Raw genomic sequence first — 72,089 nt, 5'->3', positions numbered from 1 at the left:
ACACGGTTCTAAAACCGCCAATGGGTAAACCGTTAACCTCAGACAGGCCATTCCAAAAATTATATATTGACCTCTTAGGCCCATACCCTCGCACAAAAAAAGGTCACATAGGTTTGTTGATTGTCGTTGACCATAACACCCGTTTCCACTTTTTGTTACCTCTTAAGAAGTTCACCGCTCCTAAAATCTGTGACTACTTAAAGGGGGCTATATTCTATACGTTTGGCGTCCCAGAAGTAATACTTTCTGATAATGGAAGTCAGTTTAAGTCAAGCTATTTCCAAGCTTTCCTTACTAGTTTTGGCGTACAGCAAAAACTTACAGCCATATATTCTCCACAGGCGAACGCGAGTGAAAGACTTAACGGATCGGTTTTAGCCGCTGTAAGAGCTTATATAGGGAAAGATCACACAAATTGGGATGACAACTTAGACGCTATTAGCGGATCTTTAAGAGCGTCGCTACATAGAAGCACAGGTTCGTCATCTTACTTTCTGACATTTGGACAAAATATGATCCTTAACGGCAAGGACTATAGTCTCCTGCGCACTCTAAATATGTTAGCGGACGACACTCTTCTAAACCGGACACTTATCTAAACCGGAGGCTTTAGAACTGCAGAGACGGCAAGCTAAACTGAACCTAAACCGATCCCATGAAGAAAACGCGAATAGATACAACCTACGCACACGGCAGATAGAATTTAAAAACGGCGATTTCGTTTATGTTAGAAACTTTACACAAAGTAATGCCGTAAAGAAATTCAGTAGTAAATTGGCACCCGTATTTATACCAGCTAATGTTTATAAGAAACGTAGCTCGTACTACTATGAATTAGAGGATGAGAGAGGAAAGAAATTAGGAGTATTCCATTTGAAGGATATACAAGCTAGAAAACAAGGAGTTTCTTCAGATAAGGCTTCCTTGAAATAGTCTCGTTACCCTTATCTGTGGTGTAGTGACCAACGTAACTTTACACTGCAATAACTCTTCAAGACACCCTCGCCCTAAATTATAGCAGCTTTTGTATAAAGCGAGAGAATTGTCTTAGACCAATCAGGACAGAATATGATCGTACGATTATACAGTTAGGAAAAGAAAAGCTATAACAGCGACCACCAGCATGCAGCTTCCCAGAGCTTGATTCATTATCGGATAAAACTTCGTGGCGAACGCTCACAATTTTTGACGCTGCCCATTTAAACTTCACATACACGTGGAAATATAATTTAGTTATATATATCCAATCTCATAAAAACAAGAGTTGGGATATTTCAATAAATTTCCGTGTTCGATTCGTGTGAAAGTGGCAACGAGATTCGACCCCAAGGCGTAAGGAAGGCCAGGCCTATATAAGAGCATTTGGTTGCTCTACAGCCGACTACCCCCCCCCCCCCCCCCCGTCTCGTCGACCCCCGCATCAGCTCATGGTTTAAACCCCGTCGCTCCAAGAAGAGGCCACGAGGCGACATAACCTTCAGCAACAACTTACGCAACCGGCCACCTGCCGAATGATAACTGGCCAAATATATTGGAAGGCTAGAGTTCATCCAGATTATTCAGCTATGCAGAAGTTTAGACGACCGGAGCAGATTTAATTATATTTGGACATCATCATCGTCACGCAGTGAAGATCATCTCCTATGACCAACGGAGGTCTAACTTTGTGATTTCGTCTTATCGCAACGCAGCGTAGCAGCCAGCGGTTTCCTAAGGTCTTATCGCTGCAGTACTGCAGTTCTATTTCGTGTTTTGTTTTGATTCTTGATTTTCTTTTGTATTACGATTTATAATGAATTAAATACTCGCAGATTGACGGAACTTTTGGCATTTGAATAGGAATTTAACTTAGAACCTTTAAAGTTTGACCTACAGCTCGACAATGTCAACGTGAACTTGGGCCCAACTTTACGCACATCATGGAGTGGATATTTAAGGTCGTGAGTACTACAACAACAATGATATAAACATTATTATGAATTACCTATATTAAAATTCTAACAAAATGCCACTCGAACGTCTAAATAAAATAAGATCTGCATTTGACTAAAGATTATATAATTATATTTGCTAATTTTATATTCAATTACTTATAACTATTGGCTTTATACTTTACTTTTATATACTTTATTTTACCTACTAAATATAAACGAAAATGAAGAGTTAGAGAATGACTAGGATAATTATGCGTAGATAAAAAATATTGTTAGTTTGTAAAAGAGATTTAATGGAAACGTTTATTAAACTGAATTTATATAAATGGAATTATGATTGAAGATATATTGAAAAAGAATGAATTGTGAATAAATAGATTTAATGGCTTGTCGATTACTTATGTTGAACACTTTCTTAAATATGTGGTAGAGTTATTTTGAACTTGGCCAAGGGACAATGTAAATATTTTAAGTAGCATTGTCATGGTAGGGAGGGTAAAGACTTAGGGAATCATTAACATCCAAAATTCCCAATACTTATCAGAATCTATAGCTTATCTTCACACGTGTCGGCGTGTATCATTAGTATCAATATAAAGTCATTTCTCTTATTAATCGATAGTCCAGTTTTGAATATTGTTTTTGAATAAGACGCACTTATTAAAATGTAGTAGCGTTTCGTACTATCCTAAGCTAAAAGAACCCCGACCTACGGCGAGCTAGACCCGAGCATAGCAAGAGTGCGCATCCCTAGCGAAGGAAGTACAAGGTCCTCTTTATTAGTAATTACCACCCACTATTAAAAGACCAACTAGTTAAAAATCTATCGAACTACGTACACTACAGCAATTCGATAATATCGAGAAAACTATACTAAAACCCGGAACACCAATAATCCAAATGTTACCTATCGAAGTGGAGCGTCTAAAAGTATTGTCATTAGAAGCGTTGGTGGCCCTCAACATCAAAAATACAAAACACATAAATCATATAATAACACACTCCACCACCAACCGCAATCGCAATCGCAATCTTTTGCTTATTCGGCACTATAGTACTATAGTAGCAATAATCTTCAGAATATTTTTCAAACCGACAGAAAAAATAACTCTTCAAATTCAACAAGAAACCCCCACCTTAAACAATAAAGTAAAAACAAGTAATCTAAAACCAAAACCAATACTACCCGAATTTAACAATATTGCCTATTTCTAATGCCCACTTGAGGACAAGTAGGGTCTCGAGGAGGGAGAGTTAACACCACAAACTTTCATTACTCCCCTCGAGTACTGAGGCCATGAACCCTTGGACATTGTCGACATATAAATTGTGCAACAAAGTATTCTAGGGAATTATGGACAACAGAAACAATAACATCCGCCGCGACGGGCTCCGCCGAAATTGCATAGTCTGCAGATCAATCCAGTTCAAACCAAATCATCGACTCTGTACGCAGCTGCCATCGACCCGCCAACGGTTTTGCTGACGTCGCTGCCAACCACCCACAGCTAGCTTAGGGCCTTGTTGTAGCGTAAAGTTCAGTTTAGTTTTGAACCACAAATAAATCGAAATCAAACCCCGTTATAAAGTTTTATTTTAACTTGCATAAATCACTCATCAGTAACAGCGAAGTTTAAGCTTTAAACAGCTTTGTATGATTGCACTATATATTGTTTATACACAAATCACTCAGCAGTAACATCGAATTAAAAAGCTTTGTATTATTTGCACTACCATTGTTTATATATATATAAATAACGTCGGGGTCACCAAAATGTTGATAATGCTAATAAGCATTTTTATAAGCTTTTTTTGCGAATGAAAGACGATTTTTATGGTAGCGAATTCAAGCGATGTTATTTATTGTTCCCTCGAGAAATTTGGCAGCGATGCGCATGCATGGGGTACGAAAACGAGAGTATGTATTACAGCGCAAACAGCATTAATCAACGACAAAGATGCAGGCGAGAGTAAAAGAGATCTGCAGCTGATCCGCATAGATAAAGTTGAAGTGCCGTTTAAATTGAAGTTTAAATTTGTCACATCTGCCTCGATAAATGATGAAGGCGGGCCACCATTCAAAAAATGTTCTAGAGTTAAAACATAAAGATCGGTAGGGTTTTTTAAAATTTATACCAAATGTCGAGAATTAACTAGAAGGTCAAAATGGCAGAGCCCACAGCACGATAAAATTGATGCTTAGCCGTCTTCACTGCAGCTTCCCAAAGTCCACCAAAGTGAGTCGATAGAGGCGGAATAAAAACAGCACTCGCTGAGGAATAAACGCCTCAGTTCCAGCAACTCGGTCTGTGCGCCAAAAAAGTTAGTTGCATTGTCGGACCAAATTTGTCCTGGCCTTCTTCTTGTGCATATACACCGATTTAGGCCGTGCAAGAAAGCAACTGTAGAAAGATCCTTAATGAGGTCTTAACGTATCACCTTAACGTCTGCTGCCTTATGTTGATGGCTTCTTCTTCGGAGCTGGCGCCAGATATCAAATCATCAACATAAAAGTCACGGCGAAGAATCTCAGCACCTACTCGAAATGTAGCCTCCTCATCCATAGACAAAATATGCCTCGACCTCACAGCTAGGTAAGCAGCAGGTTTCGTGTTTACTCGGGTTTCGGGTTTCGGGTTTCGGGTTTACTCCTCAAAGAAAACCTTGTAATGGGCCTTGACGGCTGGACGATGCTTTAGTTTTCTCTCCAGAGATAAGAATCTTGGAAGAGCTTGCTGGTAGGGATCTAAACTAAACTTGGCTGGCAATGGAACAGAATAATCCCCAGTCGGCAAGCGAGCAAAGTGTTTAACGAAATTCGCTACACAGTCAAGCTCTTCCCTCGTAGCCCGGATAATGGGCTCGGCGCTACTCTCCACCTTCCAAAACCGCGAAAGAAGCACCTTAAGACGATCCAGTTGGGTTTCCTCATTGGGCGGAACAACCGCTCACGACCTTGCCATTGGAGCGACTGCAGCCTCCGGAAACAACCCAGCCTAAACGAGTCTTTTGAATTAGAGGCAATCCCGGCAGAAGTTTGACTTAACTAACGCAGCAATAACAAATCAACGCGCTGGGGGCGATTGAACTCTGGATCTGTGAGCTTCAGGTTTTGGGGTTTGTTAGAGTTACAAACGTCGATGTTAAAGTTTGGCTGATGTTAAGTTATATTAGAAGCAATGACAGTAGTGATAAAAGTCAAGTACTCGGAGGTTCGAGACCGCATTGTTAAGTTAACTGACAAACCATCTGTCTTGAAACTAGAGTCACCTATTCCGGTGACACAAGCGTACGACTTTGTTTTTCTAAGCTGAAGCAAGTTTAGAAATCGGGACTTTATTAAGTGCAGCTGGGTGCCAGAGTCGAGTACAGCACGCCAAGAAACAAGGGTTCCCGAACGGTTTCTTACTAACACAGTGGAAGTGGCTAGGAGTACCACATCTTTGCCTAAATCATGCGCAATAAGAGCTGAAGATGGGCGAGATAATGCAGAGGGTTCTGTCGCATGATTAAATGAATCTGAGGACAACGTTTCAGTAAGCTGAGATCTTTCGTGCGACGAAAACGAGGCTGAGGTTCCCTAGTGAAGCAGAGTGTAGTGTTTAGATCCGCAGGAGCGGCAATGTCCGAAGTTGCACTGCCTCAATTGATCCTCAGGCAATTTATACAAAGAGTCAGCCTTTTTGGTTCTCGAAATCGACTTGCTGGATTTAGGTTCTTAAAGCTCTGACAATACCGAATTGAGTGCCCCGAAGCATTACAGAAAGTACTTGTTAGAGGGTTAAGATTTGTGGTAAGAAAGGCGACATACGCTTATTAGATGTACGATTAGCTCCCACCTGGCTTCCAGGCGCATAGTTTGCCATGACGAAATCCATAGTCTCCAGAGTCCTTCATCGCTGCTCCATAAACGATGCCATGGATTCCCACGTTGGATTTAAATTCCGCAGAGCGGGTTCCTCCAAATGCTCCTCCCATTTGGCCTGACTCGCCGGATCTAGTACTTGGACTATAATGCATCCAGCAATTTATTCCGTTGTTTCCAATCCGCTTAGAGCGCGAATATGGGCATTGAATTTATCCGACAGATCACGAAGCATTGAAACTGAACCACTCTACACTGCCCTTAACCCCAAAATCTCAGTAACATGAGTCTGAAAAACTAAACGACGATTAGCAAATCTGTTTTGTAACAACCGAAATTTCCAGTGAGGGAATGGTTTCCAAAGCAGTGTCCTTCCGACATGATAGAAAAGTCTTTTTTCTGTTTCTCGGACAGCTTTTCTATGTTTGTGAGGTCAGGATGGCTATCTATGATCGAAGTAAACATAGAATAAAAATCTTGCCAATTAGCGCAGCCCAGCGAATTTTGTGAGCATAAGAGGGGGAAGCGACTTTGCCCTATACATGAATGGACGCAGCTGATGGCCAGAATCGCACGGAGAAATGCCGCCAGCGAAGATTGAGTGGGTGTACATTTGCGAAGATCACACCGTGTGCATAAGCGGTAACGTTTCCAGAATTTTCAGCAGCCATGGCAACAGCAACAACAACAAATTAATATCAAGCGGGAAGCGTGATGAGCTCAAAGAAGAAATAGCGGAAGCTTCTGTTAGTTGGCTATGTACGCGCACAATATAACTTATGTATAAGTTAACTAAAGCTAACGTCGCTCCCACGGGCGCATGAAATACGACGACATCGGCATACTGCAACGTAAGCATTATGCCGGATGTCGATACGTAGCCGGCAGACACTGCAGATTTGCGTGGCCGCTACGAATATGGGATCGCTACAATGTGTTTCGTTTTCATGCTAGCTCATAAGTTTGAATTCTTGTATTTTTATATTCAGTTCTGATTTTGCCTCCGACGCTACAGCTCCGCTTGGCTCGGGATAATAAAGCTTTAAAAGTAAACTCCTAATCTTTTTATTGTCACGGCTCCGCCCGACGTCCGATTAGTAAAAGCCGCGCGCGTTAACCGCCGGCAAACCTTTCCCTAATTGGCGCCCAACCAGTGGTATTTGACAGTGCGTCAGTCATTACCCACAAACTTAAAAATCTCTAAAAATCTAAAATTTTACTAAAAGTAAATAAAACTCAGCCACATCAACAGGGCTTAGTGACAAGCAAGCTTAAAAATTTCTAAAAATCTAAAATCTAACTAAAAGTGAATAAAACTCAGCCACGTCAACAGGGCTGTAGTGACAAACGTCAAGTGCCAACAACAAAAACAAGTGCTTGTGACCACTGTTGCTTACAACAGAACAATCTGACAAGTGGCTACTGCTGACCTACGTCAACACAGGCAGCACAGCGGAAACGTCATTGAACTCGCCTCTTGAGTGCAGTTGGCCGAGGTGCGCTATAGCGCAAATTTAATTTCACGTAACACCGAAGCCGCTGGAGCTCTTCGGGCAGCGACTTATCAGATTAGCGCACAAGCTATCTGGACAACGGGGAGGCAGAGACAAGCGGTGTACAACAACAGACACCGACTTCAGTTTGGGACGCAACACAACACCAAAAAATGTAAGTGGGAACCTTTCTTTAAACTGCCCTAAAACCTGCGAAATAAAAATAAGCACATAAGCACAGTTTTTGCAAGTGTCTTGTCTTAAATGTAATTAAATAATAAAAAGTTTTAAAATACGTGAAACTAGTAGTGGATTAAGTTGACAGAAAATAGTAAACTATTAGCAGCAAAAATACATAAATATTTGTTGAATAATTACAAAAAGCGGCGCACCAAACGCATGCGCGCACAAATATTTTTTTTCCGTCTGCCTTTGTTTCGTTTGTTTTGTTTGGTCGTTCAACGTAATACGATCCGTGGAATTTGGCAACTTTGTTGCCTCCATCCTCAAGCGTTGTGTTCAAGTTTTCGTTGTTTATATTAGAGGCATATGACTTCACCCTTCCTCCTCTATAGAACCACTCGCCGACAGTGTAGTGATTCTGACTCTGATTGCGACGACCATCGCATTCGCCGTTCAGTGCCAAGACGCACACACTCACCCCCACCCTCACCTCGTCCTACAGACAGCGTCATGGACCCAGACCAGTTGAGACTCATAATACAGGCAGCCGTCACCGCTGCCTTAGCTGAGCAAGCCGCTACAAATAAGGTCTTGATTGACAAAGTCGAGTCAATGGCCCAGCAGCTGGCCGCAGCGCATATTACGCCACCAGAGGTGCAAGCTTATGCACCCATAGAGATAAGAAATGATATCCGCTGCGACGAGCCATTAGATGCCGTCAAATGCTTGCCCGAGTTTGCAGGCGCACATGAATCGTATGTTTCATGGAGACAGGCGGCTCTCGCAGCCTATCATATTTTTAGGCCGTACGACGGCAGTTCACGCCATTATCAGGCGGTCATAATTATAAGAAACAAAATCAGGGGGGCCGCGGACGTTGTTCTAGCCTCTTTCGGCACAGCTCTTAACTTCGACGCGATTATAAGTCGCCTCGACTTCACGTACAGCGACAAACGTCCAGTTCACGTAATCGAGCAAGAGCTGGCCACGCTGAGACAAGGCAGCATGTCTCTGCTGCAATACTATGATGAAGTCGGCAAAAAGCTTACATTGTTGACTAATAAAGTCAACATGTCATACGAGCCGGTCCTAGCAAAGGGCCTCTGCGAAAAGTTCCGCGAAGATGCACTACGTGTGTTTGTTTCGGGACTCAAGCGTAGTCTCACAGATGTGCTGTTCTCAGCAAAGCCAAGAGACTTGCCGTCAGCTCTGGCGCTCGCGCAAGAGGTGGAATCGAACCATGAAAGATATGCGTTCGCTGCCAACTTCGCGAGAAGCATTGAGGAAAAAGAACACAAGGCAAGTACCCAACAGCGGGTCAAGCCACCCCAACAAGAAGCACAGGCAAGCGGGTCAAAGAACCCACATTTTAGTAGACAGAACAAGCAGCAAGGCCAATTCGGCCTGCGAAATGCCGAGCAGCAAACTCGCGCCAGTGCTCCAGAACCAATGGAGGTAGACCCTTCGCTGTCAAGATATAGACAGCCCACCCAGGCCTCCGCTGGCGTCAGCAAGCGGTCGGCCATGTCCGATCGCTCTAACGGAAAGGGCAAGCAACAAAGGGTGAATCATGTAACCCAAGATGCCGGGCAGGGGCAGACCTCGTACGCCGAAGCCGCCAACGGCGCTGTGGCGCAGATCGAGGACGATGCCGAAAGTGATTCTGACGCCCTCAATTTTTTAGGGGAAAATCCCTGCTACCCGTCATCAGACGAAGAGTAGCAGGGCAGGATATGAGCTTCCTTATTGATACCGGCACGTCCAAAAATTACATCAAACCACACAAGGGGTTGCGTGGCGTCCGTCCGGTTAACTCACAATTCACCTTGCATTCTATCCATGGCTCAACCACCGTCACACAAAAAAGCCTTGTTGCGTTGTTCAACGTGAAAGCAACATTTTTTATTTTACCAGACTTGTCAACCTTCGATGGGATAATCGGTCTCGATTTGTTAGCTCGGGCTGGGGCGTCACTCTGTTTGGCCTCCGGTCAGCTCAAATGGGGTACGGAAGTTGAGAAAATCTCCTTCCACAAATGCACTGATGTCAATTTCACCGATGTGGATTGCTCAGATGCACCCGCTTCAGTGCGGGAGACTTTTCGGAAATTATTAAAGGCCAGAAAAAAGGCCTTTGCAGACCCAAACGAGGCTCTGCCATACAATACTTCGGTGGTTGCCACCATCAGAACGGTGAGCGAAGAGCCCATCTATGCCAAGCTGTACCCATATCCCATGGGCGTAGCTGACTTCGTTAATAAGGAGATCCAAGATCTTCTAAGAAACGATATAATTCAGAAATCGGCATCCCCCTACAACAACCCCATATGGGTAGTAGATAAAAAGGGCACCGATGATGCGGGAAACCGCAAGAAGCGCTTGGTGATAGACTTTCGCAAGCTTAACGAGCACACCATTCCCGATAAATACCCCATGCCAAATATATCAATGATATTAGGCAATTTGGGCAAAGCACACTATTTTTCGACACTGGATCTTAAATCAGGATACCATCAAGTCGTACTAGCGGAGCGCGATCGCGAAAAAACTTCCTTCTCGGTAAACGGAGGAAAGTATGAGTTTAAGAGATTGCCATTTGGCCTCAGGAATGCCGCCGGCATCTTCCAAAGAACGATCGATGACATCCTACGGGAACAAATAGGCAAATTTTGCTATGCTTATGTTGACGATGTGATCATCTTCTCGCAAGACGAGGAGGCTCACATCAAACATGTAGAGTGGGTGCTAAAGAGCTTACAAGAAGCTAACATGAGAGTATCGATCGAGAAATCGCGTTTTTTTAAGAAAAGCGTGAGCTTTCTCGGGTTCATTGTCACCAGTAACGGTGCAACAACGGACCCAGAAAAGGTAAAGGCCATAAAAGAATTCCCAGAGCCTAAGACGGTATTTGAAGTCAGGTCGTTCCTGGGCCTCGCGAGCTACTATAGGTGTTTCATCAGAGACTTCGCTGCTATAGCAAGGCCCATTTCAAACATATTAAAGGGCGAAAATGGAACAGTTAGTAGGCATAGATCGAGGAACATTCAGGTGCATTTCTCTGGGTCCCAGCGAGAAGCGTTCCAAAAGCTGCGCAATATATTGGCATCAGAAGATGTCATGCTCAGCTACCCGGACTATAAGAAGCCATTTGATCTAACGACAGATGCTTCAGCCCATGGTATAGGTGCGGTGTTGTCTCAAGAAGGCCGCCCTATAACAATGATTTCAAGAACTCTTAAAGACAGTGAAGCCAACTACGCGACTAACGAGCGTGAGTTATTGGCTATCGTTTGGGCCCTGGCTAAACTGCGGCATTACTTGTATGGAGTGAAAGATATAAATATCTTCACTGACCATCAGCCGTTAACATTTTCTGTGTCAGAATCAAACCCGAACGCAAAAACTAAGAGGTGGAAGGCCCGCATAGACGAGTTCAATGCTCGTCTATTTTACAAGCCCGGTAAAGAGAACCTGGTAGCGGACGCCTTGTCCAGACAACAGCTTAATGTGCTGGAGCAAGAAGAGCCCGAATCTTGCGCAGCAACGATTCACAGTGAGGTGTCTCTCACCCACACAATCGAGTCAACGGACAAGCCATTGAACTGCTTCCAGAACCAGATAATACTGGAAGAAGCACGTTTCCCGTCTAAAAATACCTTTATTTTATTTGGGAATAAAAGGCGCCACACGGTTAACTTCGTCTGCAGGGGGTCCTTATTAGACGAACTGGCAGACACAATCGTCCCAAGGGCCGTAAACGCCTTCCATTGCGATTTGCACACGCTCGCAATGATACAAGATGAGATTGTCCGGAGGTTCCCAGCCACAAAGTTCTGGCATTGCAGGAACCGTGTCGTGGACGTTCTCAGAATCGAAGAAAGAAGGGAAATCTTAACTGCTGAACATAATAGGGCGCATAGAGCAGCGCAAGAAAATGTAAAGCAGGTATTGTCGGAATACTACTTCCCCAAAATGGCCAAGCTGGCCAACGAGATCGTGCAGAATTGCAGGACTTGTGCGAGGGCAAAGTATGACAGGCACCCGAGAAAACAAGAACTCGGTGAAACACCAATACCGTCACACACAGGGGAAATGTTGCACATCGACATTTTCTCTACCGACAAAAAGTTTTTCCTCACTTGCGTCGACAAGTTCTCTAAATTTGCCGTCGTACAACCAATCACCTCGAGAACTATTGAAGACCTGAAGCCAGCGCCGCTTCAGCTCATGAACTTTTTCCCGAGGGCAAAGACCATTTATTGCGACAACGAACCGTCGTTGAAGTCGCACACGATCGTGTCCATGCTGTATAACAACTTTGGTGTAAGCATTACAAACGCACCACCACTGCACAGCACCTCCAACGGGCAGGTGGAGCGTTTCCATAGCACGTTGCTGGAGCTAGCCAGATGCATAAAGATAGACAAGGGCTTGAGTGATACGGTCGAAATAGTAATGTTGGCCACTACCCAGTATAATAAGTCGATTCACTCGGTCATCGACAGGAGACCGGCTGACATCGTCCTAACACACCCCGATGAGCCACAGCCAGAGATCCGCAAAAGGATCCAGAAGGCTCAGACCGCGCTGAGGGCCAGAGAAAACGCCTCGCGGCAGAATAGGACATTCGATGTTGGCGAAAAAGTGTTGGTAAAATCCAACCGAAGACTCGGCAACAAGCTCACGCCGTTGTGCGAGGAAAGAGCTGTAGAAGCGGACATGGGGACCACGGTCCTCATTGAGGGGAGGGTGGTCCACAAGGACAATTTAAAATGACGCGCTCAGCAGCGAGGTCAGTGTTTCGCTTAATTTTAAATTTTTTCTAGCCACTTGGCGTAATTTTTAATAGATCTAAGCGTAGCGCCATCCGCGCACATTATATTCTTAAGCATTTTTATTATTATTGGTGTTGGGTTCCCCTTGTCTACAAAATAGAAAAATCAACCATTTAAACTTTCACCCACAGGACCAATCTTATCCTTCTCGTGTCTCTATCATTGGCATCGGCTCACATCACCGATTATTCGCGCGCCAAATACATTCCCATAGTCGATGGCCAGATCTTGGTGTGGGAGAATTTCGCCTACGTGAGACACTCCGCGAATCTTTCGGAGTACGCACGTGTAGTAGAGGAGACGGTCGGTCTGCTTAGCCACTTCCCGCAGTCACACATGAGAAATTTGCTGAAGGTAGATTCAGCACACCTCCGGGACTTGCTGGATGCGCTGGGCGCGCACCATCGAGTGGCCAGAAGCTTGGACTTCCTGGGCTCTATACTAAAGGTTGTAGCCGGTACACCTGATGCCAGCGATTTGCAAAACAGTAGGGTCGTAGAGGCGCGATTGATAGACGCGAACAATAGGCAGATAGAAATCAACACAAAAATCCAGAGTCAAATTAATAAATTAACTGCCACTGTCAACTTAATCCTCAAAACAGCAAAAGCGTCGCAAAGTGACTCCGGTCATTTGTATGAAACGTTGCTCGCGAGAAATAGAATGCTCATGATGGTGCTTCAAAATTTAATGTTGGCCGTGACACTTGCAAAAATGAACATTGTTAGCCCAAATATTCTTGATCACGCAGATTTGAGTTCAGTTTGGCTAGAGGAGCCCACCAACACCCCCATAGGGGACCTCATGTTCGTATCGTCCGTAAAGGTTCTGCAGTCCAATAACGCATTACACTTTATCATTAAATTTCCGGTAATTAAGTTCGCCTGTAAGAAAATTACTATCTTCCCCGTCAGTCACGAAGGAGCCATGCTACGTTTAGATGATGGCGTTATCGCAGAATGCGACAACGAGGTCTACACCGTCAAAGCTTGCACCGCATCAACCAGCGCCACCTTCTGCCAGCTATCATCAGGCAGCTCTTGTGCGAAAGAACTCCATGCAGGCGGCGAGGCGCACTGCGAAATACAACCCAGCAGCCTGGACCCCATCACCTATGTAGATGAGGGGATCGTCATCATCAACGACAGGGCCGCCAAGGTACGAGTGGACAACGGCTCTGAAACCTGGGTGCATGGTACGGATCTTGTTACCTTCGCCCGACGTGCCGTCATTAACGGAACCCTGTACGTCAACCAGAACGGGATCCAGAACAGAGTACCGGGGGTAGCGAAATTCCCTCTGCTGAACATCACCTCCCACCAAAGCGTGCTCAGTCTCCCGTACCTTCATCGCCTAAATGAAGGTAACCTAGAGACAATCCAGAGGTTCAGAGAAGAATTCAACGCCGAACTACCCCAGCGAGTGGCACTGACCGTAGCAGCATCATGTTGCCTCCTGTTATGTGTTGCCATTGTGGGCTGGCGCGCCTGGAAGGCCAAGAGGTCCCCAAGACGACTGAACGTGGCAATTGCTGAGTTAAGGTCGGCCGAGGGCGGCCTCCGTCTTGAGGGGGGGGTAGTTAACTAAAGCTAACGTCGCTCCCACGGGCGCATGAAATACGACGACATCGGCATACTGCAACGTAAGCATTATGCCGGATGTCGATACGTAGCCGGCAGACACTGCAGATTTGCGTGGCCGCTACGAATATGGGATCGCAACAATGTGTTTCGTTTTCATGCTAGCTCATAAGTTTGAATTCTTGTATTTTTATATTCAGTTCTGATTTTGCCTCCGACGCTACAGCTCCGCTTGGCTCGGGATAATAAAGCATTAAAAGTAAACTCCTAATCTTTTTATTGTCACGGCTCCGCCTGACGTCCGATTAGTAAAAGCCGCGCGCGTTAACCGCCGGCAAACCTTTCCCTAATTTATATGCACTGTTACGTAACCAACGGAATTTCTTTTAATATTCACTGCCTGTAATCTTGTCTGAATATGGCAGACACAAATTGTTGTTTAGCTGATCTGCATGGACAACGAAAGCTGAGGTGCCGTAGGGACTAATTGAGTCCCTAATGTTGGCCATAAACGAAGACATAAATTTAGCAACTGCTGGCGGCTGCTAGACCCAACAATGACATCATTCTCATTATTTCCCCTTACTCTCGAACCATCCATCGCAAGCACTCTTTCTAACTTTAAATCTGACCAAGAAAAAGAAACAAGCCGCGAACCTATCTCGAATTTACCTCTGCAAATAATTAAATATATTGAATTGGATCTTTATTATTAACACAAAAAGAAAAATTAATTTTATATTAATTAAATTTAATTATTATTTTCTTATAATTTATTATAACGAGCTACAACCGGATTCTAACTTGTGCACCCGCAAGTACAGATGTTTTGATATCTTCCACCAACTTACTTCGTTACAAAAGTTCGCTTGCATAGTGTGCACCCTTCATTGACCAAGTTGGATTTTTTTGTTGGCTGAATGACTATTTGTCGTTTTAATGACCGTCACCCGATACGATGAATATCGTACCAAAGGATCATTCAGCTACGATGACTATTATAACTGGCACTTATGAGTACAACATGTATACCGTTCGCGCTCAAGCGGAAAGAGAGCTCAAATTTTCCTGGCACAATTTTTTTTTTTGCACTAGCTTCCTAGTGCAAATCCAATGTTTGGCAGATACGCATCTTGTTATTCTAATGTCTTTGGTAAAAGGGCATACTAGATTCACTGAAATGTGTGTAAAAGGCAGAAGAAAACGTTTCCGACCATATAAAGTACCCACCCAAACCGGCCAATTTCACTAAACAATAAACAATAAATCACTTAATTGGTTCCCGTACTGTATACCATCTGCTCAGTATGCGTTTTGATAAACATATTCTTTGACAACGATAAAGAAATTCTTTGGCAATGGCACTTAGCCATTCATGTAAACAAATCCCAAAGCCTAACCTAAGAAGTTTTGCTTACTCTCTCTGAGGCTTCTCCTCAACTTAAGAATCCAAGAGCAATGTTCTCCCAATACAGCTTCTCTTTAACTTAAGCATCCAAGAGCATCTCCCAAAATACTCTAACATATTTCTTAAGCACAGAGGCTTGGTCACTGACACCATGCTCAGACAACCAGAAAAAAATTCACCCATATTACTAATCAAACCAAGCATACCATCAATACAAAGCATAATCTACCCATTTATTCTAAATTATACAGTTACCCACAGGCTTATGAACAAGAGGTCGAAAGCCAAATACTAGATATGCTTATACAAGGTATTATACATACGTACCAGTAACTCACCTTACAATAGTCCCATCTGGGTGGTTCCAAAAAAACAAGATGCATCAGGCAAACAGAAACTTAGAATTGTAATAGACTACCGAAAATTAATCGAAATAACAGTAGGAGACAGACACCCAATCCCAAACATGGGCGAAATTTTAGGAAAGCTGGGCAGATTTAATTATTTCACAACTATAGACCTGGCAAAGGAATTTCACCAGATCGATCGGTCATTATGAATATTTGCCATTCGGATTAAAAAACGCACCAGCCACCTTTTAACGGTGCATGAATGACATTTTACGACCACTCTTGAATAAACACTGCCTTGTGTACCTGGACGACATTCTCGACATTCCTTGATGAGCACCTACAATCGCTCAGACTAGTTTTCGAATAACTAGCAAAGGCCAACCTTAATTTACCGCTTGACAAGTGTGAGTTTCTCCAGCATGAAACCACATTTTAGGACATATTCTAACACCAGACGGAATAAAACCAAACCCTAAAAAGATTAAAGCCATTCAGAAATATCCAATTCCCACTAAACCAAACTAAACTAAACTAATTACATAAGCCGAACGCTTAATGAACACGAGGTCAATTACAGCGCAATTGAGAAAGAACTCTCGGCAATTGTATGGACGACAAAGACTTTCCGACGAAATCAAAATAGAAACAATACTTAACATATACAATCACAAGACCAAACACGATACCACTGGACAGATCCCTGCACACATATTTCTCTACACTGGCAACCAATATTAGACACCCAACAAAAAAAGAAAACAAAATAAACAGTGACAGAATGGTATACGAAGTCGACACGAGATACAGAAAAGGACCACTACAGAAAGGCAAATAAGAAAATTCATTTAAGCCAATCAAAAATGTGGAGCAAACGGACTCCGACCATTACAAAATCAATAACAGAAATAGAGTTACTCACTACTACAAAACACAATTCAAAAAACGAAAGAAAAATAAACAAATTTCAATTCCACAGGTGCCTGGAACTTGATGACATTTTTGCTTATGATGATTACAACAGTTCATGGACAGCAAATTCAAATTAATAATATTGACACCAACCACGGTTATCTCCGTTTTTCTGATAAACCAGTCCAGATACCATCCTCCTTTGAACATCATTGATTGAGGATCAACTTAACCGAAATGGACACCGTATCTGACTGTTTTGAACAAAGGCTGCGTACCGACTATCATGCACCCCAACTCAAATTTTTGTACAATAAGATGAAAAGAGAACTTACTGGAATAACCCTGCAACATAGAAATAAACATGGACTTATTAACATTGTGGGCTCAGTTTATAAGTACCTATTTGGCACACTTGATGAAAATGATCGAGCAGAAATACAGAATAACTTGAGACACACTCCCATGACACAGTGAAGTTACATGAACTTAATGACGATATACGATTGATAAACGACGGAATGCCGAATATACAAAAATACGAATATGATCACAACATCGTTAACACCCTTTCATACGAAGAAGACCTGGAAATGGGAATGCAGCTTTCCAGACTCGGACTGTGTAACCCCAAATTACTAAACTACGGCAAGCTAGAGAATGTAAACAGCCAAAATATTTTGAACATTAAAACATCCACTTGGATCAATTACAATGATAACCAATTATTAATCATATCCCACATACCCATTAACTTTTCATTAATAAACACAATCAAAATAATCCCTTACCCAGACTCTAACGGCTATCAGCTAGAATACACAGACCCACAATCATATTTTGAAAAAGAAAATAAAGTTTACAATAACGAAAATAAACAATGATTGTGTCACCATATCATTAAGCATTTAAAACCAATTTGTAATTTTGAGTCAGTTCACACAGATGAAATAATAAAATACATAGAACCAAACACAATTATAACCTGGAACTTAACCCAAACAAGTCTCAAAAAAAATTGCCAAAATCCATTTAGCGTTGGTCTTAGTTACTACAAAGGTCCATTTAATAGACTCAAAAGTAAATAAAAGCGTATCTATATAAATTCTTCATCAGGATCAAAAGCGGAATCGATTTGGCCATGTTCGTCCGACTGTCCGTATGAACGTCTGGATCCTAGGAACTATAAAAGTTAGAAAGTTTAAACTAAGATTTTTGATTTTGCCAAGCCCACAATCCGTCCTAAACTGCCATGGCAACAAATTTGTAATGCCCCATTTTTTTTTTTAAATGATTTGATATTTATTGATATGTCTTAAGCTGTCGAAGCTACACTTTTGCGAAAATGTTTTGACGTTTTTTAATTTTTGTATTACTTTTTTAAATTTCTATCAATTTGCAATAAAATGTTTTTCCACGCCCACTATGACGCCCACAAGCAAGTCAAAACTGCCACTCTCACACTTTTGGAAAATGCTTACATATTTTTTAGTTTATATATTATTTTGTAAGCTTATATCGATTTTCGAAAACACTAGCTGAGTAACAGGTATCTGAATGTCGGGGAACTCGACTATAGCGTTCTGTCTTGTTTATTTTTCTGTTTTATTATACCCGTTACTCGTGGAGTAAAAGGGAATACTAGATTCCTTGATAAGTATGTAACACGCAAAAGGAAGCTTTTCCGAAGATAAAAATATATATTCTTCATAAGGAACAATAGGCGAGTCGATCTGGCCATGTCCGTCTGTCTGTCCGTCCGTATGAACTTCGAGATCTATTAAAGCTAGAAAGTTAACATTAGGCATGCAGATTCCAGAGACATCCACTCTACGAGACGCCCACACTTTAAAAAAGTGTTTTGATGTATTTTTATTTTTTTTTTAGTCTTTTAAATTTGTATCGAATTGTCATTAAAACTTGTTGCCACACCCACTTTTAAGCTCACAAACCGTCCAAAGCTCCTACGCCCACACTTTTGAAAATGTTTTCATTTTTTTTGTTAGTTTTGCCACGCCCACTTTAACGCCCCCAAAGCGCACAAAACTGCCACGCCAAAACTTTTGGGATCTGGGTCTTTCAAAATTTCACACCCGCACTTGAAAAATTTTTAAATTTTTCTTATATCATTTTTTTCCTGCAATTTCTAACGATATTCTAGATAATGTTGCAATTTCTCGATCGCACTTCCACTAGCTGAGTAATGGGTATCTGATAGTAGGAGAACTCGAATATAGCTTGCTCTCTTGTTCTGTTTTATCTTTAGCTTTAAGTAGCTTACTGAGTACGTTTGCTTTGTGTGAGATCTGAGCTTACGGTCTGACTCATGGTTTAGTGGTATTGGTGCACTAATGTCCATATCATCATCTGTAGTGTAGGTAGGTTGTCTTTCAGTTTGCCAATGGGTGAAAGGATGTAGTCGAGGGTGTTAGTTTTCCTGATTGGTTGCGGTTGTAAGTTAATTAAGTTTGATGAAGTAAGATTGTTTAGTTGTATTGATATTGCAGGTTTTGATTATTCTCGTAGCGTTTTGGCGTACGTCGTTGATTGATGAGGATGGCTTTGCTGTTTTGTGACAATCTTTCAATTGTGTTTATGCCTACAATTTCTTTCTGCTTAAGAATGTGGGAAAGTTTTTATCACTCCACCTGTCTTAGGAACTTGAGGAATTTATCTAAGGAATATATCTAAGTTTTTAAGTAATAGGGCTGGTAGGGCTGACTACCTTCTTTGACCCTTCTGCTGCTTATTTAAATCAAAGAAATATTGATATTCATACAATTTATTTTATGTAATACATATTTTGGATAAGTTCGGATATTTATTAGTTTTATTTATCGGAAAAACTGCTATTCATTGCATTTCAATTAATACTATTGGTTTCTTTTAAGAACTACCGCCTTGGTCATCGTGCCCCGTGCTGGGTGCATTCCTTTACCCCTCAGCGACTCGGATTTTATATTTCAATCCATCTGACTGCTGAATTTAAGAATGTCATCCGGTCTTGTAACACATTTGGGTTGCATGCTAACTCCTTTGTCATTGAAGTACGGCTGCCAACTTCCTCTGGCGGCTAAATACGAAACGTCAATGGAGCTGATAGCTGACTCAAGTCAATAACGCCGAGACAATTACCAATGTTATACTGCTGCTCAAAAGAGGCTTCATGAGAACTTCTTCCTTAACGGGCTCGATGTGCTGGCAATTTTTCAGGGTTAAATCCGGTTAAATTATTATTGGGATATTTTTTTTAGGAAATGATGTCATCATTACCTTGACCTATTACTTAACCTATTTTTGGGATATTCTTTGAGAAAATGAAATGCCTTTATCTGAGATACTGTGATTATTGAGAACAATTAATTTTCAGATAATTTATTATAATTTATTTTGGGAAAGATGGTTTTGACTATTTTGTATGATTTGTATATTGCATTTATGGATATTGTCAATTTGTTTTAAGGTTCTTGAACTTCAGAGTTTATTTATTCGCTAGTGTCCAATTATTTGAATTTGTTTTGTTTAGATTTAATATGCTCCCAGTCATTAAAGTATGGATTACCTGGACTTGTTTTGAAAGCATATGACCTCACAGTTTGACGTGCTATGTAATAAGGGATTATTATATTAATATTAAAATTATTCAATAAAAGTGATTTTTCATGGTTTTTGATTATGTTTCAATAAAATCGATAACGAAACGTATTTTACTGACAACCCGCACGGGGTTGTTGAAAGGTGTTTTCTGATGATGCCGTCTGCTAAAAGTTGATAGCGATTTAAATGCATTTGTTACCGCGATGAGCATGGAATCGACATTTAAATCTTATGTTTCTTAGAATAATGTTCATACACTTATAATAATATTCATAGTTTAAGACTGAGGTCAAAAAAAAAAAAATTTAAATGTGTCGGAAAGACTCCATGTTCCGTTGATCATAGTATTCACCTTTTCGGTTACAAAATAGAGGTATTTATTCCATTACGGTGTTTCACTAAAAAATTATAAAAATATAACTTTTATTATTTTAATGTTTCCAAAATAACTTACAATAATTTACAACTTCATTGCCGAAGAACTATATTTAGTTTTTGGGTTAAAATAGTTCATTTATTTTTATATTTTTTTTTTTTTTTTGTAGTTTGAATTGATTACCTTCAAGTTTACATCTGAACCCGCTACCTTAACAATTTGGGGAGACTCGAAGACCGGTCTCATCAACAAAGTTCACCGTGATCGTAAATAACGGTGGCCGGTGGCCGTGCGATAAAATCCAAATCCATTAAAAAAACATTTTACTTTTTAGTTCTCCGGAGTTTTTGTGGTGCGGTGGGCACTAGCCCTGGTAGTGGCAGCCTCGAAAGTGTCTCAGCTACTATGTTTAACTTCATTTATGCAATCTCAAAATCGATCTGCTGCAGTTCTTGTGCCGTACTGTTTTCTCTCCTTGAACTAATTTCTAGGACGACGGAAAAGGTCGTAGAAACACTTCTATAAGTTTTTACTAGTGCTTTTTAAGAGCGTTTAATTACAATGATGTCGTCGTGGTGCGTAAAGGGTTGTGAAGACATTTGCGGTCCAATCATATGGTCCATCGCCTGTTATACGTGACCGATGCTATTCTGGCACCGTGAATGCTGTTAACCTTCGCCTTACGTGGTATGATCTCAACGGTATTTGCAGGCCTTGGTGGCGTTTTTCTTAATGATCTCAAACGTTTCATTTTTCACAGTTTCCTTATGAAAGTCTGCAGTTCCGCTAAACCCTTGTTTCTCTTGCCTCACGTTGCCCGCGAGTTTAGAGAAGTACCCCCTGGGTCGAAAAAATGTCTAAAAGCTCTTAGCCCAAGTCTGGAAATGAACTAAAAGGTACTTATTATTTATTGTATAAGTAAATATACGGCATGGACAGAATGATGTCCTTGTACTTTTGCATCCGCTGCAAAGCCCGCTGGTCAGCGGGACTACCGTGGGACCGTTGACCCACGGGGGAATGCCCCCAACCCAACAGCGACCCCTGGTTATATTCCTTTGCTGCTGATTTAACAAATAGCATTCGGTTTTGCAATGCATTTCGGTTGCATGGTATTTTCTTTCAGGCTTAACTTATGAAGGAAAGGCAGGCTAAGCTGTTCTTTGCTGCACGTGATATTCACAAGGATACTTAATATGTGCCCCTACTAAGGTTTTTAATGTTGTTTTTTCACTACGACACAATTAATGATACAAATTTCTTGGTTGATTGCCACTGGACTAAAGTGGCCTAGACTGGTAATGCACTGGGGGATGGTTCCGGAAACCAATTCTTGAGTGTATGTGCGCGAGCATATACCTTGCAGAACGTTGTTTCGATTGAAGCGTCACACTAGTGAACTAAGTTGTACTGCCCAAGTTCTAGGATCCTTTTATTATGTTGTATTGGGTATATATACATTTAAAACATGTATGGCGTACCGCTGTTCCAGCGAACGCTCCATCGCACCGTGACACAACAGAAAAAACACCACACTGAGATCTCGAAATGCACTCCTCCTTAAAGGCCTCTCGAAGCATTTGATAAGTTTCCGATGCATTTTTGCCAAGTCGCACACAAAACTTTATGGCGTAATCGAAAAGTGATGTTTAACATTTTTTAAATATAGGAGGCAAATCTAGCGTCACATTGCCACGGGCAGCGGAGCACCCCGGCTGTTACAGTGCACGTCTCTGCGGATAGGGCTCCACAGTGGCTTAGATCGGGGTTCTATGCAGAAAAAGAACTGCACAGTCGGCAGATCTGCACACCTTTCTTGTGGACAACTAAAAAACCTTGGCGAGCAGCGAACGCATAACCTCGCGGACTCGCCCTGCCGAAACGGGGAGAAGGAAAAAAGAAACCCAGAAGTAGCTTTAGCATGAGCAATGAGAACAAGAAGGAACCAAACAAATAATTAATTTAACCGGCCTTTAATTTTAATTTTCATGATTTTGATTTTCATTTCTATTCATTTTTTGTTGATTAATTTTATTTTTAGTTCTGAAACTGCTAATTTTTGTGGGCGACTGCCACCCATTATTTTTATTAGTTATTATTTTGTGGGAGGCAAGGCATTTTATTTGGTAATATACCTTACATGGGTATATATAATGTATATGTGCACAAGTGTAACTTTTTTAATCAATTAAATTAGGATAATTAAATCCCAACAACAATTCCTCTGGGCCCATAGGATGGATTTGGGTAAGTGAATTTATTATTTTCTTTTTATTTACACTTGCTTATATCAACAAATACATAAATTCTTAATACCCTATAAATTGCACAATCCCTACATAAAGGAAATTAAAGAATTGACAGGAGAAAATTAAAAGTGGAAGACAAGAAAATGAATGTTACATTAAAGAAAAGTTTTGTGAAATTAAATTAGTGAAACAGAATTAAAAGATAAAATTAAACCAAATTAACGAAATTTAAGAAACAAATAAGAAAAAAAAAAACATGAATTAGAAGAGAAAACCAATTAAATAAAGTATTAAATAAATTCAATTAAAGTTAGCAACCGAAACCGGAAATATAAATAAAATATTGAATAGTTTAAAAATTAAAAAAAAAAAAAAATGGAGCAAATAAACTGTAGTTAACGTAATTACTTAACGATAAAAAGAATTAAATGAAATTAGGTTGACTAAAATCTAAATTCTACATTTTTTTTGCTCTTATCAACATGGCCTTATATACTATATTTTATCTTATTATTAAATGAATAAAATTGTTATAATGTTTGGATAAATAAATATAGTTTTCGTTATGTGAAAAGGCCAAAAGTATGATGAAAGGGTAACACATAAATTAGGGATTTACCATATAGTGCCAAAGGTACATCATGGAAGGTGGGTACAGAGGCGGGTTACTATACCATCAGTGTAACCTCATTTCCATTAGATGTACTGGCATAGCGGCAGCATACACCCATGAGCTTTCTGAATTTCGTTCTTTCTATTAATTTTTTTTGTTGTGCATTAATTATAAATCCTTCTAATCTACGTAATAGGCACGGGACTATAAATTAAATTCAATGTGGCTTTCTGATCGAGTGAGGGCTTTATTATTTGGCCGACGAACCCCCCCAATGCCGACTGTAAGCTAGCTGCAACCAGGGTCCCACCGGCCAACAATTTAGCGAAGATCGCACCACTCAATCTACTATAGAAGTTTCAACTACAATCCTTGATGTTTTTTGTCATTGCACGCTAACTGAAAATAGGTTGATAATATTTTAGGGCATTCAAGGTGCAACATTTAACCCACACTTGCCGACGATCGCAACTGAGAAATTCCAGCAGCCCTCTAACATGGTTCGTTGCAAATATTATTATTATTATCTTATTTTTAGCGCCTAACTTTAACGCCTCATTTATTAAAAATTTTAATTGCAGATACTCACAAAAAAATAACGATTTATTTTCTTTAAAAACAAAACTAAGACTATAAACTTTCAAAAAATACAACAATTTACGAATTTTACAATTTATCGAACTTTTTGTAACGAACTGATTGTTTTATTAGTCTGTTCGCTACGAAATACGTGCGGCTAGCTCAGAAGATTTCGTGTTTCGTCCCACCAAATTTATATCAAACGTGATCATCTACTTACTAGTAACAGCACACAACATATCTTGTTTCCTTGATTTTTATTCGTCTCGTTTTACACTTGGTTTTGATTCTCCGACGTGCTTTTCGCCTAGTCATGAGGTGCTCCCATTGCTCAGGAGGTGGGCTGAGGGCTTAGGGAAGCGTTACCGTTCCCAGACTGGGGTGAACACGTGCTGAAGTTTCAAGGCAAACGCCTTGCTAGCTGAAAGCTTCAGTCCCTGGCTATGTCCTGGCCGGTCTCGCGAGACGCCTGTTCAGTTCCTACAAACGCTACGTGTAAACGCCGGTTTACACGGCAGTCCCTGTAGCAAGACGCCTAGTGAAAGTCGAACGTTCCACCCTTACCTTTTCTCAAGCTGATGCGGACCGACCTGGATAGGTCTGCTCGACGGCCTCGTCTCTGCTGTCATACCAGTCTCGTCGTTCTCGCAGACGCTCGCTCGTGCCGTCTCTTGCTCTTCCTCCAAACTCTCTCTCTCTCTCTTCAGATTCCGTTGAATCAGAAATTGGCATCCGGCAGGCCCTCCTTCTGTAGTTGACATCCACATATGTTAGGACTTGAAAACTCGCCTTTCTTCGGGAGATAAATAAAACTCCTTCTTGTCGTCCTTGGTGAACTCTCCTGGGATTCTGTCACAGATCTGTCCTGATTATCACAGCGGCGATTTCCTCTTAGCGCTGCTCCATCCTTCTTTCTCTTTTTGTTTTTAAATGTCCCGCCCAACCATGTTTCTGTAAAGCCGTTCCTTCGCTTTACCATCGTTCTTCTTCCCTCATTCCGTATAATCCGTTCATCGTTCATCGTTCATCTGGTCACCTGGTTGCAATCCTCTGATATCTTCCGTTGGTGCGGCGTTGCCACTCGATGCGCTTAGTATTTCTGTAGCGTGACCAGTCATGTGCCGATAGTTCCAGTATTTTCCCCATCGATCGACACTATCGTCTGATCGAGGAGCTCCCTTCCCTAAGCACTGATCCTCTTTTTTAGTTTCTCAAGGATCCTGATGACCGTGTAGAACAAACAGTATTCTGGCTTTGGCCTGATGCTGGATGGTAAATTTGGTCTGTCCATTCTCGGCTCCTGTTGACTTTGGTAGTACCTCGGGTATGTTCGTGGGACGTCGTATTCCGGTTTGGTTACGGTGTGTCTTCGTTAATTCCAGCTTTCGGGTACCGTTGGTTCAACCGCATATTCTCCCTGTCGTATTTTTTCGTATAGCGCGTTCGGTAGCTTTGGCTTGCGGCCTTGTTTTAAAAATCTCCTGTGAGTAGCCCGTGGATTCTGATACACTGGAGTGTACCACTCTTGAATAAACACTGTCTTGTGTACCTGAACGACATAATTGTATTCTCGACATTCCTTGATGAGCACCTACTATCGCTCAGACTAGTTTTCGAAAAACTAGCAAAGGCCAACCTTAAGTTACAGCTTGACAAGTGTGAGTTTCTCCAGCATGAAACCACATTTTAGGACATATTCTAACACCAGACGGAATAAAACCAAACCCTGAAAAGATTAAAGCCATTCAGAAATATCCAATTCCCACTAAACCAAACTAAACTAAACTAATTACATAAGCCGACCGCTTTATGAACACGAGGTCCATTACAGCGGAATTGAGAAAGAACCCTTGTATGGGCGACAAAGACTTTCCGACGACGACGAAATCAAAATAGAAACAATAATTAACACATACAATCACAAGACCAAACATGATACCACTGGACAGACCCCTGCACACATATTTCTCTACACTGGACAACCAATATTAGACACCCAACAAAAAAAGAAAACAAAATAAACAGTGATAGAATGGTATACGAAGTCGACACGAGATATAGAAAAGGACCACTACAGAAAGGCAAATTAGAAAATCCATTTAAGCTTACCAAAAATGTGAAGCAAACGGACTCCGACCATTACAAAATCGTTAACAGAAATAGAGTTACTCACTACTACAAAACACAATTCAAAAAACGAAAGAAAAATAATTAAATTTTAATTCCACAGGTGCCTGGAACTTGATGACATTTTTGCTTATGCTGATTACAACAGTTCATGGACAGCAAATTCAAATTAATAATATTGACACCAACCACGGTTATCTCCGTTTTTCTGATAAACCAGTCCAGATACCATCCTCCTTTGAACATCATTGTTTGAGGATCAACTTAACCGAAATAGACACCGTAGCTGACTGTTTTGAACAAAGGCTGCGTACCGACTATCATGCACCCCAACTCAAATTTTTGTACAATAAGATGAAAAGAGAACTTACTGCAACATAGAAATAAACGTGGACTTATTAACATGGTGGGCTCAGTTTTTAAGTACCTATTTGGCACACTTGATGAAAATGATCGAGCAGAAATACAGAATAACTTGAGACACACTCCCATGACACAGTGAAGTTACATGAACTTAATGACGATATACGATTGATAAACGACGGAATGCCGAATATACAAAAAAACGAATATGATCACAACATCGTTAACACCCTTTCATACGAAGAAGACCTGGAAATGGGAATGCAGCTTTCCAGACTCGGACTGTGTAACCCCAAATTACTAAACTACGGCAAGCTTGAGAATGTAAACAGCCAAAATATTTTGAACATTAAAACATCCACTTGGATCAATTACAATGATAACCAATTATTACTCGTATCCCGCATACCCATTAACTTTTCATTAATAAACACAATCAAAATAATCCCTTATCAGCTAGAATACACAGACACACAATCATATTTTGAAAAAGAAAATAAAGTTTACCATAACGAAAATAAACAAATAAACAATAGGTGTGTCACCAATATCATTAAACTCTTAAAACCAATTTGTAATTTTAAGTCAGTTCACACAGATGAAACAAATACAATTATAACCTGGAATTTAACCCAAACAAGTCTCAAACAAAATTGCCAAAATCCAATTAATAATATAAAAATAGAAGGAAACAAAAGGATAAGAGTGTCTCAATGTAAAATATAAATCAATAGTATAATTTTAAGTGAAAATATCTTAAACCCAGAAGTAGATTTGACCCCATTATACACACCACTTACCATAACAAAAATAAAAACTGTAAAACACAACGACATTGATGAAATGATTTCACAAAACAATGTTTACATATTATTGACTATAGTCAATAATATCATCATTATTCATTCATTTTGTTGTACGCAAAATTAGAATTAAGAAAATATCACAACACACCACAAAAAATAGAAATGGAAGAAGCTCCATTACCCGTACTATATCCATCACTCCCAGCCCAAGTATAGGCTTCTCTTTAAGGGTAGTGACGTATTTGCGCCACCCAAACCGGCCAATTTCATTAATTCCATGAACAATAAAGCACTTAATTGGTTCCCGTACTGTATGCCCTCTGCTCAGTATGCGTGTTGATAAACAAATTCTTTGGCAACGATAAACAAATTCTTTGGCCGCGGCACTTAGCCATTCATGTAAGCAAATCCCAAAGCCTAACCTAAGCAGTTTTGCCTGCTCTTAAACTCTCTTTTGTCTTAAACTCTCCACAAATCGAGGTGCAGGAGAGCTTCCTAGCAACAGCGAAGAAGGCTGGAATATAGAAGGAGTCAAGGGCAACCAGGTCAAACGTGAAATAATGGACCTTGGACCCGAGCAAAGCGGGGAGACCGTGAACTAACGGTACCGCGCTCGACCTTGGACTCAAGCCGGCCAAGGGCACAGAGGTCGAACGGTAACGGTGCGGACTTTGGACAAGCACAAAGAGGACGCACCGTGAACTAACGGGACCTGGGTTGGACCTCGTACCCAAGCGGGCCGTGCGCAAAAGGGGGAAATACGCAAGAGTTCGCAAGGAGCTGTGCCCGGGAACAAGTGAGTGTTCCCCGGTCCCTGAGAGTGGAAAAAAGGCGCGATCAGTAGGGTCAGTGGAGTCATTGGTTGGTCAAGATGGTCCGGACTCACGAACGATACACCTCCCCACCATAACAGCCTAGGTCCCAAGCCTACACTCGACGAAGGGCATCGGCAGCGCACAGGAACCTGTCACGGGCCGAAGGGTCAGTGGAGTCATTGGTCGGTCAAGGTGGTCCGAACTCACGGACGATACACCTCCCCACCATAACATCGTAAGCCCCAAGCCTAACCACGGGACCGCGGTCGAGGACACCGCAGGACAACGAAGGGCAACGGCAACGCACAGGAAGCTAGCACGGTCAGAAGGGTCAGTGGAGTCATTGGTCGGTCAAGGTGGTCCAGACTCACGGACGATACACCTCCCCACCATAACATCCTAAGCCCCATTCGAGCCGACACGGTTGTGAAGGAACAGAAGAACAACGAGAGAGCGACACCGCGCAGACGAACGGCGAGAACCAGAAATCTGTCATTAAGGAAGTCTGCAATAAAGCTGTTGTAACGTAAACTCTGTCTTCTCTTTGGTCGGACAATTACACGAATCATAAATTTGGTGGGACGAATACACAAACTCTCTGAGCTAGCCGTTGCAATTCGTAGCGAGCAAAACTGCAGAAACACAGTTTGTTACATCTGGCGCCCAACCGTGATTGTCCTGGCCAAAAGAACAGAGAATAAGATGGGGAAGTCATGGCTGTACAGCCTGAAATGCGGAAGACGCTGTCCGAATTCATCGAACAGACGGCTTTACAAAAGGAGTACGGAAAGAGAGCGGCCGTTGAGGTGAAAGTCACCGGCGTAGATGGCCTGTAGAGGAGTCTCGATTTCACCAGCATGATGGAGGCCAGCGGAGGCAGATCCGAAAGGCAGGAGGGCAGTCATGAACGGCGGGAAAACAGCTGTTCGGGGAGAGAGTCGGGAGGCCAGCCGGGATCGTCGGGATACCACAAAAGCAGCAGGATTACGCAAAGGTGGCGAAACAGATGCAAGAGTGGAGTTTCCGGTACGACGGGCACGAAAAGCCGTTGGAATTCCTGGAGCAGGTGGAGTGGTCAGCAATGACGTATGGGCTGGACATCAACCAGATCCCACGAGCGATGCCAGAGCTGCTGAAGGGCAGGGCCTTAAAGTGGTTCATTGCCAACAACAGGTTCTGGGAGACATGGGCAGAGATCATTCAGAGGTTCCATTCTTTCAATTCTTTCTGCCCAGAGGCTTCATGGCGAAGCGGTCAGGTCAGGCAGAGGAAGCAGCGACATGGCGAATGCTTCAGCATGCTGACTCTCATGAGACCCTTGGGGTTGTTGCAGAGAGAGACACTGGAGCGGGTAAAGGAAAACAGCACCCCAGCCCTGCGCATGTTTGTTCGTCCGTACGAGTGCCGGAACCTGGACGACCTGATGACCCCGGCCGACGAGTTCGAAGAGCTGGACATCCAAAGGGAACGGTTCGAGTTAGAGCGGACTCACAGGGCTCGCCACCAGCGGGATTTCCCAAGAGGGGAGCAGAAGGCGGTGTGCAGGAGGTGCCAGGAAGACACCACAGGTCCGTCGAGGCACGACACCAACGGGCGGGGGCAAGCCTGTCATAGGTACGGAAGCCAAGATCACTAGACGCGGGAGTGCCGGAACCGTCCGATCAGTTTTTGCTGGATTTGCGGGAGGATCGGCCCGAGGACCGTGGAGTGCTGTCCGAGATAGGGAAACTACCCCAACCTCAGAGGGGCAACCAGGGTTCGCAAGGTGCCGCCCCTCAAAATTAATGGGCAAACTGAAGACGGAGGAAAGGCAACTGTCCGCCACAGTGCTCATAGATGGAGTGGAAGTTAAGGCCACGATAAACACCGGAGCCACGGCTAGTTTCATTAGCGAAGAGCTGGCGGACAGGTTGCGGGCGGCGGGAGAGGTCGTACCCACGAGGAGAGAAGTGCGGTTGGCGGATGCACGGTATGAGGAGGTCACATCGCTGATCGTGGTGGATATTGGACTCGGAGAGAGGACCGTACGGATGCAGCTGCTGATTCTCCACAACATAATCGACGCTCTAGTGTTGGGATGGAATTTCCTAATGAGAGTGGGAGCAAGGATGGAGTGCGCGGGACTGAGCGTCACGATACCAGCGGGTCCGGCGGTTATAAGCAGGCCGCACGAGAGACTGTCAGTAGCGGTCGTGGAGAAGGTGGCGGAATTCGCGGAGAATGATGTCGACGACTTCCTGAGGTCGGAGAATTGTTACAAAAAGGATGCATCGAGCCGTCGAGGAGCCCATACAGCTCACCAATAGTGATGGTGAAAAAGAAGACGGGTCAATGGAGGTTGTGTGTGGATTTTCGGCAGATAAACGCAAGGTCCGTAAAGGACGCGTACCCAATGCCAATGATAAACTACATACTGGACCAGTTAAGGGAGGCGAAGTACATAAGCAGCCTCAGGAGCTGAGGCAGTACATGAGAGTGGCGTCATGGTACAGACGTTTTGTACCCGATTTTTAATGTGATAACGGATCACATGGCCTTGAAATGGCTAAATAGCATCGAGAGCCCGTCCGGAAGAATCGCAAGATGGACACTGGAACTTCAACAGTATGACTTCAAAATCTCGTATAGGATGGGCCAGTTGAATGTCGTCGCGGATACCGTCTCAAGGCAACCGCTACAGGAAGCATGCCGCAGGGTAAGAACGGAGGACGAAGGACACCCAGACGCGCAGCAGGGATGCAGGTGGACGGAAGAGATGCGGAGGAAAGTGCAGCAGGAGCTACAGAAATACCCGGACTATCTGGAGGAGGCTGGCCGACTGTACCGCCACATTCCGCATCGGGCAGGGAATGAGGACGTGGCCTAATGGAAACTGTGTGTACCGTCCCAGGAGAGGCAGCGCGTCATGGCCGAGAACCACGACATGCCAACGGCAGGACACCTGGGGAGTCGAAAGACGATTGCGTGGGTGGCAGCCCGCTACCACTGGCCAGGAATGCACCGGGAAATACGGAAATACGTGCGGAGCTGCGAAAGCTGCATGAAGTATAAGCCGAACCAACTACAGGCGGCCGGGAAAATGCTGACCCAGGTGCCGGAGGAGCCATGGGCCACCGTGTGTGCGGATTTCGTGGGACCCTTGCCACGGTCGAAGCACGGGAATTCGATGCTGCTGGTCCTGGTGGACAAGTTCTCCAAATGGACCGAGATCGTCCCGATGAGGAGGGCAACAACAAACGTTACGAAAGGCTGTTCGTGAGCGAATAGTGGCCAGGTACGGAGTGCCCAAGGTCATGATAACGGATAATGGAATGCAGTTCACCAGCAGGGCATTCAAGATGTTTCTGGAGGAGCTGGGGTGCGACACCAGCTCACAGCTCCATATACCCCACAAGAAAACCCCACGGAAAGGGCTAACAGGACCGTTAAAACAATGATGGCGCAGTTCACGGGGGCCGATCAAAGGAGGTGGGACGAGAACTGGCCGGAGCTGCAGCTGGCAGTGAACACGAGTGTGGCGGAGTCCACCGGATACTCGCCAGCGTTTATCACTCAGAGAAGGGAACCAAGGCTGCCGAACGCGTTGTTTGACGAGCATACGACTGGGACAGGCCGGTGTACGCAGACGCCTGCTGAAAACGCGGAAAAGCTGAAGGAGATTTTCGAGTTGGTGCGGAGGAATATGAAAAAGGCGGCGCAGGACCAGGCGCGCCACTATAATCTCCGGGGACTGCCGTGGAAACACAAGATGGGGGACATAGTGTGGGCCAAGGAACACCACCTTTTGAAGGCAGGCGAAGGCATTCAGCGAAGTTGGCGCCAAGGTTCGACGGGCAGTTCAGGTTAAAGAAGTTCACTTCACCGGTTATCTGCATCCTGGAACACGCGGCAACCAAGAAGATGAAAACGGCACACATTAGCGACTTGAAGCCGGAAGCGCGGGCGCCGGCGGGCCAGAGTTCACCGAATGCTGATGTAGCGAAATAGTAGTGGAACCCCTTTGGTTATGAAGGGTGGAAGACGATACGGGGTATCGAAAGCACATATGAAAGTCACTCTACACATACAAACTATGTTTTTCCTATGGTCCAGAGTTCCTCCTCTATTGATGGTCCCGGTAAATAGGATTCACGTGGATGGTTGACTCCCTGGTCCAGGTGTTACCCAGGCGGGATGTCTGCTTTCCTGAGTCCTCAGTGTGTCCGGCTGCTAAGCCAGAAAATGACAACTTCTTACGGAGATTAGGATGGAGGGCGTGACTTTGCCCCCGTGGTCGATCGCTGGCCTTTTGGCTCAACGAGAATGTTAAGCAAATGGTATTTTACGGCCAAGTGCCGGAGTTGCTGTTCTTTATTGTTAAAGTGCTAGCTTAAAACTGAATACAAAGAATATGGAAAAACGCGAGACCGGGACAGGGAGGGTATGCAGCTGCAAGCACCGTTAGCGGCTAACGCAAATAGCTGCATATTCCGTGGGAGGCAGGTACACGGAGGAGAGATCCCGTAACCGGTATAGGCCCTGCGGAATAACAGCACAAGGAACAGATGGGAGAACCGAGGTTTCTTCGCGGAGAGGCGGCTGGAGTCCGTCTTATCGAAATCAAACTTTCGAACACGTTTAGCAGCACGTGGCGACGAAACCAACCGGGAGATGCGGGAGACCGGCATCGGTGAACAGCCCGGTGCGTTTCCTACCTCCAGCTCCTGGCGTCACCCCTGGTGTCGCGATCCCCATCCCCGCTGGAGGACCCGGAGGAGATGGCGGAAGGCGGCCGCCGCCCGGCCGCGTGACAGGAGCGGTTGGTCCGGCTGCAGGAGGAAGAAGAGGCTCTGTGGGCACCACTGTCACCGCCGACGCAGCCGCCGATGCCGCAGACACCACCGCCGAAAAGACAGGCGCAGCCGCCGCCACCACCGACGCAGCCGCCGACGCCGCAGCCACCGTCGCCGCAGACACCACCGACGCAGCCACCGTCGCCGCGGACAACGCAGACGCCGCCACCACCGCCGCGGACGCGCACGCCCACACCGCCACCCCGGACGCCACCGCACGGTGTATGGGAAGAGGTTGGCGCTATCGGGTGGACGCCGGTGCCCCGAGTGGCACGCGATCCGCGTTTGCGCGCCCGGACGGTCTACGACAGCCCGGAGGAGGAGAGCCCGGAGAAGGGACCATGGATGTGGCCCGCACCGCAGGAGGCGCCACACCGAAGCTGTCACGGCAGGAGACGTGCCCCGAGGCACTCCCACCACCGCGGCGACCCTGCCCCCGCAGGCAGGTCTCACTGACAACACAGGAGTGGAGGGAGCTACCGAGGGAAGAGTGGCCGAGGAGGCCAAAAGACAGACGGCGCGAGGGAGAAAGGACCGCTGGGCCAAGCTATTCCTTCACGACGTCCAGCGCTACCGGCTCAAGGTGCGGAGGGGAGGCGAAGGTCCTGAGGCCCGAATAAAAGTGGCGATACACCGTAATCCATGTGTATTGATTGGGTCAGGGGAGGGTAAGGGTGGCACTGTGCGGGTGTCATCCGCAGTAGCCATTGATGAGCGCGAGGGGAGGTGACGTGGGGCCAGGCACGCGGGCCGGCAAGACGGCGCGATGGGGCATCTATGGACGGTGGAGCTGCAAACGAAGGAGAAGATTGGTAAAGATGGCGGAAAATTTACACACAAAAGCGCAATACATACTCCATTGAGCTGCCACACCGAAAGCACATGTTGAGAAAATCGGGATGGGGGCGCTGCATTAGCGGTGGTCGATCGATACTGAGATCGATAGGGAACACAAATACTGGATACACATAGATTTTTGACACGCGGCCACAATATTGGCTACAATCGGCACAACATAGCAACCCCAGGAACATCGACGTAAACAGGAAGTGGCAACGCCAACCACCAATATCGATAGCTCGATCTCTTGATAATCGATCCTAGTGAGGTTCGGTGGAGTTGCCGGATACGAAAGGGTGGGGAATTCAAAAGAAGGCTGGAAGTTTAATTACAGATCTGGTGACGAGGAGCAGACGGCAGCAGATGAAGGAAGCGGGAGAAGGGCGCGAGGATCAAGATGCCGAGTCAAGATGCTAAACGACGGGGTCTACTAGGCTGAGACTGCCGGGCTGAGATTAAGGAAGCGCAGGTCGACGAGAGGAATCAGGAGCTATGTGGAGGATCAATATGCCACGTCAAGACGCTAAACGACAGGGTCTACTAGGCTGAGACGCCAAGGCTGAGATCAGGAAGGTACAGGACAACGGAAGGAGGCTGAAGAAGAGCGCGAGGAGGTTCGAGATGCCAAGTCGAGACGCTAAACGACAGGGTCTACTAGGCTGAGACTGCCAGGCTGAGAACAAAAGGCGCAGGATCGACGAGAGGAGAGACGAGGAAACTGCCTATGCGAAGAGACACCGAAGCGGAGGACCGCCGGAGGCTCCATCTTTCCAAAACTTCCGAAGGAAGGGGGAGATGTGAGGAGTCTTAAAACTCCCCACAAATCGAGGTGCAGGAGAGCTGCCTAGCAACAGCGAAGAAGGCTAAAATATAGAAGGAGTCAAGGGCAACCAGGTCGAACGGGAAATAATGGACCTTGGACCCGAGCAAAGCAGAGAGACCGTGAACTAACGGTACCGCGCTGGACCTTGGACTCCAGCCGGCCAAGGGCACAGAGGTCGAACGGTAACGGTGCGGACTTTGGACAAGCACAAAGAGGACGCACCGTGAACTAACGGGACCTGGGTTGGACCTCGTACCCAAGCGGGCCGTGCGCAAAAGGGGGAAATACGCGAGAGTTCGCAAGGAGCTGTGCCCGGGAACAAGTGAGTGTTCCCCGGTCCCTGAGAGTGGAAAAAAGGCGCGATCAGTAGGGTCAGTGGAGTCATTGGTTGGTCAAGATGGTCCGGACTCACGAACGATACACCTCCCCACCATAACAGCCTAAGTCCCAAGCCTACACACGATGAAGGGCATCGGCAGCGCACAGGATCCTGTCACGGGCCGAAGGGTCAGTGGAGTCATTGGTCGGTCAAGGTGGTCCAGACTCACGGACGATACACCTCCCCACCATAACATCCTAAGCCCCATTCGAGCCGACACGGTTGTGAAGGAACAGAAGAACAACGAGAGAGCGACACCGCGCAGACGAACGGCGAGAACCAGGAATCTGTCATAAAGGAAGTCTGCAATAAAGCTTTTATAACCTAAACTCTGTCTTCTCTTTGGTCGGGCAATCACACAAATCATAACTTCGGTGGGACGAACACACAAACTCTCTGAGCTAGCCGTTGCAATTCGTAGCGAGCGAAACTTTTATTTGTAACTATATATATATTCTTGATGAGGATCACTAGCCGAGGCTATCGGGCCGTGTCTGTCTATTAGTCCGCCTGCCTGTATGAACGCCGAGACTTTTAACAATATTTAAAGATTCCGGTTCTCAGTCTAGTTACTTGAAATAACGTACCTCTAACGTAAGGTCTAACTATAAGTTTGTAAGGGCGTAGCAGCAAGTGTATCTAATAGGTAGTTGCAGCTACACGGATCTTTAGGCATCAAAAAGGTAGCTGTAAATTCGTGTGTATCCGGAACCTATGTTTCAGTAACATGATGGTTGGTAAGCGATATTCTAAAATATAAAGAATATTATATATGATATATCAAGAAATTCAAAGTGCATCCACGTGGAAATTTTAATTAAAGTGAGTGAAAGTGAAAATCGCACCAGGCTGTAATGCATGTTGCTGGTTAATACAGAATACAGCTGGCAACATTTCTTCGTCACTTGCAACAGCAGTGGCTAGCAGATGGTAAGTTCGCTGTTTAGTGTTTTGAGCTCGGTAAGGCTGGCTCAGATTTCCATGATAGGCTAGGACTTTGCGTGAGAAACAGAAATCATAAAACAAAAGATAGAATAACAGAGTAGTCTTTTTATAACTGTTCCTCGTAGGGTAAAAGAGTGTACCAGATTCGTTTAAAAGTTTGTAACAGGCAGAAGAAGGCGTTTCCGACTATAAAAAGTATAAATATTCCTGATCAGGATCAATATCCGTCGGACCGACTGTTCCTCGTAGGGTAAAAGGGTGTACCAGATTCGTTTAAAAGTTTGTAACAGGCAGAAGAAGGCGTTTCCGACAATAAAAAGTATAAATATTCCTGATCAGGATCAATATCCGTCGGTCCGTCCGTCCGTATTAATGCCTCGATCTTAGGAACTACAAAAGCTAGAATGTTGAGCATGCATCTTTCAGAGACATAGACGCAACGCAAATTTGTTTTCAAATGTTGACACGCCCAAAACCGCCACGCCCACACTTTTGAGAAATGTGATTTTTTTTCATTTTTTTATATATCTATTAAATTTCTATAGATCTGCCTAAAAACTTTTTGCACGCCCACTTTAACGCCTGCAAGCTGCTCAAAACTATCACGCCTACACTTTAAAAGAATTTTTAAGTTTGTTTTTTCATTTTATTATTTTCGCTATTGGGTCGCTTTCTGATCGTGCTTGAGTTCGGAGGTGACTTAAGGCGCAACTCCATATTGCTGTTTATTATGAATTCTCTTTTATCGTTTACCGTTCATCCCTTTAGCCAACGACAACTGAACAAAATTGATCTTTTGCTGATATGGAAACCAACAACAATCATTAAGGGACGTATATCAAAAACTGGCGGTACCCAGGCATCTGCCAGCTTTAAAATGCCACGGTCTCAAAATATTAAAAAACCAAACAAAGACGATTTTGTCAATTATTTTCGCCCGTTACAAACAATTGAGTATGAAGATGATACTATTGACACTATAGACCCTGAGGCGTCTACTGATGATGAAGCAGTGCTTAACCCTACTGAAAAAATGCCACCAATTACTATGATCAAACAGTCTTCTAATGTCTTACATGACCTTCTTGCTGAAATTAATATAACTGATTATTGCTATAAAACCATTTCCATTGGTATTAAGATTTTGGTTAATGGCGCAATTAATTTTGATCTAAAAATGCTTAAATTGAGTTCTTTTCTTATATCTCTAAAAATAATAAGCCATATAAGGCAATACTTTCGGACCTTGGTCTTGACTGCATTGACGTCCAAATTGTTGAAAAAATGTAGTGTACTTTCCTCACAAGAGTACAAATTTACAATTATTGAGAAAAAACATAATCATAATCAGTGTGCTGTCAAACGTCATGTGCCCATTGTGCCTGCAGTCATAAAACTTCAGACTGCAAAAACAGCACTGTACAAAAATGTGCCAAAACTCCAAGATTCATCAAGAATGTTTTGTATTTAATAATCACTCTTGGGACATTAAACTATCTGCCTTGTCAAATGATTCCAAGCCAATGTGGAAATTAACTAAAATATTTAAAAACAAACATAGTTATATTCTATGCTTTAATAACAACAATGAACAGTTTTCAGTTAGTTAAATCCAACTTGCTACAGACATTTTTGAGCACAAACACAATTTAACTTCCCATTTCTCAGATGCTGAAACATTACCTAAACTGAGTTAACACTTCATTACATAATCTTAGTTGTCAGACAGTTCCCTCGAATGCACCTGTCATATGAACTTGCGAGGTCCAAGCTATAATTAAGGCACTTAAAACTAAGAAATCTCCTGGCACTGATAAAATTCTTAGCCTGTGCATTTCCTTTTTAACTTTTATATTTAATAATTGTTTTAAGATTAGATGTTTTCCTATTCTTTGGAAAACTGCAAAAATCATCCCAATAGCTAAGCCTGGCAAACCTCCTAACTCTCCAGAAAGTTATCGTCCCATTAGCTTGCTATCAAGTTTCTCAAAAATACTAAAGCGTTTAATCAAAGTTAAACTTATTAATCATCTGAATGATAATAATATTTTACCCTTAGCCGAATACGGGTACAGGGAGTCTTCAAGCTGTATTCATCTACTAAATGAGGTGGTAAAATGTGTTAAGCAAAGTTTTTTTTCCAAAAAAAATCTGGATGTTGAGGCTGCTTGTGACACCGTATGGCACAACGGTCTTATCCATAAATTAAAAATATGCAACACTAAATATAATATATAAACAACCACATCCGGAGTGAGCGATGCCGCTCTCCTTACAGGCCCTCCAAATCTTTTGTTACTGTATACAATCTTTTGTATACTGTATACGGTTCCAAAATTAATGTAAACAAAGGGGCAGCACAAGAAATATTTTTGTCGCAAGAGTTAGTCTTAAGCTGAGATTTAATCAATAAAGACGTGAACCTATTTCATTGAATTTTTTATTATTTTATTTCTTAGCGTTGTTCTTAGTCTAAGGGACGGGACATTTGTTCGACTCGGTTTAACTTTAAACATTTCACTATATGTCCGTTATGTATATGTATATAGTAACATATCCATTCTTACACCCACAACTCCCCATAAGATAATTATAAGCAACATACACTAGTATAAGCCCATATACACACATTAATGTATAAACACAAAATATCTAAGTCTAAACACAAAATGTAATCAAAGAACGAGAGCCCTTCGATTAACCTTGGACACAGCGTCATGGTCCAAAGCCACCTTTTCTCACAGATCGCAAATCGTAAACACAGACACTTGTCGCCTTATCATAAACATAGTCACTAGTCGCCTTTATAAACGTAGACTCTCGTCACCTAATCATTTGCATTCGACCACTTGGCGAGCCAACTGAAATTGTCTCAGGATTCTCCAATTACCCCTATTTCTCAGAAGACTCTCATCCAACAGGAGAAGAGAGGTTTACAACCCAACTCTCTTAAACTTCGCTCTTTGGCTTCCCCAATTCGCCTATAAAACAGCAAGCATGCCTCCATGCAGCAGTTCAGTACTGAGTACGTTATCAACCGCGATAACTCCGCTAAAGTCGATTTTAACTTCCAACTTAGTGATAATCAAATGGCTCTAGTTCTTTCCTTAAATGGAATAAATAAAAAGGTTTAATAAAACATAAAATTCGGTCTGAATTCGTAAATATATATATAATTTATACATCTTTAAAATTTATTCCAGACAAACACTGCAACACTGGTTGGGAACGCTTCCTTCTACCTGATACAAAATTTTCAACGAATTTATACTCTTTATGAGGTATACACAGAATACAGAATTTATACCTTCTGTAAGGATGTAATAATGGTATCAAAATCTCCAACATTTACTTAAATTTCTGGAAAAAAGCCAACCTAAATCTTCTTCTGTAAATATTTTTTTGTATAGCTAACTAATCGCTGTAAACAAAAACAATTGTTAATCTCTTTGTAAATATTTTGTAACTATATACTTAAGTAAGTATTCAATAATTCCACGCGAAAGCCCCTGCATCTATGGCCGATATCTTTCTGTATCCTAAGTTCGTATGTTTTGTCAAAATAAAAAATTTCAATAATATTTTTTTGATTTTTTGTTTATTCCATTTATTACAGAAATCAAACAATTTTGTTAAGGCATATTATTATATAGATTACATTATAATAACATTAATTTAACACAACATTTAATCGAAATCAACTTGATATTGAGAGAGAGGTTTTAACAAAAGAGCCTTTTTAGGAGAGAACGCCAACTGTATATCCTATTTTACACTTCTGAGAGCAATTGTACTTAACGTATTAAAACGCTTTAAAAATAACGAACTGACGAACTCATCTGACGATTCTACACAAAATGATATGAATGTATTATTTCTATATGGTAATAAATTTATAGTCATAGTAATTACAAATAAAACTTAATAAATAGTTGTTGAACAACAGCGAAGACAATTAATTGTAAAAAAGGTTTATAAGGGCCCAAAGAGATTTACTGCTGGATGATTATCGGCCGTGTTACCCAAAAATTGACCATATAGTTCCTTATAGCGATCTAGGGAAAGGCCCCCACGTTTCCGATCTTCGTCCTGGAAAAGATAATTTTCATATTTGTAATATTTTTATAATAAAAATGGTCTTAAAATATTAAAGCCTTTTTTTCAGTCTGTCTCGCATGTAAGATTCCCGCAGAATTAATAGCTCTGTCTTACCAAAGACACAAGAATAATAAGATGCGTAACCCCATACGATTTTTTTGCACACGATATTTTTGTGCTGGCTCTAGAGCTGTCTCCAGGCTCTCTCGAATTTTTGCTTAAGAGAGAGAGCGCTCTAGAGCCAGCACTAGGTGCGCTGGTCCTGCCTCAAGAATCCAATTTTCAATAAACAGGTTGCATATAGAGTTTTTCAACTATTTAGTATATTTATTACTACAAATTACTAGTATACAACTATTATTACATAATAAATATTTATAGTATAGTATTGTTATATTCTAATTTGATGTTTTTAAAAACCTCGCAATTTTGGGTGGGTAAAAAGGCGCGCCAATTTATTGATTCCACTTTTAGTTCCTCTTAATCCGTTTGCTTAAAGCTGACAAGTACATAGCCCTCATGTTTGCTACTATTTTTTTCAAATTTCAATAATATATACGTATTTATATTCAATAAAAGTTTATATGTAAAGTTAAGTTGTAAACGGTAGCTAATTCGATCGGCGATTTTAACAACCGATTTTTAAAATAACTTTAAAAAAAAATAATAGTCACGGCATAAATTTTTAAATCATATTTTATTAGATCATAATATATTACAACGAAATTGACCAAAACAATAGTCAAATTCTTTGCGGCTAGATCAAACTTGATTTCGGACTGAAAATCGTCTTCTAGCACAACTACGCACACATGCACACTTTTTTTCTCACTGTTTTCACCCACACGAGCAAGTGAGTTCTATTTTTAGATTTTGATGATCTTGATTTTTGATTGCTGCCACCAAAAAAAAGGCTGCATAGTACAAAACCAATGTATGGCCGTAACGCATCTTATTATTCTAGTGTCTTTGGTCTTACCCTTTATATATTTACTAGTCACAAAGAATTTATTTTAGTTCGTTGCTTCTATCTTTTTAGATATTATTATATATTGTAGCCTTACACTCTGCTAATTTTGAACGGACAGACACCCATGGCCATATCGACATGTCTTGTGATCCTGATCATGAAAAAATATACTTCATAATAAATAGCGTAAGTAATTTTATTTCTTATAAATAAAAATGTATTAATTGTGACTAATGCAAAAATATAAGAGTAACAAATTTGAACGAAGTTAATCATTGCAAAAAAAAAGTTCACCAGACAAACTTAAAGCCAGCCCAATCCCTTTCAACAAAATGCTTTTATTGCTTGGTGAAGTAGCTAATACACCACCAATTCTGAATTAAAGCATCTCTTTAATATAATATTAACGACTGCATAAAACGGTGATCAAACCATTTTAAAGTACTTAAACAAATTTCTGATCAAGTTATTGTTAAACATGTCAAACTCGAGTTAACAGGTAAATACTCCAGTACCAAGACTTTAACCTCCATCTGGGAAAATGAAGCCTTAACTATCACCAAAAGAGGTATAAGAACGGAATCACCACAGATATTTGAACCATTAGTACTATAACGAACTTATTTTGTCGGTCTGTTCGCTACGAGATACGTGCGGCAAGCTTAGAAGAAGGTGTTCGTCACACTAAAATTTACATTAAACGTGATCCTCCGATTACCAGTAACAGCACTTTGTAGTTCTTGCTTCGTTGATCATTGCTTATCTCCTGTTTTGGATTCTCCTCCACTTGGGTGATGCTTGCTTCACCGGTACGCCGCGGTAGTACACCGTTGCCACTCGTGATTGGTAACGAAGTGATGGACCTAGGAAGCGTCACCGTTTCCAAACTAGGGGGAACAGGCTCTGGACTCTCAAGGCGAACGCGAACTAGCCACAACCTTCTATCCCTTGCTCTGTCCCGGCCGGTTACGCTGCAGTCCCTTTAGCAAGAGGCCTAGTGAATGACAAACGTTACTAGCCTTTCCTTCAGCTGGTACTAACGTATCCGAACGGTCTTCGGGTCTATCTTCACCTCGAAAAGGATTTTTCATTACTTTGAAGCGGGGCCCCTGCGCTTACTTCAATGTTCAATGCTAGTCCACAGGTCATCCACTTAGCCCTTTCGATACTTAAAAACGTTCCTTTTATCACGTCATCTTTAGGTAGCAACGGCCCTCACAGTAGTCTGCGTAGTAGTTTCCATTCTTCTGTTTCCTTGGCAAGATGGGTGGTGAAGGTGGAATTGTGGTTTTAATACTTTGATTTCTAACATTTATTTGATTTAACGAATGAGCAATTGAAGGTGTGGGTTTTCTATTATTTAAAACGCTTGTGTTTGTTTTGCACTATTGAGTAATCAGGTAGTTCCTTTTGTGCAATTAGTAGGCACTTCATGTGAGCCATTCTTTTTGTTATTTAAATCTTTTCACCGTCGCGATTAATACCTATAACACATGTTATAGCCATGTTCAAGATCGTCCTTTTCTGTCTATAAAATCAGTCTTCAGTTCTCTTTGCTATCACACATCATGGGTACCATTTGCTTTGTTTACGATATTTTGTCCAATGGTAATTGTAATTTCTACAGTTTTAATTCAGATACAATTAACCCAAATATTAGTTTAGAGTCCAGCCTGACTACAAGATACTTAATGGTGTTTCATGTGGTTAAGGTCTATCTATAAGGGCATTCGTTTTCTGGTGACTTACATAAGCTTGGTCTCTTTGTATAGCTTGGGACTTTATCCAATTGCTTACTCCAATCGGGATTTGGTTAAGCTTCCTTGTTGAGATCTGGGATCACTGAGACTAAGTCATTAGTGTATCTTACCAGAAATGTCTCATCAGACATTTCGTTGCTGAGGCTAATCTCTTCGGCAGATCCTTGGGCTGCTCCAGAAGTTATGTATGATAACTTCGGGAGATATGATAATTTAACTTAATTTAGTTTCCCATTCTGTATATAACTGTGATTATGTCGCATTAGATATCTATGCATCTTTTTAGCGACTCAATCTTGTTCATCATTTTTAAAGACTAAGCCCAATAGCACAATGAGTCTCGAAACTTGGTATTGATTGCGAACCTCCTTGGGTGAAAGCTTTACTGCCTTCGAGAGGGGCTCTTCACATTGATCACATTTTTCATGACTTTTTTGGTTTAACGGTGGCTTTAAGAACTTCGACTTCTGCTCCTTGTCTCCGGGGATTTCCAACCTTCTTCATAGAGGCACTACAAGCTATTTTAAAGCGGACATGGGGTTTCTTTTGTATCTGTATTATTATACCCGTTACTCGTAAAGTAAGCGCCCACAAACCGCCTAAAACCGCAGGTATGTTTTCGACGGGTGCGCATCACTGACGGATTTGTTTTTCGCTTTCTGACTGTCCCGAGCTGCTCTTGCGTCTTCTTGTTTTTCCCGCTCGGGTTCGAGGTCCACAAATGTCCCGTTAGATCACGGTGCGTCCTCTTTGTGCACGTCCAAAGTCCACACCGTTACCTCTGTGCCCATTCACCGCCTTGGATCCAAGGTCCAGCGCGGTACCGTTAGTCACGGTCTCTCCGGTCCGGTCCGGTCTCTCGGTCCAAGGTCCATTATTTCCCGTTTGACCTTGCCGCCTTTGACTCCTGTACTACCGACTTTTTCGCTGCTAGGCAGCTCTCCTGGGCCTCGATTTGTGGGGAGTTTTCCTTACAATAATAAGACACAGTATTTGCGTTATTTGGTATACACACCCTTGTTATAAAATATTTTAAACAGCTTGGTGAGTAATCATAATATTTTGTAAAATATTTTGTGAAATTGTTGAATAGATCGCAGGGACACCACCTTCCTTTTTCAGTCAATGTTACGGGAATAAGGCGGCCACTTAAGCAATTTGACTGTTCGAAAATTAATCCATTGTTTTACAAATCGAGCGATATAGATTTTTTTTATTTTTTTTATTTTTGTATCCTGATTTCTCGTTGTTATTATTTGTTATGTAAGCTACGTTATTCTAAAAAGTTGTATTTTTAAATTAAACATCGCATCTATTGTTTTTGAGGTACAGTGATGCTTTAGCTTTGTCTGTATGAACTTTTTTTTTCCGAATAACCCAAGTTTCAATGTTATTTTGCTTTTTACAGTATAATGTTTTCTTTGGAAGGGAAGGATAATTGGTAATTGTTGTACCATAGAATATATTGTATAATAGAACGCTATACTCTATTTCCTGTGTTTTTTTGGCATAGCAATAGAAATTGAATGTGTAAAATCAAGAAAACTAAAACAATTTCTAGACAGCATTCATTCACTCCAAAATGGCATCCGGTCAAAAAAACGGCAATAGAAATTGAATATGTAAAATCAAGACAACTAAAACAATTTCTAGACAGCATTTGGAGTGGATGCCATTTTTATACTCAGCAGTTTAAAGGAATAAAAAATAATATTTAAATACCATATTTAAATATATATTATATATATTATTATTTATCATTATAAATTTTATATTATATTTAATTAATATTTCAGTTTGCATTAGTTAGTACCTAGCAGTAATGGCAGTAATTCCGATAAATAGATGTTATAATTATCTAAAGGTTTCCCAAATTAATTTTAAATAGATAATACGGTATTAATTCCAGATACCAAATAACATAAATATCAACAGGAAAATAGTATTGTGATTACTTATATACTTTATAGGGTCAAAAACGCCTTTTTTAAATGCTACATTATTTTCAAACAATTTAGTATACACTTTTACTATACGAGTAAGGGATATACTTATGAATGTCACACATAAAATATGGACTGAGATATGAGGATTGCGCAATATATTATTATCAATCACGGTTCACGAATGAATAATCTTACATTTTTCGTGGAACAACAATTTTTCAATATTTTAATTTTACTACGTGTTTATTCTCATTAATAAATTGTTGTGGTCAAGGAACGTAGACTAGAGTATTAAATGTAACTTACATTCAACAATGTTTCGAAGGCTTTATCAATTGGAGTAATATCGTCGATGGCTACTCTAGTTATACAGTTATAACGGTATTCTTTAACTCCGACTATTCCATCGCTGTCTATGTCAAGAAGCTTGAAGTTTGATTCAATGAATGCTCTCATCGCCTATAAAATATAAAAGAAGAAATGTTAATAGTGTCATAACTGATTACATTTTTATGAATTATTTTTGAACTGAAGTAACTACATTTGTCAGATAGGATATTTTTACTCGAAATACTCCGTTCAAAAGATACAAATACAGTTTTGCAAAATTAATGCGGTTAACCCTTCGTTTGTTTGTCTGTCGGTGTTTTCTGTATGAACCCTTCGGTTAACACAGCACTTTTAATTTGTTAAACAGCTCAAGCTCTACTGCGTTTAGCGGAAAACAGTTAAATATTTTAAAATTTTAAATAACTTAAACTACTAAATGTGCTCTATGTCGTTGGTACAAGTAAATATTTGTCAATTTCCGATTAAATAATTAGTTTAAAATTAACAAACCAAGGGAAAAGGCTATAGTCGACTTCCGAGACAATCATATACCCGTTAATCAGTTAGCGGTAGTGCCAGAGTAGGCGTGTCCAAATGTTTTTGTCATATCGGTAAAAATTTCCCCGACCCGTTACTCAGCTAGTAGAAGTGCAAACGAGAAATTATCAACATTTTCTGGAATATCGGTAGAAATTGGGGAGAAACGACTATGGCCACCTAGTGACATTTGCGTTTATTTATTGCATACGTTTTGAAATATTTATTTATTAAAAGCTGTTACATAAATAAATATTCAATACTCCTTCGAAAGCCTCTGAAGAGATATCTTTACCTTGGTAACGACTGGTGGGATCAATATAAGTGGGGCGGCTTGGACCTATTATTTATAAAGAGTGTCTGAACGAAGATGCCAAGCTTGGACATATATCTTTGCCATGCTAAATTTCATTCTTAAATTCCATTGATTGTCCCTACGCAGAGAATACAAATGTCGCCAGACATAGCAACCCGCCAGAGTCGTTATTTAGATTATAAAACCATTTGACCACATCGGACAATAATTCTCTTTCGAACTGGCGGCGGAAAGTTCACCTGACGCAACTCAAACGAGTTTGACCTTCTGGAACAGCCGATCTTCAAGCAATGAAACTATTTTAAACTATATTTAAGATTAAAACAATATAGAATGCGATAGTCGAGTTACCCAACTATCAGATACCCGTTACTCAGCTAATGGAAGTGCCAATGAGAAATTTCATTATTTTCTGGAATATCGGTAAAAATTGGGAAAAAAATAATTAAGTAAAAAAAAATTAAACATTTTTTAAATGTTTCGTCGTGTGACTTTTGTGCGGTTTGTGGTCTTTAAGGTGGGCGGAGCAAAATGTTTTTTTTGGCAAATCTAAAGAAATTAAAAAAAATATATACAAAAATTAAAAAAAAAACACCTTTTTTAAAAGTGTGGGCGTGACAGTTTTGGGCGGTTTGTGGGCGTTGGAGAGGGCGTGGCAAAACGTTTTTTGGCAAATCTATAGACATTTACAAAATATACAAGCTGCATGCTCAATCTCACCGTTCTAGCTTATGTAGTTCCTGAGATCCCGGCGTTCACACGGACAGACGGAAATGGCCACTCGGCTATTGATCGTGATCAAGAATATAAATAATTATACTTTATATGGTCGGAAACCTTTCCTTCTGCTTGTTACATACTTTTCAACGAATCTACTATACCCTATTACTCTACGAGTAAGGGGTATAAAAATGCAGCGCCTGTGAGCTATACATTTTGAAGGATGTTCCATGTGTTGTGAACACCGACATTTGATCTGTTATCGATCGAGCTGGTCGCTGAGAATGATAAATTCGTACATTAATGGACCTGCTAAATGCGATTGTTGATTCTCCTATGTCAGATTTTGAGAAGGCTGAAAGGGGAACTTCAAGCAAAAGTTGTTTTGATTGGGTTTGAAATTAAGCTGAGATCCTAAATCCACCGCAGCAAGGTAGGATTTACAATTATTTACAATTGATTGCCAAATTGCCAAAGATAGACAACTTATAAAAACACATAATGGGTAAGTCCCACACTTTGCCATAGTTAGCTTCGCAAGCACCTGAATGCTACTATTTCTCCACTTCATTGAGATCCTCTCCCACTACTCGTAACATCAGGTGAACCTGGGCAAATGTAGTTCCGGCAGCCGATATTTACGCGAATATTGTTACGATAGAACGTTTATAGTATCTCCACCAGGGATATTCTTTGCGAGGAAATCGAAATGTCGAGTGAGTCAGAATTTGGCACATACTGCGTTAAAACCCGTTGCCTGTATAATTGCAAGTTTATGGCCATCCAGTCCTTTGAGCTTTGATTTCCAGCAGTTACATTTTTTCTTCATGTCTTCTACGGTATCGATGCGCAAATATCGTAGTTGTTTATATCGCCGAAGCCAAAATGAACACTGATCAGAATTTGCATTAACGGGTCGCCCGCTTAGCTTTGTAGATTTCAACGTCCGTTGCCAAAATAGCATTATTTTTGAAAACTTTTAACACGGGTAGAGGTAGAGATGAACAGTATAAGAGCAAGCGCGTCTTTTTCCGATGGCAAATTATGAAGGTCGAACTTAGAAATTGTGAGAATACAACTGCCATTGTAAGTGGGCGTGGTGAATATACACGTATATGTGATAGGTTCTGAGGATTCTCTCGCCTATGTGAAAATTGTGTTGCACCGAAATATGCAAAACCATTCGCTTATTTGTGTGTATTTAATAATTAACCCACTGAGATTAACGAGTTCGCGTTTTGAAATCTCAGCGACAATATCGATAGATATATTATATATATATAGTTATACCCTATCGTACCGTTGTCTGACCGTAAGTGTAAAGTATAAATTGATAAAAATCAATAATGAGTCGACAATAAGCTTGCTGTGTTAAATAATTTCATTACAAGAAATTGATTACAGTAAAACAAAATGCTGTGTTATACATACGGGGTGTAGTTAGTATAGAAGATAGCAGTGTATTTGCACCACTTGTTTAAATCTTATTATTATTATTAATTATCCACTTCTACCTAGTTACACCAATCTTATGTTATGTCGACTAAATATTTGGTAATTAAAAAATTTAATCTCGCCTTGTCCTATTGGATTGAATTAAGTATAGAAATAATAAAGTACCGAACTATTTGTTTAAAGAGGTGCATATAATGTGGAGTAGATATACGCTTTTCCAAAAAAAAAAAGGACTACCATTAAGAAGAAGAAGAAGTTACTTGATAAGCGAATTAAAAGTAGAAGAGTTAGTGCCAGGCATGAGCCCATACTAAGCCCGAATTTCCTTCTGATTAGTTAAGCAATATTACCTAGAATCGGTAATATTGTCTGTAATTGGCGACATCAGCTTTACTTCCAAATTAAAAATAAGGCATTTTTCATCTATAATTTAATATACTTAGGTAATAATTAAGAACAAAGTATCCAAAGAGGAGAACAAAAATAAAAATATAAATTTTCATTAAGAAGGTCCAATTATGTCAGATTTAGGGAAATCATTAAAATCAACGAGTGGGCATGGGAAATAAACCTTTGAAAATATAAGTTAAGGCTATTAATTTCAGTTTTCCTGTTTTTGGGTGAAGTTCTTGTTGCCAGTTTTTGATAAGGAATGCAAGCACACTTCGGGGGGCAAGAAGCCATACTGCGAAACCTCCACTGAAGAGATTAAAGAGCAATTGAGAAAGAGCGCAGCTGATCGTGTGATGGCAGGTAGTCTTGCTGCATTGACGGCGTGTAAAACAATAGATAGAGTGGAATTCCGTGGAACTCCATGGAAGAAACTTCTTAAAGCGAATGTAGCTTAGCCTTCAAAAGCACGAAAACATCTGATCCAGAGAGCGACAAGACGATGAAGGCGTAGATCTATAAATATCGTTTCGAGAAAATCTATTCGTATGGTGCGTATTTGACTGAATATGATGTTCTTTCAATTCGAAGCCGAAACTCGCAAGTCATATTTGCTTCTGATTTCTAACGCTCAGAACCCGGCGCTCAGAACTGCCACGTCAACACTTTTGTGTGTTCACTTACTTTTATTTTTACTTTTTTTTATCAATATGCCAATTTTTATCGATATGCCAAAAGTATTGTGGCGATGCCCACTCTAACGCCAAATGTCGACCAAAACTAGCGCACGCACACTAATTAAGCTTTCTTTCATTTTATTATTTTTCTTGACAATTTCTATTGATATTGATATTTTATTGATATCCAACAAATTTTGAAATTAAAACAAATTTTAAGTTTAAAATAAAATTTGCAAAGCATAATACAAATATTTAATAGAACGAAGCATTATGAGCATCATAAGAGTCGAGGCAGTACGTTAGAGATTATGAATTTCACCATGGCAAGCTTTGCGCCAGGCAATAGGAATATATTTAAGAGAACATCTTATATGAGTTGGTCCGCTTTTGTTGCTACAAATCTTAAGCTTTTGACCTGTAATTCCTGTAATGTGTGATTTACTGTGTTAATATCTACTTATATTTGTATTTAAACAAAAAAAGTGACGTTGCAACCTCAATATATTAAATTCATTTTATAAACTTTTGTGTCGATTAAAATAATTTCCATTTGACTTTATAAATACACTATCCAAAATTATCACTTTTCTGAGCAAATAACTATAATGATTGTTTTTTTCTAAGTTACTAAAGTAAATTGAAATCTTCACTTAGTGGGAGTGCGAACAAGAAACTCGAACATTTTTTTTGGAAAATCGACAGAAATAATAATAATACAAAAAATGTTAAATGTTTGAAATATGTGGGTGTGACAGTTTATTAGCGGGTTGAGGGTATTAGAAGGGCTCTGAAATTCGCAGGTTAAACTATAAGACAAAAAAATAAAACATTTTTCAAAACTGTAGGCGTGGCAGCTTTTGACGGTTTGTGGCCTTAGACTGGGCTTACGTTCTTAAACAACCTTGATTAGCATAGCTGTCACTAGAATATGAATGAGAGTTCGAGATCTTGACGTTCGTACGGTCAAACAGACGGATGGACAGGTGGGCATGGCCAGATCGACTTCGATAACAAATCCTAAAGCCTGACCTAAGCAGCTTGGCCTGCTCTCTATGAAGCTTCTCCCAAACTTAAGTATCCGAGAGCAATACTCGAAGCTATCTAATCTGATTAAGAATATATATACTTTACTTTTCAACAAATCTAGTATACACTCTTACTTTACTCGAGTTTGTCGAGTAGCCCCGAGTATCAGATACCCTTTACTCAGCTAGTGGAAGGAGAACTAGAAATTTCAATATTTTTTGCGGAAAAAAAAGTGTAAAATTAAAGAAAGTTAAAATTTTGCAAATGTTTGGCCGTGACTGTTTTGGGCGGCTTGTGGGCGGTAGAGTGGACGTGACCAATTTTTTTTAATAATTAATAAAAAATGAAAAAATATCAAAACATTTTTCAAAGGTGTGGGCATGGCAGTTTTTTCTGATGTTAAATTATTTTATATCTGGCTTTAATTGATCCGATCTTTACTCCTGCTACAAATTTGGGGATACCATACAAATTTTTTATACCGCAATCAAATCATTTTTAAATCTTGTGCTCCGATCTATCTCCAACAAACCTCCTTGGTTTAATAAAGAATTGGTTTTTAAAGAGTCCAGATTTTATTCAAAATGTAAAGATACATCTTAGTCTAGCTTTTCTAAATACGAGTATCTAAGTACTCGGTTAATTTTTACCATGCTTAATGTTCAGTGTTACAATAACTATTTAAGCTGTTGTAAATTTCAGTTAGTTCAGGATCCGAAACAGTTTTGTAATTTCGTTAACACTAAGCGCAAAACAGTGTCTTCCCTTTCTCATTATTTTTTGAAAATGTTACTGTAACATCGTATTAGGCAATAGCCGATCTATTTACCTAGTTTTGTCAAGCAACATATTTTACGTTACCTCGTTTCGAACAGGATTATTTTTACGCAGTATAAATATCGAATTTAATAATACGATCTTTAGTGTGGCATAAGTCTATTCGTCAGGTCCCTTAGATTATGTACGGAAGCCTTGTGCAAGCCTCTACTCAAATCTGGTCAGTTATATAACCTTATCAGCACGGTTTTATGAGACGCAGATCAACAACCACTAAGCTTTTGGAGCTAACTTCCTTCGTAATACAGGGCTTCAAAAATAATCTTCAAACAGATGTCATCTACACTGACTTTATTAAAGCATTTAACTGAGTTAATGATTCACTTTGGTTCCTCTTTAAAAATTGCCTTTCTTGTATTCTCCGAGTATTCTCCGTCCCACATTAGAACCACCTTGGACCGCTCCTTTTTACCTAATTTATTAACTTTATAAAAATGTGGTCAAAGGAATTTGATGATCCTTACATGACTTAATCCTTATTCATTTCGCTAGTGAAGTTGATTTTCCTAACTTAGTTAGTTGACTAAATTTCTCTGTTGTAATCTGATGCACTAGATATTAATAAGGGTTATATCATTGCAGATCTATCTATGAGTTGCATGATCCCTACAGAGTATTCTGAATATAATATTCTTTATCCTGTTATCTCTAATCCTGACTCTGCCGCTCTTAAAGCGATCAATACAAACTAACTTACTAATACTAATATTTATATATTTCCTCGTTTCTTTCCTGTTTTCTGTATTGGGTCTATCGTTCGTGAATCGAGCCGTACGATACATGACAGCGCCTCTCGGTCGGTTGGGCGGGAGGTTTGGCCGGGGACTCCCGCGGAAAAAAAGAAAAAGCCAAAACATGCAGGCTTCGGTCTACTAAGTTGTCTAAGCGCATAGATATACAGGCACAGAAACACAAACACTTCAGATATTAGGATCCCGGAAAAAGTTTTTCAGGCAAAGGAAGCGATCTGCAGCGCGCAGCAGGGACAAGCTCGACACCAAGTATCGCCGGTAATGCACTGCCTGTACCGGCGCTTTTGGAAAAGTGCGCTCAATTGTTTTTTTGTTACCAACGACAAAACCGAATCGCCTAATCTAACCACTACGGGGAGGACGTTGCATTTCGGATATCTTAATGCAGTCGTCCCAGAAGGTCGCGCAGACCGACTTGAATCACAAAAGCTCGTGTTTCATAATTCTTATCCGATTGGCGGGAATCTGAAAAAATGACATATTTTGAATTTATCATGCTACCATAAGAGTGTACAGACAGGAAGTTCGAACTAACTATAACTTCTGCTTTAACTTTAGCAAAAGGACCACCTGGAATATTATAGCGACATTCTAAATTGTTCGACTAGAGTGATCAGAGACAGCAGATTTTATACCGAGATCTATCTCAAAATTCACTCGTTTCGACAATACGTATCAGCAGAATGTTACAAACACAGGGATCAGCCTATTTAAACTAGAAGTGTAGAAGTCATTGTGTCATTGCATCAGAAAGACTTAGCATGTAGAGGCTAACAAGTAGTCGGTAGAAATCGTGGGTAGTTATCGGATCACCCTAGTATTTTTAAAGTGAAGACTCAGCATTAGTAGCCTTCGGGGGCCGAGCCGGTGTGAGTAAAGCGGTCTTACCACAGATCTGCATTTTATTCCACCTTACTGAGCTTCAGGCCAGCGGCATAGGAGGATAGTTTTTTATCGTCAACCTTTGGTAATAATAACAAGTGGCCCACCAGCTAACAGGAAATTTAGCCACGTACCGTCCAGAAGCGGCTGCGGGAAGGCGAACTAACGAGCAAAAGCAAAACAACGACTTATACGCCTCAGATAAATACCATAATACACGTCAGAATTATTATAAAAAAATAAATTCTAAAAAAATTTTTAAGAACGATACTTAAAAAATTACTTACCATTTGGTATACAATTGTGAAAAATAAAAATAGGATCCAATTAAATAGTGGTTAATTATGAAACTTAATAAAGTTAAAAAAAAATATCGCAGCAACAAAAAGATGAAAAAACCAAATTAATTCAATTAACCCAGCCGAATTGTTCGGCTATACATAAAAGCTTTGTGTGACATATGTGGCATTAAGCGAATGCCTTAATGAGCTTTTCAGGTCACTATAGAGAGATTAAGAAAGAATTCGAGAGCAAAAGGGTGGAGGACTTGGACAAAGATCTCGATGGTTTCCAACTAAGTCGAGTTCAGGCAGAATTGGGCGAAAAAAGCGCGATGAACGCTAAGGAATTAAACAGCACTAGCGCAGCAAGAGATTAGGCTTCAGTTCCAATTTCAAAATCAATTTGACACCCTCAACAAGAAGCTAGACAACTTACGTGTAAAGCCTCCACAGGTTGAGGTATACCAAAGACTTTCAAGTTCATTTTGGCAAGACTAGAATTTTCTTACGCAGACACCCTTACGGAGACACCCTCAATATGCATACGAAAACAATTGCGTATGAGCGTATCAGAGACCTTCAGTTCCTTGACTGCGACGACGTAAACCTTACCCACATAAAGGTTATGGTCGTGCCAGAATCGATAAAAAAGGAGTCATCGAAATGATAATAGAAAGATCTAAAGCTATGTAACACAAAGCCGATCAATCTGACCACCGACGCGTCAGCGCACGGCATCGTAGCCGTCCTATCAAAAGACAAGAGACATATAACATATAACATGCTGGATATTCCCATTCAGTATGCGTTGGTATCAAACTTCACAGCCATTTAGTTTTGGCACCGCAAAAACTTTGTGTTAGACATTCCCCATAATACCGAACAGATCGAAATGATCACTATGGAGCATAACCGTGATCACGGAGCTGCTCTGGAAAATATTAAGCAAGTCCTTAGGGACTATTATTTTCCAAAAATGTCCTAGCAACCGAAGTGGTGGCAAGCTACGAAATATGCACCAAGGCAAAGTACGACAGACAGCTCAAAAATCAAGAATTTGGATACCGTCATACATTGGCAAAATGCTGCATATGGATACTTATTCAATGGGAAAAAAGCTATTATTAACTTGCAGCCATTGGCATCTAGATCAACAGTAATACCTATCATTTAACTGATAAATTCGTTCCCCAATACAAGGACGATATGTTGTGATAACAACGATCATATCGTTACTCAATAATTAATACGGCATAGACATCGTAAATGCACCTTCGCTGCACAAAAGCTTTTTTACAAAATGTATTAAAACGAATATATAAATGTATGAGTAGTCTACTCAGCCTCCGACAAGGCTAAACAAGAGATAAAAACGAACATTTAAAAAGCAACCAATCTAAAGTGGTTCAACCCATCGGGTGCAACCACATTACAAAACAGAGTTTTTAAGGTAGGTTAAAAATTCAATTTAAATATTAGTTTGGCAAATATCTCCCTTCCATTTTGTCTTTTTGTCTTTTGAACTTCGCGGCTATGTACAGAGCTCGTATCTGACAATGCTATACATAATTTGAAAGGTCTTGACATAACCTACAAAACGACGCTATGCATGATTAGGATATTGCGTTCAACAGTTATAGACGTGTAAACATGGAGTTCAATAACGCCGATATTCCCGCTATTTTAAAGTTTTCCTTCGTTAAAGGCAAATCCGCTAGAGAAACGTTCCGTGAGATTAATGGTGTTTTGGGGGATGGTACTCTATCACTTCGAACCGCGGAGGAATGGTTTCGACGATTCAGAGCCGGTGAAAACGACACCATGGATAAGCCAGCCGGCTGAAGACCTGTGACGACAAATACCGATCAAATCATGGAATACATCGAGTTAGACCGGCATGTGGCATCTCGTGACATCGCCCAGGAGATGGGAGTTAGTCACCAAACCATTTTAAACCATCTGCAGAAGGCTGGATACAAAAAAAAGCTTGATGTTTGGGTGCCGCATGATTTGACGCAAAAAAACCTTCTGGACCGAATCAACGCCTGCGATATGCTGCTGAAACGGAACGAACTCGACCCATTCTTGAAGCGGATGGTGACTGGCGACGAAAAATGGATCACATACGACAATATCAAGCGAAAACGGTCGTGGTCGAAGGCCGGTGAATCGTCCCAAACAGTGGCCAAGCCGGGATTGACGGCCAGGAAGGTTTTGCTGTGTGTTTGGTGGGATTGGAAGGGAATCATCCACTATGAGCTGCTCCCATATGGCCAGACGCTTAATTCTACCATCTACTGCGAACAACTGGACCGCTTGAAGCAGGCGATCGACCAGAAGCGTCCAGAATTGGCCAACAGGAAGGGTGTAGTGTTCCACCAGGACAACGCCAGACCACACACTTCGTTGATGACTCGTCAGAAGCTAGCTACGGGAGCTCGGATGGGAGGTTTTATCGCATCCACCATATAGCCCGGACATAGCGCCAAGTGATTACCACCTGTTCCTGCCCATGGCGAATGCCTTTGGTGGTGTAAAGTTGAACTCAAAAGAAGCTTGTGAAAAGTGGCTGTCCGAGTTCTTCGCAAATAAGGAGGGGGGCTTCTACGAGGGAGGTATTATGAAGTTGCCGTCTAGATGGAAACAGATTATCGAACAAAACGGCGCATATTTGAACTAAATCCGATCACTGTAACTTTTTATAAAGCATTGAATAAAGAGCAAAAAAAACGGAAGGGAGATATTTGCCAACCTATTATAATAGGAGACCAGGGAATAAACGAACTCCTTTATACTTAGAAAACACATAACGGCTGTGCTCATTGGAGCCACATTGGTGGTCCACAAGGACAATCTTAAATAAGCCTCCCTACCAACCCGCTAAAGTTTCCGTTTATACGACTTACATGCACATAACATACCAAACACATTTCTTTGAAATGGAAGCTTGTAGATTTAAACTCTCCTTATATTTGCAGGATCACGGGAATCATATCAATAAAGCTAGCTGTAGTTAACGCTAGAGTGATGGACTGCTCTTCTTGCCAATACACCCCCATAACGGACGGAGTTGCATTGGTATGTGAACACAGGAATTTCTTCAGACATTTGACAGACATTGACAGACAATTTGACAGAGCTCTTAGTCATGACAGACGAATCATCTAGGTTGTCCACATTATTTCCACAATCGCAAATACGAAAGTTACGATATGTCGATACTAACCACATTATAGTTTGTATCAAAGGTGCACCGCCGGATTGCCAAAAGCTTGGATTTCTTCGGCACCGCATTGAAAGTAATAGCGGGCACCCCTGATAAAGCCGATTTCGTTTGTCTCACACCAAAACACAATGCACCATTTTTACAAGACAACATGGTAGCCAAATCCAACAACAAGGTCCTAGCGATCACAGAATGCGTACCAAAAATCTGCGCGTCATTCTGCAAACTGGCGACACACGATAAGTGCACGCGAGACTTATATGTAGGGGGGCATTAATGGGATGGTATATTAATAATGAACAAGGGCCCAGAGGTAGTCAACACAGCTGACTGCCCTGAGATAAAAAGAAATGTCACACATCTAATTACGTTTGAGCGACTAGCCCTGGTTAATGGCACCAAATATAAGAACCAGTGTGAGAGCATAAGAAGAACCCCGGGCATGGCAGCTTCCCCTATATTGAACATCATCGGTCATAATAATTCAGTATACCACTACATCGAGAGGATAAACGACCAAACCAGCCAAGTAATCTGAAATTTTAAAAAGAGCAGTCTAGGCATCTTAACGAGTCACACGGGATTTGCAGCAGACCGCCAACGACTTTTGAGTAATCTAGGACGATCAATAAAGAGCACTTCGCTCATAATCTGAACGACGGTAATTTATTGTCGTCAATATATATTACCGAGGACGGCAGCAGCGGTCAGTTTAATAAGCGATTTCCGATCAGCACCAGATCGTGATGCCCGCCCGCCAATGGCAGCCACGTCAACAGACGACACATACACCAAGCGACCGTCCAGGAGCTTCCGCGGGAAGTCGAACTTCATAATTTGTAATCCTTATACAGCAATAGGAGTAAACATTTATTCTCCATATGTATACTTCAACTGTCAGGTCTCGCAGCCGCCAGCACCACCCTTCAGTTATTGCCAACATTGGAGACACAATTAGTCAGCTTTCGTTATTTATGCAAATCAGCTGCGGGAGCATCTAAGCTCTCCCTTCTTGCGCTCTCTCTGTTTCTAGTACTCTCGCACCTACACCTTTGGATTAGCGTTCTGCTGTTCGCAATGCAATAAATTCAACTCTCTTTCGTACCCTATGCATGCGCGCATCGCTGCAGAAAAATTGCATTTTCATTGCTCGAAAATAGCTAAGAAAAAAGTTTATTAGCTTAACATAAACAATTCGCTACGATGCCCACGAAAAAGAAGGTTTTGCCAAAATGTTAATGTAAGTTAGCATGTATTCAGACTGTCTCCAGCATTATGCCAGTTTTATTAAGAAATGGTTACTAAAAAATAACTTAACTGTACATAAGGGTGATCAAAAAAACTTTTGGAGCTATCACATGTAATATTCGCACACTAGAGCTCATAGGATGCAAAGTATTGCAACAATTTCACAACAATCGTGTACCCAAAAATTAATACTAACATTTTCAATAAACAATCAACGTCCAAACGGATGTGGATGTAGATAGAGAAACTGACAAAAATATATGTATATGTTAATTAATAGGGCCGGACGTTCATCTTTCTAGGACTAAGGTATTAACATTAAAATTTTGATTAAAATTAATCTTGGAGTTAAGGATGAATGTCTTACCTGTGGAAATTCTTCGTACTTTTTACCCACACATGTTTTTTTTACAGCATCCTTAAACTCTTGATTGGATATTTTGCCATCCTAAAAAATATTTAAAATTAAAATACAGTATATATTGTTATTTATATTAACTATGTTATACATATTTAACAGCTATTTAAGCAATCCATTTTTTCAATGACATTAATTAAACTCGGGTTGCATTAGTTTTTTGTTTTAACTCTTATTTAAGCGACGAAGCCGCAAATCGTTTCCATTGTGCACTATTCGTGAGTTTTTATAAAAATGATATTTAAATAATACTTTAGGCAATATGGAACTAAAATTATGGAAATCTTCTAACAAATATGTATATATTAATTGTATTTTTATTGTATTAGATACCCGCTACTCAGTTAGTGGGAATGGAGAAGTTTAAACATTTTATCAGCATATAAATAAAATAACACATTTGTTACATCCCTTCAGCTCCAAAATTCCCTGCCCGGAATTTGACTCGATAATGTTCGAAAAAACAAAAATAAATTTCACAGATTCTTCCAGCGCAGTTTCGAACACAGAAGTCAAGCCGAATTCTGACGGAGCTCAGCCGCTCGAACTTCATAGTTGTTGTTTTTTTTTTGAGAGAAAGATGAGAGGGGACAAAATCAGAGCCATGAAAAAAATGTAAAGTATAGATTTCTGAATATCCTTTAAATATTTATATATTCTTAAGTTTATATTTAATTTATATTTGTTGATTTAACATTTCGTAAGAAATAAACCGGTCGCTATAGACGACGACAATGAATCTGTGTTAAATTATTTGCCCTATCTAATTATAATTACAAGGGATCTTTATGGTCGAAAATATCCTGGCACGCGCCTATCAGAATTTTCAGGAATTCCTCGGGATTTCTTCGGGAAAACACCTTGCTTTTTTTTCCATATTCCTCGGGAATTCCTGGGGCTATTCCAGAGGTCTTCCTGGGCAACTTCGAATTCCTCCTCGCCACGAACGAGGAGTACGGAAATTCCACGCCGCTTTGTATGGACAATTCCTTAAGGAATCCTTAGGGTATTCTTAGAGAATCCTTTAGGATTGGTACTGAAGAGAATGTATTGTAATCTTGACAAAATATGGCCATCACTTTACAAGATTACAGACTTTAAATCTATATTATTTTTGATCAATCCCCCACGATGTAAAATCTCTGATTTGGCATTGCCTTAATATTAGTTTGGAAAATATCTCCCTTCCGCCTTTTTGTCTTTTGAATTTCGCGGCTATGTACAAAGCGCTACAGAGCTAATATCTGGCAATACTTTACATAATTTGAAAGGTCTTGACATAACCTACAAAACGAAGCTATGCATGATTAGTTTGGATATTGCGTTCAACAGTTATAGACGTGTAAACATGGAGTTCACTAACGCCGAAATTCGCGCTATTTTAAAGTTTTCCTTCGTTAAAGGCAAATCCGCTAGAGAAACGTTCCGTGAGATTAACGATCTACGATGTCGTAGATTACGTATGTAGATGAAGTATTAGTAATCATCAATGATCGAGCTGCCCAGGTACAAATCGACAATGGAACCGCCTCTTGAAGGCGTGTTACGAATTTTATTATCTTCGACGATCGCGCCATAATCAATGAGACTCTTTTCCCCAATCACAGCCCAAAAAGGTCCCCTGCAGAGCGTTCCTTCAATAAACATCACTCTCAGCCAAGAAATTTAGAGTTTCCCTTACCTTCACCGGTTGGAGTCCACCGCTTGGAGTCCATCCAGAAGATTGAAGAGGATGCCAGCATTCGCCACTTTCTGAGAAAAGTGGCTTCTTAATAAAATACCCAATAATATAAGCATATCTCTACATTTAGAATAAAACCTAATTTTATAATTTATATACCTTATATGGTCGCGAATTTCTTATTTACTGCCTGGCAAGCTTCTGACTAAAATAATTTACCCTCTGCATGGGTAAATTAATATCAAGAAGTAGAACATGATTCTTCATGTTCGCACAACACAGATCTAAACGGAACTGGTACTAAGAAGAAAATAATCTGTGAACTACTGGATGGCAAGTTTGAATACATTAAAACATTTGAAGACATAAGAAACCAATTGACTCTTTAAAAAAGTGGGGTAGTCCATCATAAGTACTCCCGTACTTAATAGCGCGAGAAGACATGATAAATACCTTTAGACACCTTTTGACACAAAAAAAATGTATGTTAGTAGCCGATTAGGAAAACTACTTACTAATTACTTAATTTAAATAAACTTTAAGGTACACCAAGAAAGAATGTGGAAATCCTTAGGCCATTTCCTTCCGTCACTCATGCTCGTAAAGTACAAGGATATACTATACTCGTTGAAAATTATGTAACAGGTAGAAAAAAACGTTTTCGACTATATAAAGTGTAGATATTCTCGATCAGCATTAATAGCCGAGTCGATCTGGCCATGTCCGTCCCTATTACCGTCGAGATATGAGGAACTTAAAACCTAGAAAGTTGAGATTAGGCATGCAGAATCCAGACACGTAGACGCAGCGCAAGTCTACAACCTCCCAAAACTGCCCCTCCCACTCTTTTAAAAAACGTTTTTTTTTATTTCTTATTTTATTGTCTGGCTTGCCCATATCTGTCTGTACGCCAAAAATAGTTTTACTGCGCCCTTTCTAAGGCCTACAAACTACCCAAAACTGTCATGCCCAAGCTTTTGAACAATTTTTTTAGAATTTCTAGCGAAATGTTAAAATTTTTTGTTCGTACCTTAAATAGCTGAGTGACGGGTATCTGATAGGCAAGAACAATAATAAAATAAAAAATTCAAAAAAATTAGCTTGATAGGTTGGGCGTTTTTTACCATATCGAAACAAATTTACAACACCAATAAAAAAGAAACAATATTTTAATGTATTTTTCAAAAGTGTGGACAGTTTTGTGCGGTTTGAGTACGTTACAGTGGGCGTGGCAGCAGCAGGCTAGATTCTTCCGTTACGTATATGTATCTGGAATCTACATGTCAAGTCTCAACTTTCAAGCTTATATAGTTTCTGAGATCTCATCGTTCATACGAACGAACAGACGGGCTGACAAACTGACGGACGGATATTGATACTGATAAATAATATATAATATATATGTACACTGTACGGTCGGAAACCCTTCCTTCTACCTGTTAGATAATTTTACTGTACAGGTAAAGGGTATAAAAATGTTTTAAAAATTTGATTTGTGTCTTGTTTAATGTTTACAATAAATGGTCTTACGATAAGTGGCGGAGGGTGCAAACGTATTTCATAATATTGATATCGATTACAACGGAATATATTTAAAAATACCTTATCATCGTCAGCAATAGCAGATATTTCTTCCCATAAATTTGTCATAAGCTTTTTATAATCATCCAATCGAGCAGTGCTGCAATCACCTTTTCCTTCAACGACACATGCTCTTACTGCCATGCAGAGAAAATCATTTTGGTCGAGAAATCCATTGTTGTCAATATCTAAAAAAAAAAGAGAATCACCGTAGTATTCTTATTATATACTGAAAATAATTTAACATGTTATAAATAAATCAAAAAAGAACGGTATAGTCACCGACAGATACCCCTTACTTAGCTAGTAAACGTGCAAACGAGTAATATTATTGTATTTCTGGCATATCGATACAAATTGTGGAAAAGCACTATTAAAATAAAAAAAAAATTTAACATTTTTCAAAAGTGTGGGCATGACAGTTTCCGCCGGTTTGTGGGCATAAGTGTTTGTGGCAAAGTGTTTTTTTCAAATCGATGGAAATTTACAAGACTAATAAAAAAATGAAAAAAAGTCAAAACATTTTTTAAAAGTATGGGCGTGGCAGTTTTGGGTATTTGTGGGCTTTAGAGTGGGCATGGCAATATGAGTAAACAAACTGTCAATTTCTATCAATTCTTTCTAACGCGTATAAACCGCCCAAAATGCCACGGCCACACTTTTTGAAAATTTTTTGTTTTTTTCGTTTTATTATTTGTTTTGCCAATTTCTATCTTTAAACCAAGAACAATTTGGCCACGCCCCTTCTAATGCACATAAGCCGCACAAAACAGGTACCCCCACACTTTTGAAACGTTTATAAATATTTTTTCTCGTTTTGTAATTGTTTCTCCTAATTTTTATCGATATGTCAGAATAATGTTGAAATTTCTCGTTTGCACTTCTACTAGCTGGGTAACGGTTATCTGAAATTCGGGGAACTTGACTATAGCGTCCCCTCCTGTTCGTTATAAAATAATACAATAATTATGCAATTAATAAAAAATGAACTTTAGAAATCGATATTTTTTTATTATTATTTGAAGACATTAATAGTACATTTAATTGTTAATTGTTTCAGAAAAATAAAATAAAAATTTTTCTCATTGTGTATTTTTTGGTGATCATGTTGTACATGCAAGTATGCTTTGTTATCCGTAACATTCAGAGTAGAAACATATTGATCTTCTGTTCACTTAAAAGAAACAGTGGTAGTATAGGCAGACGAATCTTTGACAACAGTTGATCATTTTAACAATAGATAATTTTGATGGAGGCTTATAGAATATCAGGCGAACAATTTACCAGCTTTTAGTCTGTAAATCCATCAGTTGGCTCTTGAGATATAAGATTGCGTAAGCTTTTAAGCGTGATGAATGCTGTATAGCTTTTCGAGAGAATTGGTCTGCTTTAGAATTACAAGAACAGATTCGTTTACGTAAACATGAACCATTTTATGGTTCCTTTAACACATTTTATGAAATTGTTTGTAATCTTATTGATGGGCTACCAGTAAGCTTTGCCAAAGACAAGTTAGTTGAATTAGTATACGGAAATTTGCAGATAGACATTTTGCGTTTTGAAAATTGTACCATATTAGAAAATAATTTAGATCAAGTGATCGTTAAGTCAAATTACAAAGTACTGGAGCAAACACAAGGAATTGTTTCCAAATTTTGAGAAACATGGTAAACGTAGTAATTTAGCATAGTATTGACATCGGCTATAGTAAGCCCGTAAAACAAATAAGCCATAACGTGAGTCCATCTGATGCTCGCGAAAGTTGACTGAACACTTAAGCTCTGACGCTCGAAAACTTTATGACGCTTCAAAGAAAGACGTCTGCAGCAGGGTATTCTTGATGGCCTTCCAAAAGCAAATTTTTGTTTTAAAATGGATCTGTCTGAAAGATACTTATTGGTAGATCAAGCTCACCGTAGAAGCGAAAATGACAGATTGTACCGTCCCGGGGAGAGCGTTATATAAGTTTACGGTCATACCACTTAGTCTTTATAATGCTCCATCGACAATTCACTTCTCATGGATGAGACGTTATATACGTAATTGTGTTTTTGGCTATATCGCCTCCAAATATTTTAGGGAGCTGGAGTGATAACATTTTCAAGAAGCTGATATCGCTATCAGACAATTTGGGGGTACCTCATCGAATTTCTTAATTTTTTATGGCAAGGAATCACAAACGACTATGTCTATATATAAGGAAACCGTGCAGTTTTTTAAGGTAAACAGTTTCAAAAGAGACTTGCACAAGGCATCCAAACAGAACTTTAGTACAGCAAAGAATTGATGTCGGGTTCCGAGTATATAAGCACGCTGAAGATCGTAGAGCAGGGAGCTTTCGTTTAAAGTGGGACAAAACATTAAACTTGACCTAGAATAACTCTGTTCAGAGTGAGGGAACATAAAAATTGGGCAATAGATCGTTCATTGCCGGATTTGATGTTGCCTTAGTATTTTCAAAATATAACGAGGACGGGTAAGAATTGAATTTACGCTAAGTAATCAACTGTTTTCGTCACGTTCTGGTCACTACGAGTTGCAACGGCTAGCTTAGAGAGTTTGTTCCACCAAATTTATGATTTGTGTGATTGTCCGACCAAGAAAAAGACCGCGTTATTGACTTATGTCAGCTCTCTCGTCGTTCTGCGTCGTCCTCGACAATGGAGCCCGTGCCCCGTAAATCAGGTAAAGCATATTATGGTAGCGAGGCCGGAAGGTATGGCGTCCGTGTGTTATGACCGATCCTGTTACAGGACACCAACCAATGACTCCACAATCCCTTTCTGACCACGTCAGGTCCTTGCCACCTCCTCCTGCAGTATCCTCACCATGTGGATCTCCACGTTGCACTACTCACTCACTTGCGGTGATTATATTTGTACTTTTGCTCCTGACGCGGTTTATCACTTGGCGCGACCTAACGTACTGATTCCTTACTGACGTGTACGCGTTCTCGCTGACTGATTTCTCACTGACTGGTTTCTTACTGAATGGTTCCAAGATCCATTGTTTACCGTTTGAAGTGGCTGTCCTTGACACCTACTGCATTCAACCCTCTTCGCGGTTGCTAGGGGGAATTCTAAAAATCCTCACAGTAATAAGGAAATTATAAAAGTGCTGTTAGTCCTGTGCGAACTGGATCTGACAACGGTTAAAATTGCCTCAAACGCGGTAAAATTCAATAGAGCACTTAAATATTTATTTGTTTGGTAGAAAGTCAACGAAGCATTGTTTTTTTTTTATTATTATACCCGTTTCTCGTAGAGTAAAAGGCTATACTAGATTCGTTGAAAAGTATGGAACAGGCAGAAGAATGCGTTTCCGACCATATAAAGTATTTTTATTGTTGATCCGGATCAATAGCCGAGTCGATCTGACCATGTCCATCGGTCCGTCCGTACCTTAGAAACAATTTTAAATTGTTTTCTTTTTTTTATATAGCATTTACAAGCATTCTATCTTGTTTTGTTTACATGCTCACGGATAATTCCTCTGAAAATGCAGCCCAAGTCTCAGACTATTTTAAGCTGTAGGTGCCCCGAGGTGTCAGCCTCATGGTTGCCTATTATCAGCGCACGGTGGAATACTTGAAACTTAAGATTTGTGAAGATATTTGCTTTGGCCATGTCTGTCTATGCATGTTAGAGAATACGTGCGATGTTTGTAAACCGACTAAAGCTCCGTATAACACATAACAATTGCCAATTGGACAGAAAAGTATGTCGTTCAGGATTTTCAAAAGTTATATACAGACATATAGGTTTATAATTTTTGTAGGTACTATTGGTTATGTCCGTTAAAGACAGCGAATTTTTAGAGTTTCTTACCAAGCATACTTCCAGGGCTCTATATTCTCCTCAACGCTACGGAGGTGGATAATCATTTCTTGTTGAATAAAGGAATTGGATATTCGGCTTACAAAGATTTGATCAATTATACTAGTGACTATAGATTGTTGAAGAACTTATATCCTTTGCGTTTATGGGAGTTAGTAGCGAACGAAAAATGAAAACTTACATAGAATAGTCGATTTGCTTCGTTTTGCATATAAACTGGGATTTTCGACTACTCGAATCTTCCCGTTCCCACATATAGGCTATTAGGATAGCGCCGAAGTCTGGAAGGATCCCGTTAGGTGATTTGAAAACACAAAACAGTCAAATAGACGCGACCGAGTTCTTGCACGAGTACGCACGAAAAGCTGCGGCCGATCGCAAAGTCAAAACAGAAAATTCCATACGACGGGTTTTTTATCCCCGTTACTCGTACATTAAAAGGGTATACTAGATTCATTGAAAAGTATGTAACAGGCAAAGGAAACGTTTCCGACCATATAAGGTATATATATTCTTGATCAGGATCAATAGCCGAGTCGATCTGGCCATGTCCGCCTGTCCGTCTGTCTGTCCGTATGAACGCCTCGATATTAGAAACTACAAAAGCTAGAATGTTGAGATTAAGCATGCAGCTTTCAGAGACATAGACGCAGTGCAAACTTGTTTCCAAATGTTGCCACGCCTACTCTAACGCCCACAAACCACACAAGAGTGTCACGACACACTTTTAAAATATGTTATGACATTTTTTCATTTTTTAATATATCTTCTAAATTTTAATCGATTTGCCGAAAAACTTTTTGCTACGCACACTCTACCGCCCACAAACCGGCCAAAAATGCCATACCAACATTTTTGAAAAATTTGATATTTTTCACTTTTTTAGTTGTCTTTATTTCTATCGATTTGCGGAAAAACTTTTTGCCACACTCACTGTACCACCCACAAAACGCTCAAGATGGTCACAGCTGACCTTTTAATAAAATTTGTTTCATTTTTTAATTTTATTTAATTTAATTTTTACCGATATTCCAGAAAATTATGAAATTTCTCCATCGTATTTCAACTAGCTGATAGTCGGGGAAATCGACTATAGCATTCTATATTGTTTTAAAAAAATATACGACGCCTTTTATAAAGATCGGCAACGGGAAAAAATCACAGATCGCGATGGAACTTTTAATCAAACTTCTCCTTGGTTTTAAGTTACGCGATGCGAGATACGCAAGCACCACCCACTAATTAATTATTAAAATATAGCTCAACTGAGTTGGTAGTGGTAGAGTTACCCCTTTTTAAAAATGGGTGCCTAAACGAAAGGGTAAGCCATATTTTAGGACCACTTGAATTTTGGTTTACAAAAACAAAAATAAATACTTTTTTATCGGCACCCAAAATTAAACGAAAATGGTTTTAACTATAATTTTTGTTAACGAAATTAATTAGTCCGCTATTAATACTTTATTTTTTATTCACTGTGCACTTTACTTTATATCTTTACAATTTAGAAGTCGCTGGTTGAAAGAATGGGCTAAGAAAAATTCTTAATCGCTAGAGAAATTGTGAACGGGCGATCCCGAGAGCTTTAAACAGACTATTGGAAGTAAGGGATAAGTTCGATAGTTTAGAGCTGCGATTACTTTGTGGAGAAAAATATATATCAATTGTAAAAGTAAAATCACAGATTAATGTAAATAATAATGTAAATCATGTCAAAAGTAAATAGTTAAGCAAAACTTCGAACTAAAACGGCACTTAATTTAAAACTTGATTTAAATTGATTTATCCTTATACAAATTTAGCTAAGCAATAAAAACAATGACTATATCGTAAAAGTGAAATCAAAGTATGGTAAATAATAATGTAAAAATTTTAAAAAAGGCAAAATGGAAATTTAAAAGTTTAAATATAATAGTTAAATAAAACTTCGACTTAAAACAACACACGTACAAAATTACCTAAACAGATCACACTTACACCGTTACAAAAGATCTTTTGGACGTGGATGAAATAATGTAAGTGCACTTATTACCATTTACCATTTAAAAAAATCAATCAGAATCAATTATTTTATGTGAAGTTAAATTAAGTGTTAATGTGAGGTAACAAATTAAAAAAAAAGTAAAGACAGTATTTTTGCAGAGAAAATAAGTTAAAACCAAGGTAACAATGAAATAAAGTAAAATCAAAAACATTATTTCTAGCTACATAATATATTACAATTTTAGTCATTAGACTATCCCGCTCACAGTTTTGCGCTTATACTCCTAACGAGAATATTAGTACTGATTAAAAGAAAAATGAATATGGAGAAAATAAATAAGTTAAAGAATAGAACAAAATATTAATACGCAATAAAAAAAATATATATGTATAAATAACCAAAAAATAAAACATATTGAAATATTTTGAATATTTAAAAAAAAAAAAATTGTTGTTTAGTTTTTGCTTATTTTTTATGTTTTATTGTTTATGTTTTTTACGTTTTATTGATTTAATTGAATTTTTTTAATGTTTTTTAATACAACTATAATTAATTAAATTTAATAATGTAATATACATATAATTAATAAGGGATACCCTTGAAGAAAATAAATGAATTTTGTAAAACTTAGCAACTAAACAAATTATAATTATATGTAAACTTTATACTTAAACTCTGTATACTCTTAAACTCTTTTTCACTTTATACTTATGTAAATACCTTTCTTATTATTATTAATTTATACAAAATATTTATTGATATATGAATGATATGATTCATAACTTATAACTATACGAATTGAAGTTAATTAAATTGTCTGATACTGAAACATGAAACAATAAAGTTAAATAATTGGGAGTCATGCCTCGAACAGGAGGAGAGAGAATGAAGTAGTTGTCCGATCTGCTCAGTAAGACTACACGGCTACTCTAGGGCCATCTCTCAATGTAGGGTATTAAGAAAAGATACATTTGGTTTTTGTTTAAGATTTATTAACTTTCGAGCGAGTAGCTCAAGGATTAATTGGAGCGAGTACGTCTGGCAACTCAGACACTGCTTTCATCGAAATAGCCAACAAATTTATAGCTTACAAATTTATAGACTACAATGTAAAACACGCTTGGTGGGAGCTCCTAGGAGCTGCGAAAGAGGCAAGTGTTGCAGGAAGTCATTGCAAACGGCCGGTACCAAATATTAGCAGCGGGAGAGCCAACATTTTACGAACGATACTCTCTTTGAAAAATAACTAATCATGATCCTTAAACCAAGAAAACGACCAGCTGGGGTGGACTCCTATAGACCAATCAGCCTTCTTCCCTCCCTCGGAAAAATTGTGGAGGCTGTTGTCAAGGCGATCCCAATTTGATTTCCGGAACATCTACATTAATACAGAGAAATGTGCAAATGTCACATTTAACAACCGGACAAAAACTGCGTTGGTGTCTCACTTAATGCAAGAGTTATAAATCATATGACCCATTACAAATACCTTAGTGTCATTCTATATAGAAGATTAAACTTTGGAAGACATGGCACCTCTGTACAGCAGGCATTCAAGTCCAAGATTGCAAAATTATGATCTCAAGATAACAAAAATCGGAGACAAAATCCAGGAAGTGGCCAAAAAATACCAGAAGAGACTGGATTTACATCCCAACAGCCTAGCAAGGCGTCTAGGCAACACGGCTCTACGAGTTGCAGATCCCAGGACAAGAATGAGGAGAAGACTCAAAACCAACTTGAAGACCTTCCAGACCGGGTTTTGACTTAACGCGTACGAACAAAATTCCCTATAATTTTATCTCTATTAGCGTTAATACAAATTAACTCTATGTAAATAGAAAAAAACAGCATGAAATGCGCACTTCAAGTTACAATACTTCGTGGAATAAACTGCTGGAAATGCAGGAATAATTGAAGAACGTAAAATATAACTGGAATAATAAGTATTGTCTTGAAGGCTTTATCAAAACTATATTCGTACTCGTCAAATATATATTGAAATATTAATATACATACATATGTATATATATTAAAATATATTATGAACCACACAGACCCACTCCAACGCCTTCAAACCGCCTAAAATAAACTTGCGCTGCGGCTGTCTCTGGAAGCCGCATGCATAATCTCAACATTCTAACTTTTGCAGTTCCTGAGGTCGAGGCGTTCATACGGACAGACAGGCGGACATGGCCGAACGACTCGGCATTTCAAGAATATATATATTATATGTCCTTTATATGGTCGGAAACATTTTCTTCTAGCTGTTACATAGTTTTCAAGGAATGTAGAATACCCTTTTACTCTACGAGTAACGGGTATAATTATAAATATCCATTTAATCCCAAAATCATATATACTTTCATTATTATAATTAATTTTCCTAAAATACTAAATCCTTCGTCGGTCATAAGAACCGTGACGCCATATTTTGTGGTCATAATGACTGCGAGAATCGCATTTACATAAATGGTAAATAATACTTTGTCTGTGATCTAAAAATTAGGCATTAAACATTATATTCATGGGAGTTATGCACAGACTGGAGAAAGAGAAGATTAAGTAGTTGACCGCTTCATATTTTTGGAATTTTTTTTTATTTTTTGCTAACTTCTTCTCAGTGAGTGTCATCTACCAATGTAAGGTATCCTCTTTAGCTTATCACCTTGATTGATCCGTACGTCCGCAAGTGTTGTTATCTAAGATATAATAACTTGCGAGTCCATGGATTATTTGGATCCCCAGCATCCAGCGGAACCATCACGCGTGACCATCAGTTCGTGTGGCAAGTTAAACGCTACACAGTTTTCAAAGGAATAATAAGGTAGCAAGGCTTGGCTTGAGTATTCATGGAAATGTTCTTGTTTTTTAGGTCGGAGTTTCATTTTAAAGCATTTAAGAAACAGAAATAATATTAATAATTAACAAAGCTTATGAATTAGGACAATTTGGAGATTTTGTTTGAACTTTTGCAAATCGGTGGAAAAAAATAATCCATCCGTCGCTGACTCAAAATATTACTTTCTCCATGCTTTTGACGTGGAATATTGTGAAGTAATGCAAATAGATCCAAACGAAATTGGACAATCAATGGAAACAAATGTATCATGCATAAAATAATATTTCTGATAATGCTTTAGAACGCTGGCAGTATCATTAGTTACTGTCAAAGTATGAACATCAATTTTGTTCTATTGTATGTTTTGTTACTCTTCGCGAAAAATATTATCAATAAGTCTGATAAAGAAAGAACAATTTGGCTTCCTTTGTTAGACCTGTTATATACATTCCAAAAATTTTAATACATACAAAAACTTTAAGAGTAGCGTCTATAATTATTAAATTGATTAGTAATTCTGATTAATAATATATGTACATATATGTGCACTCTAACGGACGGAAACGTTTTCTTCTAACTTGTATACTATTTTATTTTATAGGTCGAGAATAAAAAAGTGCAAAACCTTTGCACAATCATGTGACCAGATTTGCGTACAACCTTAATTTTCAACTGCTCAGAAAAAATTAAGCAACATTCGCTAGATCGTACTCTACATATGTACATAATATACATATATACATTTATATGAATATATCTATTGGTAGGGATATCATTGACAACGCGTTTTATTTTGTCGTTAGTTTTCGGACGGACGGATTTGCTTCCTATTTACTTTTGATGATAAATTGTTCTTCTGCAGTATTCAATATTTTTTTTTAATATATTTAAGTTTGTCGCCGGTTAGAGAGTTGCAGGTTTAAGTCGCAATACCACTCTGACGCAAGAAAAAGTCAGATCTTGTAACGTAATCATTCACATATAAAGTTGCTGGAAAGGATCAAGCACAGTTTAACTTTAAATAAAACCTGGAAAATACATGATATTAGTCTTGCATCCAGGTTTCACAGCCTATCTGGCCTTACTCTATGTGACCGCATTTACGTAACAATAATCATTATTCGATTACATTACATAATGTGGCGAAACATTTAAATTGCCTGACTATCGATCGTTAAATGAAACCGATCCGCGCAAAGTTAAATGTTGATGTCTCCAGTTATGTTATTTATGTTCCCCAATTTTTGCGCTCGCAAGCTGGATCAGCTCATCCAATTACTCTTGCAATAATTATACAAAAATGTATACCAAATTAGAAGACACCGTGATATAAAACAACGAAACATTGATTTCTTTTCTATTTTGTTTAAATAATTTTCAACTATATAATATAGTCGTCCGAATTTAATAAAATTAAAATAAAAATGTATTTATTTTTAAAAAACTGGTGTATGCTAATTTACAGCACCTTATTATAAAGAACAACGAAAATATTTTTCCATTTCCTTTTTCTTATCCATTTTACTGTTAAATATTAATATAATATAATCATCAAATTTCCCTTACATTAAAGCCGAAATTTTGAAAAAAAGTGTATACAAAATAAGAAATCTTTATGATGAGCGATAATGAATTAAAAAAAAATTAAATGAATTTGAATAATTTATCATTTAGGCTCCACAGGATAGATCCGATATAAGAATGCGTGTAATGGATTTATGTTTTAACTCCTATTTTTAATGAATTATAGGTAGTTTTTAAGACATTTTAATTCATTAAGAGATATAACCTAAAGCCTTTTCTACTCACCATACATATACCGAACGACAAAATCGACACGGTTATCCCAGGAATAAGCCATTATGACGGTATTTGTTTTGAGCTTATCCTCATAAAATTTATATAGCTAGAAATAGTATATATATGCACACCATTAGTATATATATGGTTCTATATCTAAACTATATCTGAACTATAAATAAATTACATTTTTGTATTATCTATAAATAGTGATTTAAGGTAAAAAGTTCTTGAATAGTAAATATGAGCTGCTTACCTTCGGAATAGCTTACTTCAGACTAACTAAATTTGCTAAACCTTTTGCCAAAAGTCGTACACTTTGGCAACATTATTTTCATTGTATGTATCTAAACATTATATATGCATACGTGTATTGTATAGAAAGCGCATAAGTATATATATGTTCCCTTTCAAAGGGTATTATATTTTTAATTAAGAGTTTCCAATGTAATAAAGGTAATTATTCGATCAAATAAGATATATTTTGTAGTCACAATCAATAATCATTTAGTTTTCATCTACCAGTTATGATCGATTAACCAATTTTTATGATATTTGTTTAACTGAATGTGCAAATAGATAATATCCTA

The 72,089-nt window shown here is 39.9% G+C and overlaps 1 protein-coding gene across 1 annotated transcript; it reads right to left on the bottom strand.

Annotated features, from left to right (window-relative positions):
* Positions 1–39,504: 39,504 nt before the first annotated feature.
* Positions 39,505–71,820, bottom strand: LOC6541564 (sarcoplasmic calcium-binding protein, beta chain). The gene is made up of 6 exons (XM_001970887.3): positions 71,756–71,820; positions 71,509–71,605; positions 61,059–61,225; positions 57,725–57,805; positions 44,984–45,136; positions 39,505–39,992 (listed from the first exon to the last, which is right to left on the bottom strand). The coding sequence occupies exons 2-6, from the start codon at positions 71,558–71,560 to the stop codon at positions 39,876–39,878; spliced, it is 570 nt and encodes a 189-aa protein (XP_001970923.1). The 5' UTR covers positions 71,561–71,605; positions 71,756–71,820; the 3' UTR covers positions 39,505–39,875.
* Positions 71,821–72,089: the final 269 nt, after the last annotated feature.

Source organism: Drosophila erecta, unplaced genomic scaffold (assembly GCF_003286155.1).
Source record: "Drosophila erecta strain 14021-0224.00,06,07 unplaced genomic scaffold, DereRS2 tig00000219-arrow-pilon, whole genome shotgun sequence".
NCBI lineage: Eukaryota > Metazoa > Arthropoda > Insecta > Diptera > Drosophilidae > Drosophila > Drosophila erecta.
This window is presented reverse-complemented; position numbering and strand designations above follow the sequence as displayed.

Excerpts from the sequence above, each read along its gene's own strand:
- LOC6541564 (XM_001970887.3), bottom strand. The coding sequence starts at position 71,560 with ATGGCTTATTCCTGGGATAACCGTGTCGATTTTGTCGTTCGGTATATG. Across the intron at positions 57,806-61,058 it reads CTATTGCTGACGATGATAAG|GATGGCAAAATATCCAATCA; the intron begins GTATTTTTAAAT and ends AATATTTTTTAG. Across the intron at positions 45,137-57,724 it reads AGTACGAAGAATTTCCACAG|GCGATGAGAGCATTCATTGA; the intron begins GTAAGACATTCA and ends TATATTTTATAG.